Source organism: Somniosus microcephalus, chromosome 4, assembly GCF_052327205.1.
Source record: "Somniosus microcephalus isolate GS21.2 chromosome 4, FLI_Smic_1.0, whole genome shotgun sequence".
NCBI lineage: Eukaryota > Metazoa > Chordata > Chondrichthyes > Squaliformes > Somniosidae > Somniosus > Somniosus microcephalus.
The window spans coordinates 175,204,484-175,276,572 of NC_140990.1; the positions used below are offsets into that span (position 1 = coordinate 175,204,484).

The 72,089-nt window shown below is 46.3% G+C and overlaps 1 protein-coding gene across 1 annotated transcript; it reads right to left on the bottom strand.

Moving 5' to 3' along the window:
* Positions 1–4,273: 4,273 nt before the first annotated feature.
* dytn (dystrotelin) lies at positions 4,274–44,258 on the bottom strand. The gene is made up of 13 exons (XM_085985483.1): positions 44,084–44,258; positions 43,279–43,480; positions 42,534–42,619; positions 36,944–37,053; positions 33,071–33,142; positions 31,538–31,701; positions 29,621–29,732; positions 16,125–16,270; positions 14,915–15,086; positions 13,100–13,188; positions 11,384–11,543; positions 9,278–9,779; positions 4,274–6,983 (listed from the first exon to the last, which is right to left on the bottom strand). Exons 2-13 carry the CDS (start codon positions 43,323–43,325, stop codon positions 6,880–6,882), a joined length of 1,764 nt encoding a protein of 587 aa, XP_085841609.1. The 5' UTR covers positions 43,326–43,480; positions 44,084–44,258; the 3' UTR covers positions 4,274–6,879.
* Between the last annotated feature and the right edge of the window lie 27,831 nt (positions 44,259–72,089).

The window sequence follows — 72,089 nt, forward strand, 5'->3', positions numbered from 1 at the left end:
AGCGCTTTACAGCCAATGAAGTACTATTTTTGAAGTGTAGTCACTGTTGTAATGTAGGGAAGCGCAGCAGCCAATTTGCGCTCAGCAAGCTCCCACAAACAGCAATATGATAATGACCAGATAATCTGTTTTTAGTGATGGTGGTTCAGGACTAAATATCACTCAGAGCACCGACTGTGTCAGTGAACTCCCCTGCTCTTCTTCGAAATAGTGCCATGGGATCTTTCACGTCCACCTGAGAGGGGAGATGCGGTCTTGGTTTAATGTCTCATCCGAAAGACGGCACTGGGAGTGTCAGCCTAGATTTTGTGCTCAAGTCTCAGGAGTGGGACTCAAACCCTCAAGCTTCTGACTTAGAGGCGAGAGTGCTACCCACTGAGCTAAGCTGATACCATACTACTTTAACCCCCACCCCCCATCACATATATGCACAGGCCCACATGCATGCACACTTGTACAAGAACACACACGCACGAATGGTCTATTTACCTACCCTGCCCTGGATCCCCCACATCATCTATCTCCAACAAGTGAGAGTCTAACCACCGCCCTTTGACATTCAACGGCATTAGTCTTACCGAATCCCCCACCATCAACATCCTGGGGGGGTCACCATTGACCAGAAATTTAACTGGACCAGCCACATAAATACAGTGGCAACAAGAGCAGGTCAGAGGCTAGGTATTCTGTGGCAAGTGTCTCACTTCCTGACTCTGTAAATCCTTTCCACCATCTACAAGGCACAAGTCAGGAGTGCGCTGGAATACTTGTCACTTGCCTGGATGAGTGCAGCTCCAACAACACTCAAGAAGCTCGCTACCATCCAGGACAAAGCAGCCCATGTGATTGGCACCCCATCCACCACCTTAAACATTCACTCCCTCCATTACTGGCGCACCATGGCTGCAGTGTGTACCATCTACAAGATGCACTGCAGCAACTCACCAAGGCTTCTTCGGCAGCACCTCCCAAACCTGCAACCTCTTCCACCTAGAAGGACAAGGGCAGCAGGCGCATGGGAACACCATCACCTGCAAGTTCCCCTCCAAGTCACACACCATTCCGACTTGGAAATATATCGCCGTTCCTTCATCGTCGCTCGGTCAAAGTCCTGGAACTCTCTCCCTAACAGTACTGTGGGAGTACCTTCACCACACAGACTGCAGCGGTTCAAGAAGGCGGCTCAAGGGCAATTAGGGATGGACAATAAATGCTGGCCTTGCCAGCGACGCCCACATCCCAGAAACCAATTAAAAAAAATCTACTGTTAGGTTATGTAGTCGTAACAGAAGAGGAGATGCAACTTTGAGAAGAACCCTCCCCCTCACAATGTTTGAGTTAAAAGAAAGAGCTTGCATTTATATAGTGCCTTTCACCTCAAGACATCACATTGTGTTTTACAGGCAATGACGTACTTTTGAAGTGTAGTCACTGTTGTAATGTGGGAAAGTGTATTGTTATTTTTCTGCTGGTTGCACACTCGAGCCCATCAACTGTTACCTCAGAACTAATGTAAGGCAGTAACTTTATAGAATTTTACAGCACAGAACGAGGCCATTTGGCCCGTCATGTCTGTGTCGGCTCTCTGAAAGAGTTACCTAATTAGACCCATTCCCCGGCTCTTTCCCAATAGCCCTGCAAATTTTTCACCTTCAAATATTTATCCAATTCCCTTTTGAAAGTTATTATTGAATCTACTTCCACCACCCTTTCAGGCAGTGAATTCCAGATCATAATAACTCGCTGCATAAAAAAAAATTCTCCTCAACCCTCCTGATCCTTTTGCCAATTAAATAAATCTGTGTCCTCTGGTTACCGACCCTCCTTGCGGTGGAAACAATTTCTCCCTATTTACTCATGATTTTAAGTACCTCTATTAAATCTCCCCTTAACCTTCTCTGCTCTGAGGAGAACAATTCCAGCTTCTCCAGTCTCTCCACATAACTGAAGTATATTGCTTCATTTTTTCTTTCTTCATATCCTTTCCCTCTCTGAGCATTCTCCTCTCATCCAGCTTGATTGTCACAGTCGGTGGTGCCTTCGACCAATATTGCACTGTAACTGGCACCGTGTCCTGAGTGTGATTTGTTCACCATGTTTTCCCTGCTCCCACTGTGGAAGTAATTCAACAACAACTTGTATTTATATAGCGCCTTTAACAGAGTAAAACATCCCAAGGCACTTCACAGGAGCGTTATCAGTCATAAATCTGACACCGAGCCACATAAGGAGATATTCAGACTAGTGACCAAAAGCTTGGTCAAAGAGGTAGGTGTAATGATCAATAACATGTCATTCTATAGTGGACACTAGGTGGAGCCGTAGAGCTGTATATAAGACTACACTACCCAGCTGTATATATATTAAGACTACATTACCCATGAGGCACTAGGCTACCCACAAGGCAGCAGTCAAGATGGAAGCCTCTACGGATACTGTACCTAGTCCACATGTGCTCAATAAAGTAACTAGCAAAAGCTAGCTGTGTTCATAATAAGAATGTCTATTTATTAATGAACATAAGATGGTACCAGGGTGGTGAAGATCTGCTGAAAATTGTGAAAAGCGACATGGAGAATTTGAAGCCACCAGAGCGTTTGAAACTCACAGGAAACATCGACTACAATTGGCAGACTCTTAAACAACAATTCAAACGCTACATTGCAGCCATCGGGTTCAGTATGAAACCAGACGCAAGGAAGATAGCGTTGCTGCTTACGGTTGCAGGCCCACAGGCGATAGAGGTATTTAATACATTTGTATTTAATCCAGTGGAGAACAGAGAAAAATTAGAAGATGTGCTAAAAAAATTTGATGCACATTGCTCTCCCAAAAAGAATGAGACCTATGAAAGATACATCTTCTGTTCTTGGACACAGCAGCAAAATGAGACTTTTGATAGCTTTATAACTGATCTGAAACTGAAAGCACAGACATGTAATTTCTCTGAGCTCAAAGCATCCATGATTCGTGACCAGATTGTGTTTGGTATTCATGATAAAAAAGTCAGGGAACGCCTGTTGAGAGAAACCGAACTAAATTTGGAAAATGCGGTGAAAATATGCCAAGCCAGCGAGCTAGCTCGAAAGCACGCGAAGACTTTCAGTGAAATCAATAATGATGCGATTGTAATGAGTGATAATGCTGCTGTCGGTGCTGTGTCCTATAAGGGGAAGAAATATGGGCAGAACAGAAATGAAAAGCAATCGGAGGATGACATTTTTAATTGTAAACGCTGTGGTTACAAACATCAGTTAAGACAATGCCCAGCGTTTGGAAAAATGTGCACAAAGTGTAATGGAAAGAATCACTTTGCCAAACAATGCTTTTCAAAAGTACAAACTAAGAAAGGGCAACGAGTTAATGTAATTGAGGACACTGATTTAAGTGAGACATTTTTTGTAGGAATGGTGTCATGTGACAATATCAAAAAGGATACAGAAAATGTGCAGCCCTCAGAAATGGACAATGCTGAACATAAAGTTAATGCAGTAAAAGAGGACAAATGGATGATCCCACTGCAGGTAAATGGAGCATTAGTTACCTTGAAACTAGACACTGGGGCAAAAGCAAACTTAATCAGTATGAGTGACATTAACAATATGAAAGAAAAGCCCAAAATACAGAAAAAGTCAGTACTACTGAAGGACTATAATGGACAGAAATCATACTATGACAAGTCATCCAAAACTCTAAAACCATTGACAAGGGATGATGTTGTCAGGATTGAGGATCCAGATACATGGAACAGGAAAGCTACAGTTCTTGAGGAAGTAGGACCAAGGTCATACACTGTTAGAACTGAGGAAGGACAGATTCTCAGGAGGAGCCGCCGTTCCCTCCTAAAAACACAAGAGACTATTCAAGACCAGATTGATGACAATGCCGCAACTGCCTCTTGTCATTCACCGCCAGAACAATCTCATGAAGACACATCAGACTTACCCATGTTGACAAGATCCACATGTGAAGTAAAAGAGCCTGATAGACTTAATCTTTGAGTACAATGTAAAGCTTTGAAAATGTGTTGACTGTTTTGAAAATGTTTATGTTTATAGAGCACTAACAAAAGTGTTACTGATATTATCTTTATTATTTTCTTGAAAGTTGATTGATATTGATTTTGTTAAACCTCAAAGAAAGGGGGATGTAATGATCAATAACATGTCATTCTATAGTGGACACTAGGTGGAGCCGTAGAGCTGTGTAGAGCTGTATATAAGACTACACTACCCAGCTGTATATATATTAAGACTACATTACCCATGAGGCACTAGGCTACCCACAAGGCAGCAGTCAAGATGGAAGCCTCTACAGATACTGTACCTAGTCCACATGTGCTCAATAAAGTAACTAGCAAAAGCTAGCTGTGTTCATAATAAGAATGTCTATTTATTAATGAACATAAGAGTAGGTTTTTAGGAGCGTCTTAAAGGAAGAGAGAGAGGTTTAGGGAGGGAATTCCAAAGCATAGGGCCTAGGCAGCTGAAGGCGCGGCTGCCAATGGTGGAGCGGTGAAAATCAGGGATGCGCAAGTGACCAGAATTGGAGGAGCGCGGAGTTCATTTCCTCTCTGTTCGTGGTCTCCAATGCAATGCCTGCTTTGATTGGGAACTTACCCTGTGGGGAAATCACGGGTGCAAGGGACGGTGCAGCCTTTTGGGGGTCGTATTTTTCATCTCCAATCAGAGTGGGCAAGACCAACGACCAAATGAGCAAACCTCCCACACCTTAAAGAGCCCGCTTATTGTTTGTGCCTCTACGACGTGGTGGGCATCAGGATCAAAGCATCAAAGAATGTAATCAGGAAGGAGATTGAGCATTGATAACAGATGCCAAGGCAGGCTGGGGGCACACAACACCATGGTCAAGTGATATTTTCAGCTAATAAAAGCTTTCCCTTTTCTGACCGATGTTTAATAATGATTTTCATGTAAAAATATTTGGTTATGCGGTATTGTACACCCTTCCAATTTATGTGCATGTCCACACGCTCAGTAAGGACCTGATGTATTTGGTGCCAATTACCACAGCATGGATTGGAGAAATCAGATCGATAACTATTCCCAGAATGTACTGATGTAACAGAGAATTACCCACACTTTTCAATATACACTTTAGCAGAACAATCATATTGATTTATGACCAGGAACAAAGCTTGCACCGTTTTTAGAAGTAAATGCCTATTTATTTTTCTTTCTCTCTGACTCTTCACTTATTTATTCCACTTATTGTAAACACTGGTTGCAATTTGTAATGAAATCATTTCAGTTGAAACAGCCCTGAGCCGGTGCTTTGCACTGGCAATCAGCTTTTATTAACTGGAGATCGCACCGACAACAGCAAAAAGTAAAAATTAAGCCAATGCAGATTTCTGGATGTGAATTATTACTGAGCTAAGGGTACACCTGTGGCCATATACTGTACTACTTAGGCCTTGGAGATATCTTTTACGAGGTATGTGCATTGTGCCATGTCTGTTGAGGTGCTGCACTGCCGGAGGCGCCGTCTTTCGGATGAGATGTTAAACCAAGGTCTTGTCTGTCCTCTCAGGTGGACGTAAAAGATCCTGTGGCACTATTCAAAGATGAGCAGGGGAGTTCTCCCCGATGTCCTGGCCTATATTTATCCCTCAATCAACATCACTAAAACAGATTATCTGGTCGTTATCACATTGTTGTTTGTGGGGCCTTGCTGTGTGCAAATTGTCTGCCACGTTTCCTATATTACAGCAGTGGCTACACTTCAAAATAATTTCACTGGCTGTGAAGCGCTTTGGGACGTCCTGAGGTTGTGAAAGGCGCTGTATAAATGAAAGTGCTTCTTCTTCTTCTTAGTTGCTATGGGCCCAATATATCTCGGAGGCGCATTTGGAGCGGGGGTAGGGGGGAGGAGTTATGGATGGGGGACTCGGAAGTATGGGTTTTCCAAAGGTCCTGCAGTTACTGCAGGACGTCTTTTACATTGTTTCTGCAGATTTGCTGACCGACAGCCAGCCTGATTGACAGGCTGTTTGGCAGGCTGATTGGCAGGCCGGCTGCCTGTCGGGCAGGAAAGCCTGCAGCAGAAGGACGGAGCAGAGCAGCAGGCAGGGAGAGCTCGTTGCCGGGTTCTAGTGGGTGGGGGGGTGGAGAGATGGTGGGAATGGGGGAGGGTGGAGCTGGTGGTCGGGGGCGGGGGAGAACGTGGTCCGTGGGGAGTAAATGGTGATGGTGGGGCACGTGGTCGATGGGAGCAGATGGTGGTGGGGTTGTCTGATAAGTGGGGGTGGGGGGGAGGACTAGATAGATCAGCGGGGTGGGTTCACAGGGTTAGCTTGTTGGGCCTGGAGGAAACACTCCTGCTCCTCCTGGCTCGCAAGCAGAGCTGGAAAGGCACTTACCTCATGGACCTGGCCCTTCTTAACTCCTTTCACCTGCCGGGTTTCCTGAGGCCCGAGGAACCCGGTGACCATGGTTGAAAATAGAAACACTGTTAAAAAGGAGGCTCACAGCCTCTTTAATAGGTTTCAATGACTGACCCGCCTCATGCAAGCGGTTAAAACCAGAAGTGGGAGGATTCAGTTCCTGTTTCAGATTTTTAACGTTTCAACCTCCCACCTGACCCAGACCCACCTGTTTTTTGGGGGGGTTAAAATTACCCCCTATATATTTCAAACATAGAACGCTTCACATCAGTATGGACTGCTGCTCGCTCCCCCTCTGCTTTTTGCTTCATTTTTTGGCTGCCCTTGCAAAGATTCTAGAGTCATTCGCAGTGTATTTGTTTACTGTTTGCACACTTGCTGCTGAAACAGGGCTCCGGGAGGTGGGACGATCTCCACCGCACACTCTGAATCGAGATCGACCGCAAACTGCAGCTCGGTCTCCCAACCCTCCGTCACGGACGGGCCGGCACTGCTGTCCTGTTGACAAGGTGCGACAGTGTCTCACTCACGTGGCCTGCTGCATTGAGCAGCTCCTTCATTAAAGCGGAGCAGTGCCCTGCAAGAGAAAAGGAAAGCCAGTCACTGAATGCCTGTGATTATAAGAGTCTGGAATGGATGCTGACTAACATTTGTCTTGCATTAAAGGACAGAAAAGAAAGACGATGAGATTAGATGGATGGATGGATGGATGGAGGGAGGGAGGGATTTGCATTTATACAGTGCCTTTCCTGACCTCCGCACATCCCAAAGTGCTTCACTGCCAATGAAGTACTTGTTTGAAGTGCAGTCACTGTTGTAATGTAGGAAACCCGGCAGCCAATTTGCGCTCAGCAAGATCCCACAAACAGCAATGTGATAATGACCAGATCATCTGTTTTTAGTGATGTTGGTTGAGGGTTAAATATTGGCCAGGACACCGGGGACAACTCTTCTATCTGCTTCGAAATTGTGCCGCGGGATCTTTTACAGCCACCACAGAGGGTCTGACGGGGTCTCGGTTTAACGTCTCACCTGAAAGATGGCACCTCCGACAGCGCAGCACTCTCTCGGTACTGGCACTGGGAGTGTCAGCCTGGATTATGTGCTCAAGTTCTCAGGAGTGGGGTTTGAACCCACGACAGAGACGAGAGTGGTACCCACTGAGACAAGGCTGACACCCGATTGCGAAAACTGGATATATTTTTTAAAATCAGCCAAGTGTTCACAGATAAATGGGATCCATTTATTCTACAACTGTGACTTGAGTTCAGAAATGTAGGCTGTTGACTCCAAGTTTATGCTGAGTGAATAGACCCTGGGTGCAGTAGTGTGTTGGTTTACAGCACCATGGAGTGGCAGGAATGTGGGCTTACATTCCTGCAGTTCATTACATGAGAAACTATCCCATCTCAGATGATCAGATTACTTGAGGAAGATCCAGGGTAAGGTAATGTTAGTATTTAAGATACAATTTAATATCCATGTATAATATGCACCCCACACTTGGAATTTTCTTTGGAGGGTGGAATCTGAATTATGTTGGAAGATTTACGGTAAATCCAGACGGTATTGTTTAGTATGTGTGTGAGGACTGTTCCATGATGTGCTATCAATTGGGATCTGGTGGTGAGATTCCCGGGAAAGAGCTGTGGAATGACTCAATCTGCTGCCTGGGTTTCAATGTAGGATGTGCTTGTAATCTTAAACTGACTCACTTGCCTAAAATTGTGTCTGCTGAAAATCAGACAGAAACACAATGAAAGCATGTACAGATATGGGTAACAGAGGTTACAGCGCCACTGACTGGCTGAGTATGGATGATGTCATGGTCATATGGGTGCCTCGTGGCGTTGGGTATAAATGAAGAATTGCCTTACGGGAAAAAGGGCAGAGCAGGAAGAGTAGAGAAGAAAGAATCAGACAGTTTGAACACTCATGGTCACTTGATCTTCAAAGGGCGTCCCAAAGCACTTTACAACCAATGAAGTACTTTTGAAGTGTAGTCACTGTTGTAATGTAGGTAATGCGGTAGCCAATTTGCGCACAGCAAGATCCCACAAACAGCAATGAGATAATGACCACATGATCTGTTTTTTTTAAAAGGTGATTTTGACTGAGGGATAAATATTGACCTTGACACTAGGGAGAACTCCCCTGCTCTTCCGTGGTATCTTTTACATCCACCTGAGAGGGCAGACAGGGCCTCGGTTTAACATCTCATCCAAAAGACAGCACATTATTCCCTCAGTGCACTTAAATTTCAGTTTAGATTTTGCGCCCAAGTTGCTGGTGTGGGATTTGAACCCACGACCTTGTAACGCAGAGGCAAGAGTGCTACCGCTGAGCCACAGCTGGCTGATGCAGGAGATCCTGATCGAACAATAGCCGGAATGCCTCCACATTTAGATGCAGCACCTGACCCTTTAACTGAGAGGCGATTCCTCCTGCAAGGCAAGAGGGATTGTGCCTCTGTTCATTGCCATAATGTCTGACACCCATAGTTTGTGGGGCCAATAAGGGGTTACCTTGTACTATAACTTGTGCTGTATGCACATATCTTTTGAACTACTCATGGCATCTGTGGACATGCAGGAGACACATACAGGAACCTTCATGTCCAGTAAAACAAGGGGCTGTCCAACCTTTGGGCTAATGTGGCCTCTGTCCTTGAACAGAAACATGGGAACTGATGGTTGCCTGGAGAGACAAAAAGGGCTATGTTTGGACACTGATGCATGTCCCTTAGGGCAGGAATCATGCGCTTACACACTTTAACTACTAGGCACCACCATAATTTTCAGAAGAAGTTAAAGAGGCAAATCAAGATCTGAGTAACCAACGGGGTTTCAGCCGAACCTAGCTACAACTTACCAACTTGCACTTTAAGAGACAGCGCCTCTTTAAGTCTCTGAACTAGCAGATGTAGCTCCTCTTCATCATCTTGTGCGGTTTCCTGTTGCTTAGTCTTGCTGTCCTCAGCCATTGTGCCCACTAGCTGCTGCTCTTTGGTCAGACGCGCACCCCGTTGTCGTGTCCTATTGAAGCCTGCACCTTCCACCAGTCCCACTCTTTCCCTGTGACGGCTCAGTTCTTTGGCAGTCCACCTCTCTTCAGAACCATTAGCAGATTTCAACCCAGCAGCCGCAGGAGGAGGCATCGAATTTGAGAGGATAGCCGTCCCCGTTAGTGACCTTTTCCTCACGCCACCCCTTGGCTGCTGCTCAGCTGACTTTGCCGGCGGAGGGTTTCTGCTGGATTTTTCCTGTGCTGTGGTTACTCCTCTTCTACCCAGGGGTTCTGGGTCCTTTGCGCTATAACTTGCAGCCGGCTGCGAGACCCCATCTGTAGACTCCTGGCACAGCCGTGAATGGAACTATACAAGATAAAGTTGGTAGCACATTTCCTATCATTGTATAATTTGTACAGCCAAGGTTATCATTTTCAATTATATAGCTAAAGTTTGGAAGAGCGCTTGATCGCCAGCCCATCCACCACCTTAAACATCCATTTCTAGATGGCGAGAAGCTAAGAACTGTGGAGGAGCAGAGAGATTCAGGAGTCCAAGTATAGAAATCACTAACAGCTAGTGGACAGGTACAAAAATTAATTTATAAAGCTAATGGAATGTTGATCTTTAGCTCGAAGGGGTTGGAATACAAAGGGGTGGAAGTGGTTAGACCCCATCTGGAGCATTGCGTGTGGTTCTGGGCATTGCACCTCAGGAAGGATATACTGGCCTTGGAGGGGGTGCAGCGCAGATTCACCAGAATTATATCAGGGCTAAAGGGGTTCAATTGTGAGGATAGGTTATGACTTAGCGCTCCAAATGGCCCTCTAGGGGAATTTTTCCCCCAGAGAAACTATTTCCTGTGGTGGGGGAGTCCAGAACAAGGGGCATAACCTTAAAATTAGAGCTAGGCCATTCAGGGGTGATGTCAGGAAGCATTTCTTCACACAAAGGGTAGTGGAAATCTGGAACTCGCTCCCCCAAAAAGCTGTTAAGGCTGAGGGTCAATTGAAAATTTCAAAACTGAGATTGATAGATTTTTGTTAGGCAAGGGTATTAAGGGATATGGAACCAAGGCGGGTAAATGGAGTTAAGATACAGATCAGCCATGATTTAATTGAATGGCGGAATAAGCTTGAGGGGCTGAGTGACCTCCTCCTGTTCCTATGTTCCTACCACCTCATGAGCAGCGGTCCCAGCAAATCACAGTCGCAATCGCAGTTTCAGCACACTGTGAGAAGACAGATTGCACTGCCGGCCCAGGTCTTGGACAACCTTTACACGATAAGGCAATATCAAGAGATGCGGTTTGACATGAAACTTGTCTGAGGCAACAACCCAATGGATTCCAGTGTTGCTTTGGTTTTCAACGTCTGTAGTGCTTGAACCAGACAGATTAACATATTATTTACAAGGATGATACCAGGAGTAAGAGGGTATAACTATCAGGAAGACTGAACAGACTGGAACTCTTTTCTCTAGAAATGCGAAGGCTGAGGGGTGACCTGATAGAGGTTTTTAAAATGATTAGGGTAGACAGAGAAGATGGTTCCACTTGTTGAGGAGTCTAAAACTAGGGGCCATAAATATAAGATAGTCACTAATAAAACCAATAGGGAATTCAGGAGAAACTTCTTTACCCAGAGAGTGGTGAGAATGTGGAATTTGCTACCACATGGAAGCAGTTGAGGCGAATAACATAGATATTTTAAGGGGAAGCTAGATAAACACATGAGGGAGAAAGGAATAGAAGGATATGCAGACAGGGTTAGATGACGTGTAGTGGGAGGAGTCTCATGTGGAGCATAACCATCGGCACTGACCTGTTGGACTGAATGGTCTGTTTCTGTGGTCTGTTTCTGTGCTCTGTTTCTGTGCTGTACATTCTATGTAATTCTAGGTAATATTACAATTCCTCCGACACCTCCTTCTCCCCACAGTCAGGTTTTTGAATCCTGACACTAGCTTACCGGAAGCAGCATCCTGAGATGTTGAATCTCTTCCTGCAAATGCCGGTTGTCTTCATTTAGAACTTTAATCTTTGCTTCCAAACTACACCACTTGTCTTCTTGCAAGGATTGGTTGGACTGCATTATAAGCTTCCAGCACTGCAGCTGTTGTTCAAGAAATCTACAGTGGACAGGTACAGAACGACTTAGTTATTTCAGTACTGCACTTGGGCCAACCCCTCTGCCTCAGCTTTCAGCCATGGCTCAGTGTGTAGCATTCTAGCCTCTGTCAGAAGGTTGAGAGTTCAAATCCCAATCCAGAGTCTTAAGCACAAAATCTAGGCTGAAGCTTCAGTGAAGTACTGAGGGAGTACTGCACTGTCGGGAGTTACCCTGTTTTGGATGAGACGTTAAACCGAGGCCCTGTCTGCCCTCTTGGGTGGACGTGAAAGATCCCATGGCATTATTTTGAAGAAGAGCAGAGGAGTCTCCCTGATGTCCTGGCCAATATTTATCCCTCAACCATAATCACTAAAAAGCAGATTATCTGGATATTATCGCATTGCTGTTTGTGGGACCTTGCTGTGTGCAAATATTTTTTTTTATTCGTTCATGGGATGTGGGCGTCACTGGCATTTATTGCCCATCCCTAGTTGCCCTTGAGCAGGTGGCGGTGAGCCACCTTCTTGAACCGCTGCAGTCCGTGTGGTGAAGGTACTCCCATAGTGCTGTTAGGGAGGGAGTTCCAGGATTTTGACCTAGCGATGATGAAGGATCGGTGATATACGTCGGAGAAGCCTTGGTGAGTTGCTGCAGTGCATCTTGTAGATGGTACACACTGCAGCCACAGTACGCCAGTGGTGGAGGGAGTGAATGTTTAAGTTGGTGGATGGGTTGCCAATCAAGTGGGCTGCTTTGTCTTGGATGGTGTTGAGCTTCTTGAATGTTGTTGGAGCTGCACTCATCCAGGCAAGTGGAGAATATTCCATCACACTCCTGTCTTGTCCCTTGTAGGTAGTGGAGAGGCTTTGGGGAGTACCTCCTCTTTATCAATTTTTATCCTGTCCAATATCACTACTACCTCCTCCTTTACTGCTACATTGGCAGCATCCTCTTCTCTAGTGATGACAGATGCAATGGTAGCTCAGCCATGCCCTCTGCCTCCACAGGAAGATCTACTTTTTGGTCCCTAATCGGCCCCACCCTTCCTGTGACTACCCTTTTACTATTGTTACTAAATAGAATGATAGTTATAGGAGAGGGTAACTGTAGGGGTAAATAGAATGATAATTACAGGAGATGGTAACTGTAGGGGACAGTGTGTGAGTGCTAAAGGAGAAGGAGTATAATGAACATTAAAGTGGAAAATGATGTTGGAGTAAATACAGTGGTTGTTGGAGGAGAGGTTAACTCAAGGGCCAGCTATAGTAAACATTAAAGAGGATGATGATGATAGGGGTAAGTACTGTGAATGTTAAAGAAGGAGGAACCAGGGGTAAGCACAGCGAATCAGCTGGAGTCCTATGACCTTAGCCGAGGAGGAGGCACATGGAGTTAGCTCACATTGCTTTGTCCCTGTATCTGCAATGTGTTGAATTTAAGAGCCTTTACACGATCTCCTAATACTAACATAGTCTTTCCCAGATATCAGATCCAGGGCATGCAGAGTACATCTTCTTTTCATGAAAATCTTGAGTAGTGAAGTGCAAGACTGCCGGAGATATCGGGTATACTCACTGCTCCTCTTGTTGCAGTTCCTTGATGGCTGCCTTTGTGTTGCGCATTTCTCTTTGTATAGGTGCAATCCACTTGCTGTTCAAATGGGACTGTAGGGAGAGGAATGATTGTTATAGCTTTAGATTTAGTGACCAACCATAGATATTCTTCAAGGCAAGGGCACGTGGCAATGACTAATCACCAATAGCTTTAGATTTGGTGACCAACCAACCAGAGATAGGCTATAAAAGAAACAGAAAATACTCAGTCGGTCAGGCAGCATCTGTGGAGAGAGAAACAGACGTTTCAGCTCGATGACCTTTCGTTGGAATTGGAAGATAAACAGTTTTTAAGCAGAGCCAGAGAAAAGGGGGACAGGGTAAGAACAAAAGTGAAAGGTCTGAGATAGGGTGGAGGGCAGGAGTGATTACATGAGAAAAGGGATGATGGTGCAAGGCAAAAGTGGGTGGTAAAGGGACAAGTAAAGAAACAAAAGATGGGTCCAGAGGAGGTGTAAATAGTCACAGCATAATAGCAGAGAGGGAGGGAAGCTTGGAAAATCTGGCAAAGCGGAGAGGGTTGCCGTGGCCCGGGAATGCGACGGAGAAAGATGGGTAGACCCCAAGGGTGTGGACCACCCCGCCGGCCATGTATCGATGGGGGATCCCCACCCCAAGCACCAGCCCACATTTCCTCAACTCCCAGTGGCTCTGATGCAGCCATCCTCCATTACCAGCACCTGCTGTCCGCGAAAATGGGAGCGGTAGTTAAGATTTAAAATATTATAGATATTCTATAATGTGGCTAGAGGGCTGGGCCACGTGATCATGACTGATCAGTGACAAAATCATTCCATTGCCCCTCCTCGCCTGAAAACATTGACCCTGGCTGGGACACAGGTCCAAGGGTGCACAGAGTCCTCTGGTACTTCACCAAAGCGGCTGTTCTTCATGGGTGGGAGCTCAGCCATTCAGTGTCAGCAGCTATTCCAACGTGGAGAGCATCACAGGCGAGTCCAATCTTGTCCTCGCCCAATGTCCACACGGGTACATTTTCCAGCAGGAATCCCTGGGCAGCAATAAGGAGCAAGAGCCCCTGGATGAGTTTTATCTCCCTCAGCCCGATTGTTGCCGAGGCCAACTTTAGCACCCATATCATTGCCACAGCTGAATTTAACACAGACTGGGCACTGAACTTGGGCCTTCCTCTGTACTGTTCAACACCATTCTGGAGTATGGGAAATTTAATAGTTTAACTGAGTCAGAAGGTTGTGAGTTCAAGTCCCACTCCAGAGACATGAGCACAAATTTTAGGTGACACTCCAGTGCAGTACTGAGGGAGTGCTGCACTGTCGGAGGTGCCGTCTTTCCTCTCAGGTGGACGTAAAAGATCCCATGGCAGGAGAGTTTTCCCAGTGTCCTGGTCAATATTTATCCCTCAACCAACAACTAAAACAGATTAATTGGTCATTATCACAAACAGGTGTGAGCTTGCTGCGCATGAATTGTTTGCCGCGTTTCCTACATTATAACAGTGACTACCCTTCAAAAGTAATTAATTGGCTGTAAAGCGCTTTGGGATGGCCTGAGGTCATGAAAGTCATGAATGGAACCTCCAACAGCGCCCCCTCACTACTGCGCTGGGAGGGTCTGCCTGGATTATGTGCTCAAGTCTCTGGAGTGGGCCTCAAACCCACAACTTTTTGACCTAAAGCCGAGAACGCGCCCACCCTGGCTGACACCTGATAAAGGATATTGACACATAGTCGCCCCGCTTCTTCTGCTTGTCTCTGCAATGATGGCTTTGACACCCTTCCCCGGCACTGATGCGAGATACCTTGTCAGGGACAGTAGACGCTGCTCCGGGACTCCTCCTGAGCTCCTTTGACAGCAAAGGGCCCGTCTGCTGTGCTTTCGATGCTCTTGCAACCTTCCCCGGAGCAGATTCAAAATTGACGGACATCTCCGTTAAGCAACGGTTTGCAGGTGGTCGCGACTGTTCTGCAGCGCTGCGAAAGTACGAACACAAAGACTTTTTAGAAAAATCTATTGTTTTAGACTGGAAAACCTCAAGCTGCGCTTGGTAAGGTCACGATAGCAAAATACTGCAGATGTTGGAAATCCAAAATAACAACAGAAAATGCTGGAAAAACTCAGCAGGTCAGGCAACATCCGTGGAGAGAAATTTGAGTTGACGTTTCGGGTTGGACCCTTCTTCAAAAGGGTCTTCTTGAAGAAGGGTCCAACCCGAAACGTCAACTCAAATTTCTCTCCACGGATGTTGCCTGACCTGCTGAGTTTTTCCAGCATTTTCTGTTGTTATTTCTTGGTAAGGTCACTGTTGGCAATCAGAGCACAGGGTACAACTGGTTAAGAGTAAAGCTCCATCTGCTTTGCCCAAACAATAGGGGAGGTTTTGATGCATTTAAGGGGAAGCTAGATAAGTACACGAGGGAGAAAGGAATGGAAGGAAGCTGGGGTGGAGCATAAACACCAGCATAGGCCGGTTGGGTTGAATGGCCTGTTTCTGAGCTGTAAATTCTATGTCATTCTGTGTAATTTTCCACTTTGGCACATCAGGAATTTGTGCACCCCCAGCTGGTGATTTTCTGTCCCACAAGCTGAGAGTGCTAAAGCGGCAAATCTCCCCAAATGTGCTTTACCTCCAACCTCAGAAGTGCTTCCCTTCCCGCACCAGTGTGGAATTCCATTTTACACACCAGCCATTCTTGCAGAATGCAATGGCTGGATCAGCGCCAACTAGTGGTGAATTAGAGAACTGGGTGGAGATTGTCCAAACTCACATAACCCCTCTGAGAGGAGAAAACCTTCTTGCTATTAGCCTGGGACTGTGGAAGCAGATTCAATAATGACTCTCAAAAGGGAATTGAATAAATACTTGAATAGGAAAAAAATGGGCAGGGCTATGGAGAAAGAACAGGGGAGTGGGGCTAATAGGAAAACTCTTTCAAAGAGCTGGCACAGGCACAGTGGACCAAATGGCCTTTTTTTGTGCTGTTTGACTCTATGACGTGTGGGTTCCTCACACTCCCTGATTCTCAGCTGGTGGGTCTCCCTCGTGCGTTTTGATCAGAGCAGCTCTTCGACCAGCCTCCTTCCTCTGGCAACGAGCGGGCAGGAGATTGTTTCGGATAGTACGGGCTAGTAACTTCAGGTCATCCTTGACGGATGTCTATACGGAAAGGGAGAAGGAAGAAGTAAAACCACAGCGAGAAATCGAATCAGATACAACTCAACAATGACAATTAGCATATGCTCTATCCAAAATGCGGATCATACAGTTTAAATTAATTACACTACATTTATTGTGCTGCCTTCAATAAACAGGTCTGATCAATCACCTCGTCACTTTGGTACAGAAAGAATTGCATTTATATAGTGCCTTTCACAACTTCCCAAAACGCTTTGCAGCCAATTATGCACTTTTGACGTGTAGTGACTGCTGTACGCTCCACAAATGTTGCCTGACCTGCTGAGTATTTCCAGCATTTTCAATTTCTATATCAGTAATAATAGTCTGATTTAATTGAAGGGTTTAAATGTCATCAAACCAGGAGTGCAAACCTCTAGTGGATTTATGGATGTCATCTGAACCCTACTATTAAATTACAACTGTATACTCACCCTCTATAGTCTACTAGCTGGGGGGCCCGGCGTTGCCTAGGCTTTTTTGTAGAACGGCAGTTTACAGGGCCGCGCGGTTGACGGCCGGCCGCTGCCGCTCCCCCGCTCTGTGTCTCAGGCCGAGCGGTTGTCAGGCCCGGCCCGGCCCGAGTGAGCCCAACTCACCTCCCGCTCCAGCGGGCCGGGAGCGGGATACTGTGCCGGAGCCGCAATGTGGGGGTTTGTTGTGCTGGTGCTGTCGCTGTCGGTATTTAAAAAATGGCGGCGACGTTTCGGGAGGCTGCAGGATTAGGCCCGCCCACACACGGAATGAAACACCCCCCATGACGCACCGATTGGTCAACCATCAGGTCACTGAACTGTAGGATTGGTCAACCATCATGTCACTCAACGCTAATGAGCGGTAGGATTGGTCAACCGCTAATGAGCGGATTTTTGAACGTTTTTTGTATACTGTCTGAACAATATTTGTCTGACCAAAAAGTAAATATGCCTATGACACTCCCCTGATCATCAGCTTTCTTTTGGTATAACATATGTGTAGGTACGCTCTATAACTTTTGAGTGTATAGCGGACAGACAGACAGACAGACATACATACAGACAGAGACACCACTATCCTTTTATATATATTTATATATATATATATTTATATATATGGGCAGCACGGTGGCATAGTGGTTAGCACTGTTGCCTCACAGCACCAGGGACCCGGGTTCGAATCCGGCCTCGGGCGACTGTCTGTGTGGAGTTTGCACATTCTCCCCGTGTTTGCGTGGGTTTACTCCGGGTGCTCCGGTTTCCTCCCACAGTCCAAAGATGTGCGGATTAGGTTGATTGGCTATGATAAATTGACCCTTAGTGTTAGGGGGATTAAATACGTGGGGTTACGGGGATAGGGTGGGATATGTGTCGGTGTAGGGGTTATGGGGATCGGGTGGTATATGTGTCGGTGCAGGCTCGATGGGCCGAAATGGCCTCTATCTGTACTGTGGGGTTTCTGTGATTTCTGTGATTTCTGTGATATAGCCTTTTATTATATACTAGCTGGAGTGCCCGGCGGTGCCGAGGGTTTTTTGAGGGCATGTTGTTGTTGGAAGAGAGAGAGAGAGCGACTGGGGGGAAGAGAGAGAGCGACTGGGGGGGAAGAGAGAGTGTGACTGGGGGGAAAAAAGCTTCAGAGGCCCAGGTAAGGCCTCAGACCGCGGGTGTCGGCGGGAGCGGGAAGCTTTAAAAAGCTTCAGAGGCCCAGGTAAGGCCTCAGACCGCGGGTGTCGGCGGGAGGCATGAGCGGGAAGCTTTAAAAAGCTTCAGAGACCCAGGTAAGGCCTCAGACCGTGGGTGTCGGCGGGAGGCGCGAGCGGGAAGCTTTAAAAAGCTTCAGAGACCCAGGTAAGGCCTCAGACCGTGGGTGTCGGCGGGAGGCGCGAGCGGGAAGCTTTAAAAAGCTTCAGAGACCCAGGTAAGGCCTCAGACCGTGGGTGTCGGCGGGAGGCGCGAGCGGGAAGCTTTAAAAAGCTTCAGAGACCCAGGTAAGGCCTCAGACCGCGGGTTTCGGCGGGAGGCGCGAGCGGGAAGCTTTAAAAAGCTTCAGAGACCCAGGTAAGGCCTCAGACCGCGGGTGTCGGCGGGAGGCGCGAGCGGGAAGCTTTAAAAAGGCTTCGGAGGCCCAGGTAAGGCGTACCAGTCTCCAGTCTCGGACCTCAGAGGGAAGGAGAGAGGTAAAAAGTAATCCAAGTGTGACGTCACCAGAAAGCGGGTAAGTGATTGGTTGGTGAGTATTTCTCTCTTTTGAAGCTTAAACTCTGTGGTTTCTAGAATCGGGGCAGAGGATATTTAAGAATAATATTAATAAATTTAATTAATTACATAGAATGGGAGAACAGGTGATGTGTTGCTGCTGCAATATGTGGGAGCTGGTGGACACCATTGATGTTCACGGTGATCACATTTGCAGTAAGTGTTGGCTGCTCGAGGAATTCCGGCTCCGTGTTGAAGAGCTGGAGTCCGAGCTTCAAACACTGAGACACATCAGGGAGGGGGAGAGTTACTTGGACTCTGTGTATCAGGAGGTAGTCACACCAATTAGATTAATTAATTCAGATGTAGTCCGTGGCCAGGGTCAGGGTGGTGTGACTAGAAGTGAGGTAGGTACGGGGATCCAGGAGGTAGTGTTGGAGGAGCCGCAGCCCTTGCTCTTGTCCAACAGGTTTGAGGCTCTTACTCCCTGTGAGGATGGGAACGGGGACTGCGGGGAGGATGAGCAACCCGGCCACAGCACCGTGGAGCGGGGGGCCATTCAAGTGGGGGGAGATAAAAGAAATGTTGTAGTGGTAGGGGATAGTATCGTTAGGGGGATAGATAGAGTTCTTTGCAGCCGAGAGCGAGAGTCCCGAAGGCTGTGTTGCCTGCCCGGTGCCAGGGTTAAGGACATCTCCTCTGGGCTGGAGAGAAACTTGGAGTGGGAGGGGGAGGATCCAGTTGTCATGGTCCATGTTGGTACCAACGACATAGATAGGACAAGGAAGGAGGTTCTGCTGAGGGAGTTTGAGCAGCTAGGGGTCAAATTAAAAAGCAGAACCATAAGGGTAATAATCTCTGGATTACTACCTGAGCCACGTGCAAATTTGGCTAGGGTAAATAAAATTAGAGAGTTAAATACGTTGCTCAAAGCCTGGTGTGGGAGAAATGGGTTTTGCTTCCTGGGGCACTGGCATCAGTACTGGGACGGGAGAGAGCTGTTCCGTTGGGACGGACTTCACTTGGCCAGTGCTGGGACTAGAGTCCTGGCGAATCGAATAACTAGGGCTGTAGAGAGGGCTTTAAACTAATTAGTGGGGGGGAGGTTTTAAGAGAGCGAAAAATAAAAATGACAGCGGAGAAGGCAATAGAGCAAGGTAGCAGTGGCGGAATTAAAAACCAGAGCGTGTCAGGAAGGGACAGAATGTATAATGATAAAGGTAAAGTAGTAAAAGGGGTAAAAGCAGGAATAAATTGTCAGAAAACATATTTGAAAGTTCTTTATCTGAATGCACGCAGCATTCGTAACAAAATTGACGAGTTGACGGTACAAATAACTACACATGGGTATGATCTGGTGGCCATTACGGAAACATGGCTGCAAGATAATCATGACTGGGAACTAAACATACAAGGGTATTTGACAATTAGGAAGGACAGACAGGAAGGAAAGGGAGGTGGGGTTGCTATGTTAATCAAGGATGGAATCACTGCAATAGTCAGAAATGATATTGGGTCAAAGGATCAGGATAGTGAAATAGTTTGGGTGGAGATAAGGAATAAGAAGGGGAAAAAGTCACTAGTGGGCGTAGTCTATAGGCCTGCTAACAGTGGCAACACTGTTGGTCGGAGTATAAATCAGGAAATAGTTGGGGCTTGTAATAAGGGAACAGCTATAATCATGGGGGATTTTAACTTTCATATTGACTGGGCTAATCAAATTGGGCATGGCAGCCTTGAGGAAGAGTTCATAGAGTGTATTAGGGACAGGTTCCTTGAGCAGTATGTAACTGAACCAACCAGGGGGCAGGCAATCTTAGATCTGGTCCTGTGTAATGAAACAGGATTAATAAAAAATGTCCCAGTAAAGGATCCCCTTGGAATGAGTGACCATAATATGGTTGAATTCCAAATTCAGTTTGAGGGTGAGAGAGTTGGATCTCAAACCAGCATACTGAGCTTAAATAAAGGAGACTATGAAGGTATGAGAGTAGAATTGACTAAAGTGGACTGGGAAAACAGATTAAAGTGTAAGACAGTACAAGAGCAGTGGTCTACATTCAAGGAGATATTTCACATCTTTCAAAATAAATATATTCCACTGAGGAAAAAGGGGAGTAAAAGAAAAGACAGCCATCCGTGGCTTAGTAAAGTAATAAAGGATAGTATCCAACTGAAAACAAGGGCATATAAAGTAGCCAAATCTAGTGGGAGGATAGAAGATTGGGAAGCATTTAAAAGCCAGCAAACAATAACTAAAGGATTAATTAAGAAAGGGAAGATAGATTATGAAAGTAAACTAGCAAAAAATATAAAAACAGATAGCAAGAGTTTCTACAGCTATATAAAAAGAAAAAGGGTGGCTAAAGTGAACGTTGGTTCCTTAGAGGATGGGACTGGGAAACTAGTGGTGGGAAACATGGAGATGGCAAAGACGCTGAACAAATATTTTGTATCAGTCTTTACAGTAGAGGACACTAAAAATATCCCAACACTGGACAAACAGGGGGCAATGGGGGGGGGGGGGGGGGAGGAGCTAAAGATGATTAAAATCACTAAGGAGATTGTACTCAGTAAAATAATGGGACTTAAGGCGGATAAATCCCCCGGACCTGATGGCCTACATCCTAGGGTCTTGAGAGAAGTGGCGGTAGGGATTGTGGATGCATTGGTGATTATTTTCCAGAACTCCCTGGACTCAGGAAAGGTCCCGGCAGATTGGAAAACTGCTAATGTAACACCCTTATTTAAGAAGGGAAGTAGACAAAAAGCTGGAAACTATAGACCAGTTAGCCTAACATCTGTGGTTGGCAAAATGTTGGAGTCCATTATTAAGGAAACAGTAACAGAGCATTTGGATAAACATAATTTAATAGGACAGAGTCAGCATGGTTTTATGAAGGGGAAGTCATGTTTGACAAATTTGCTCGAATTCTTTGAGGATGTAACATACAGGGTGGATAAAGGGGAACCAGTGGATGTAGTGTATTTGGACTTCCAAAAGGCATTTGACAAGGTTCCACACAAAAGATTACTGATCAAGATAAGAAATCACGGGATTGGGGGTAATATACTGGCATGGGTGGAAGATTGGCTATCTAACAGAAAACAAAGAGTTGGGATATTCATTCTCGGGCTGGCAATCAGTAACTAGTGTTGTTCTGCAGGGGTCAGTGCTGGGACCCCAACTCTTTACAATCTATATTAACGATTTGGAGGAAGGGACCGAGTGTAACATATCCAAGTTTGCCGACGATACAAAGATGGGAGGGAAAGCAATGAGTGAGGAGGACATAAAAAACCTGCAAAAGGACATAGACAGGCTAAGTGAGTGGCAGAGATTTGGCAGATGCAATATAATGTTGGAAAGTGTGAGGTTATGCACTTTGGCAGAAAAAATCAAAGAGCAAGTTATTATCTAAATGGAGAGAAACTGCAAAGTGCTACTGTACAAAGGGATCTGGGGATCCTGGTGCATGAAACACAAAAAGTTAGTATGCAGGTGCAGCAGGTGATCAGGAAGGCCAATGGAATCTTGGCTTTTATTGCAAGGGGGATGGAGTATAAAAACAGGGAAGTCTTGCTGCAGTTATACAGGGTATTGGTGAGGCCACACCTGGAATACTGCGTGCAGTTTTGGTTTCCATATTTAAGAAAAGATATACTTGCTCTCGAGGCGGTTCAGAGAAGGTTCACTCAGTTGATTCCGGAGATGAGGGGGTTGACGTATGAGGAAAGGTTGAGTAGGTTGGGACTCTACTCATTGGAGTTCAGAAGAATGAGAGGCGATCTTATCGAAACATATAAGATTGTGAGGGGGCTTGATCGGGTGGATGCAGGGAGGATGTTTCCACTGATGGGTGAGACTAGAACTAGGGGGCATAATCTAAGAATAAGGGGCTGCGTTTTCAAAACTGAGATGGAGGAGAACTTCTTCACTCAGAGGGTAGTAAATTTATGGAATTTGCTACCCCAGGAGCTGTGGAAGCTGCAACATTAAATAATTTAAAATGGAGATAGACAGTTTCCTAGCAGATAAGGGAATTAGGGGTTACGGGGAGAGGGCAGGGAAGTGGACGTGAGTCTAGAGTCGGATCAGCCAAGATCCTATTGAATGGCGGAGCAGGCCCCGAGGGGCCGTATGGCCTACTCCTGCTCCTACTTCTTATAAGAGAGAGAGGGGGATGAGGAGAGAGGGGAGGGAGGGGGCAGGGAGAGAGGGGGAGGAGGGGGCAGGGAGAGAGGGGGAGAGAGAGAGGGGAGGGAGGGGGGTAGAAAGAGAGGGGGGAGGAGGGGGCAGACAGAGAGGGGGACGGAGGGGGCAGACAGAGAGGGGGAGGGAGGGGGCAGGCAGAGAGGGGGAGGGAGGGGGCAGAGAGTTGGAGGGAGGGGGCAGAGAGGGGGAGGGAGGGGGCAGAGAGGGGGAGGGAGGGGCAGAGAGAGAGGGGGAGGGTGGGGGAGAGCGAGAGGTGGAGGGAGGGGCAGAGAGAGAGAGGGGGAGAGAGAGAGAGAGAGGGAGGGGGAGAGAGAGAGAGAGAGAGGGGGGGCAGAGAGAGAGGGGGAGGGAGGGGCAGAGAGAGAGGGGGAGAGAGAGAGGTGAGGCAGGTGGGAGAGAGAGGGGAGTGAGAGAGGGTGAGGCAGGGGGGAGAGAGAGGGGGAGAGGGGAGAGAGGGGGAGAAGGGAGGGGAGGGGGGGAGAGGGGAGGGAGGGGGGAGAGGGCAAGGGGGAGAGGGGAGGAGAGAGAGACAGAGGGAAGGAGAGAGAGAGGGCGAGTGGCCCGCGGCCGCAAATGGAGCCAAGCCCCGGGAACGGGCGTGAGCCGCTTGAGGCTGTGAGAGACGGCCAGGCTCGGTTGCCGGGGTAACCCTTCCCGCCGTCCCGATCCCGCCCTCCGCCCTCCCGAGCCCCGGCCCCCCGCCCGAGCCGGCTTCAAGACCGCCGATTGCGGCTGGGTCTGCGCTGGAGCCAAGTCCCAGGAACGGGTGTGAGCCGGCTTGAGGCTGTGAGAGAGGGCCGGGCCCGGTTGTAGGGGTAACCCTTCCCCCCCCTTCCCACCCCTCCCGAGCCCCGCCCTCCCGAGCACCGGCCCCTCGCCCGAGCCGGCTTCAAGACCGCACGGGGAAGAGTGAGAGAGAGGCACCGCCGCTCATCAGCGCCTCAGAGCCGGCCGGTGCGCGACCTAGCGATGTGAGGCCCGGCCGGACTCAGGTCGCGCTCCGGGCCGACGTTGACGCGTGTGCTGTGGGCCGATGTTGACGTGTGCGCTGACTCCCGCCCCGCCCGCCTTTACTAGATGGCGGCGATGGCTACGCTCGCCTCAGTCCCGCGCCGCCAGCCTTTAGAAAGATGGCGGCGATCGCGGGCTGCTTGTTGAGCGGGATGGGAGGTGTCTAGCTCGGGCGTGGCTGGGCAACAGAGGCCCAGGCTTCGAGGCCTGCAAAAACGGTGAAAGGTAGGAAAATTATGGAGGTTAGAGAAAAGATTTACAAATTAATTAACTTTTTAAAAAACAATTTGTGTTTTAAAAGCAACTTTTTTATTGCTGGAAATCTAGATTTGAAAAGAAACACGCAGAAAGTGGGAAACAGAAATGAAGAGTTTGGAATCAAGATGGCGGCCACTCACCTCAGCTCAGAAGGATTAGGCCCACCCACACATGCACGATTGGTCAACGTCAGGTCACTGAACTGTAGGATTGGTCAATCATCACGTCACTCAACTCTAGGATGGCCCGCCCGCACACGCAATGAACCCACCCCCGTGACGCAGCGATTGGTCAACCGTCGTGTCGCTCGACTGTACGATTGGTCAACCTTCACGTCACTCAATGCTAATGAGCGGATAATGAGCGAATTTTGAATGTTTTTTGGATACCGGTCTGAACAATTTTTGACTGACCAAAAAGTAAATATGCTTATGACCATTCCGGAATCATAAGCTTTCTTTTGATATAACACACGTGTAGGTACGTTCTATAGCTTTTGAGTGTATAGAGGACAGACAGACAGACAGCTGGAAGGACAGACAGAAGAGCAATTTTATATATATAGAGACGAGCTGAAGTGCCTGGCGGTGCCAGGGTTTTTTTGAGGGCATGTTGTTGTTGGAAGAGAGAGAGGGCGAGCGTGCGAGTGGGGGGGGGAAAAGAGAGGGCGAGAGCGTGAGTGGGGGGAAGAGAGAGAGAGAGAGAGCGCGAGTGGCGGGAGGGGGAGGCGAGAGAGGGGGAGGGGGAGAGAGAGAGAGGGGGGAGGGGAGAGAGAGAGGGGGGAGGGGGAGAGAGAGAGGGGGGAGGGGGAGAGAGAGAGGGGGCAGGGGGAGAGAGAGAGGGGGGAGGGGAGAGAGAGAGGGGGAGGGGGAGAGAGAGAGGGGGGGGGTGAGAGAGAGAGGGGGAGGGGGAGAGAGAGAGGGGGAGGGGGAGAGAGAAGGGGGAGGGGGAGAGAGAGAGAGGGGGAGGGGGAGAGAGAGAGGGGGGAGGGGGAGAGAGAGGGGGGGGAGGGGGAGGAGAGAGAGGGGGGAGGGGAGAGAGAGAGGGGGAGGGGAGAGAGAGAGAGGGGGAGGGGAGAGAGAGAGAGAGGGGGAGGGGAGAGAGAGGGGGGGAGGGGAGAGAGAGAGGGGGAGAGATGGGGGGGAGGAGAGAGAGAGGGGGGAGGGAGGAGAGAGAGAGGGGGGAGGGGGAGAGAGAGGGGGGAGGGAGGGGGAGAGAGAGAGAGAGAGAGAGAGGGGGGAGGGAGGGGGGAGAGGGAGGGGGAAGAGAGGGGGAGAGGGAGGGGGGAGAGAGAGGGGGGAGGGGAGACGGCAGGGGGGGGGGACGGGGAGGGGGGGAGAGAGAGAGAGGGGGAGGGGAGAGAGAGAGAGGGCGAGTCCCTGCTCTGCGGCCGCAAACGGAGCCGAGCCCCGGGACCTTCAGGCTGAGAGAGAGGGCCGGGCTGGGTTGCCGGGGTAACCCTCCTCCCCCTCCCCTCCCCCGGCCCGCCACTCCCGCGCCCCGCCCAGCCTCCCCTCCCCGAGCTCCGCCCCCCCCTCCCCGAGCCCCACCCACCCCCCCTCCCCTCCCCGAGCCCCGCCCCCCCTCCCGAGGCCAGGCCTGAGGCGGTTTAAGATGGCCGATTGCGGCTGGCCAGGCCCGGTTGCCGGGGTAACCCTCCTCCCCACTCCGCCCTCCCGACCTCCGGGACCAGGCCTGGGCCTGAGCGGCTTGAGACGGCCGATTGTGGCTGGCCGAGCCCGGTTGCCGGGGTAACCCTCTCCGCTCCCCCCCTCCCGCTCCCCGCCCCCCCGCTAACCTGCTCGCTTCCCTCTGCCCGTGCTCTGTGGCCCTGTGTGGAGGTGCGCGTGCGCCGTGCAGCGCAAGCGCGAATCAAGCGCGAGCAGCTTGCAGTGAGCCCAGCTGTGCGCCCGGCCAGCCTTTACCAAGATGGCTGGCCGCTGGTTCGGAATCGGGCCCAGCGGGACGGCCGGTGCGTAGCTCGGGCGTGGCTGACAAGGAGAGGCCCAGGCTTCAAGGCCTGCAGGCAGCAGACCTGGAGAAATCAAACAGATAATGGACTCATTTATTACACACAAATTATATAATGAGTTAGTTGGGTTCCTAAGTACCAAATTTGTGGTGGATAAAATGCCCTCCACACACAGACAAACCGGGGGAAAGAAAATCGAGGGAGGAATCAAGATGGTGGCAGCTCAGCTCGGGTTAGAACCATTAGGCCCGCCCACACACGCAATGTGACACACCGATTGGTCAACCATCAGGTCACTGAACTGTAGGATTGGTCAATCGTCACGTCACTCAACTCTAGGATGGCCCGCCCGCACACACAATGAACCCGCCCCCGTGACGCAGCGATTGGTCAACCGTCAGGTCGCTCGACTGTAACGATTGGTCAACCTTCACGTCACTCAATGCTAATGAGCGGATAATGAGCAGAATTTTGAACGTTTTTTGGATACCTTCGGCACAATTTTTGTCTGACCAAAAAGTAAATACGCTTATGACCATTCCGGAATCATAAGCTTTCTTTTGATATAACACATGTGTAGGTACGCTCTATAACTTTTGAGTGTATGGAGTACATACAAGACAGACAGACAGACGGAAGGACAGACAGACGAGCTATTTTATATACATAGATTATTATAGTATTCTCGAGAATATGAAAATAATGCAGATGATAGCTGGAAGTAGTCCCGAGATTGTATTATTTGAAGATTGACAATAGCTTTTGGGATGCTATCACTGCAGATGAAATGCCGTTGCATGCTTGACAGGAGAGTATAATATGGGAATTATCTGCAGTTGCAAAACTTAATTCTAGAGGCACTGAAATCACCTGTGTACAATATATCAGGTTTCACTTTCACAGTGTTCTCCCACCCGATACAATTATTATAACGATTGGCTAGGCCTTATCTGATAATGTGGGACTCATCATTGTAGACTCATTACTGAGTGACTGTACAACAGCAACATCTTGCACATTAAGATGGCAGTCTCGTGGCTGTGGCACTGGACTAGCGACACAGAGGCCGTGAGTTTAAATCCCACCACGCTAAGCTGTTAAACTTGTGGTCTGGTACTAGGAAAAAAAATGATTGCTAACATTTGTGGTCTTAGGGGCAAGTCACCTGTTCTGAATATGAAAATGTGGGTGCCTGTATGTCGCAAGAAGCCACATAATGCAGCGTTTTTTTTAATTGATTCTTGGGAAATGGGCATTGGTGGCAAGGTCAGCATTTATTGCCCAGCCCTTGTTGTCCTTGAGAAGGTGGTGATGGGCCTTCATCTTGAACCGCTGCAGTCTGTGTGGTGAAGGTACTCCCACAGTGCTGTTAGGGAGGGAGTTCCAGGATTTTTGACCCAGCGACGATGAAGGAACGGCAATATACTTCCAAGTCAGGATTGTGTGTGACTTGGAGGAGAACTTGGATCCAAGTCAGGATTGTGTGTGACTTGGAGGAGAACTTGGAGGTGATGGTGTTCCCATTCACCTGCTGCCCTTGTCTTTCTAGATGGTGGAGGTTGCGGGTTTGGGAGGTGCTGCCGAAGAAGCCTTGGTGAGTTGTTGTAGTTCATCTTGTAGATGGTACACACTGCAGCCACGGTGTATTGGTGGTGGAGGGAGTGAATGTTTCAGGTGGTGGATGAGGTGCCAATCAAGCCGGCTGCTTTGTCCTGAATGATGTCGAGCTTCTTGAGTGTTGTTGGAGCTGCACTCATCCAGGCAAATGGAGAATATTCCATCACACTCCTTACTTGTGCCTTGTAGGTGGTGGGGAGGCTTTGGGGAGTCAGGAGGCGAGTCATTCGCTGCAGAATACCCAGTGTGCTGGGTTCCATAAGGTGCCCCTCCCCCAAAACATTCACAACTTCTGCCCATCGCTCCCCTTTACAACATGTACTATTTGCGCTCAATCTTGGATTGAAAGAATATCTTACTGTTGCGTTTTGCCACAGCAGCTATGCATTTTTCTAGGTCTCACTCTTGACTCTTCTGATCACCCTACGCACATGATTTGGCATGTGGCTGTATTAATCACAAGAACCCCTTTATCCCAACTGGATTTGTAGGGGTTGTTTCTTTTCCTCCTTATGTCACTTTTAATTTGAGGAATCGGTTATGCACTCTGAGCGAGTGTACTGTACTTATGTAGTATCTGTTTCCCAATTTGAATCCATATGACCTTTAATCCTGAGCAGTGAGGATTGGCAACCCATGCAATGCGGTTAATAGTAAGGCCACCAAGACACAAATTACTACAGACATGTCAGCTCTGGCTCAGTGGGTAGCACGCTTGCCTCGCAGTCAGAAAGGTGTACTCCAGTGCTGCACCGTCTGAGGTGCCGTCTTTCGGATGAGACTTTAAACCACCTCTCAGGTGGACGTAAAAGATCCCATGGCAATATTTTGAAAAAGAGCAGGAAAGTTCTCCTGGCCAATATTTATTCTTCAACAACATCACTAAATTATCTGGTATTTTTATCACATTGCTAGTACCAGGCCACAAGTTTAATCTAGGTAACCTTCAACTTGAATCCCAACAGCACTTGATTCAGCATTTCACAGCCTGTGGATAAGCTGTGTGCAAATTGGCTGCCGTGTTTCCTACATTACAACAGTGACTACACTTCAAAAGTACTTCATTGATTGTGAGGCATTTTGGGACATCCTGAGGTCACAAAAGGCACTATATAAATGCAAGTCTTTTTTTCTTTTAACTGTATCTGTCTCCCATTTGCCCACTCTGCCACGTTTTCCTGCAATCTCTTGCTTTCCTCCTCACATATAATCGACTTGAAAGGATATTGGAGAGAGAGGGGGAGGATACTGTTGTTGTGGTCCATGTTGGGACCAACAACATAGGAAAGGGTAGGCAAGAAGTCCTGTTCGGAGAGTACTCGAGGGGCTAAATGGCCTACTCCTGTTCCTATGTTACGCATTAACAGATTTGCCCAGTTTAGTGGGGACAGTCTCTGTTGAAGTCAGCCTACCCAAATCTAGAATCTTCCTTTAAAATCCTGGGATGGAATACATTTGTTCCTGTGGATTTGTCACTCTTTAGTGCTATTATTTTCTTCATTACTGTTATTTTGCTTACGTTAATTTTGGTGAGTCCCTGTCCCTGATTCAAAATTAGTTTTCTTGGGATTTACGGCGTGCTATCCTCTTCCTCTACTGTAAATACTGACCCAACCTGTCCACCATTTCCTTATTTTCATTTACAGTATCACTGTTATCACTTTTCAAAGGACCCACATTGCTCCCGACCACCCTCTTTTTCCTAATATAATTTGTCAAAAGATTTTGTGTTGATTTTGATATCCCTTGCAAGTTTCTTTTCATATCCCCTTTTGCATAGCTCTGACTATGTTTTGTCACCCTTTGTTGTTCCTTGTATCTCTCCCAGTCGCCAGAACAGGGAAAGAGCAGGGGAGTGGGACTAATTGGGTAGCTCTTTCAGCGAGTCAGCACAGGCGCAATTGGCCAAATGGCCTCCTTCTGTGCTGTATCATTCTATGATTCAACTCTGCGCAGCCTGTTCTCCCCTCTCCAATCTAGGTAACCTTGCAACTTGAATCCCAACAGCACTTGATTCAGCATTTCACAGCCTGTGGATAACCAGAATGTGAACCTTGCCAACAAGTGCTGTCCATTCTGCTTACCTGGGTACAATGCTCCGCCAAGGGGTGAAAAGTCTTGTGATCTTTGTTAGTTTGGCTCGTGAAGAAGCAAACCTGGCAGAGATTGTAGTTCAGGCACTTCAAACAACGGTACCTGTAATTAAATAACATTCATGTTAAAACCTGCCAATCTCTGGGCCACTTAGTCCAATGCTACAGGGTTGTTGCTTCAGGTAGAAACCGCAGAAATTTGGGAGCGCCCATACTTGGGTGCTAGGGGAGGTGCAGGGTGAATATCCTGTGGCACAATGGTGAGGTCCAAGGCACCATTGATATTGGACTTTGGACCTCGGTGGGGGGGGGGGGGGCCTAGAACCGTGGCGGAAGTCGGGGGGGCCTAGAGCTGTGGGGAAGTCGGGGCGGGGGGGTGCCTAGAGTTGTGGGGAAGTCGGAGCGGGGGGGTGCCGAGAGTCGTGGGGAAGTCGGAGCGGGGGGGGTGCCGAGAGTCGTGGGGAAGTCGGGGCGGGGGGGTGCCTAGAATCGTGGCAGAAGTCGGGGGGCCTAGAGTCGTGGAGAAGTCGGGGGGGGGGGGTTTGCCTAGAATCGTGGTGGAAGTCGGGGGGCCTAGAGTCATGGGGAAGTTGGGGGGGGGGATGTCTAGAGTCTTGGGGAAGTCGGGGGCCTAGAGTTATGGGGAAGTCGGGGGGGGGGGGGGGAGGTGTCTAGAATCGTGGTGGAAGTCGGGGGGCCTAGAGTCGTGGGGAAGTCGGGGGTGTGCCTAGAGTCGTGGGGAAGTCAGGGGGCCTAGAGTCATGGAGAGGTCAGGGGGGATGCCTAGAGTCGTTGGGAAGTCGGGGGCGGTGCCTAAAGTCGTGGAGAAGTCGGGGGAGGGGTGCCTAGAGTTGTGGGGAAGTCGGGGGGGGTGCCTAGAATCGTGGTGGAAGTCGGGGGGCTTAGAGTCGTGGGGAAGTCGGGGGTGCCTAGAATCGTGGGGAAGTCGGGGGGCTTAGAGTTGTGGGGAAGTCGGTGGGGGGGGTGCCTAGAATCGTGGTGGAAGTCAGGGGGCCTAGAGTCGTGGAGAGGTCGGGGGGGGCGGGTGCCTAGAGTCGTGGGGAAGTCGGGGGGGGGTGCCTAGAGTCGTGGGGAAGTCGGGGGGTGCCTAGAATCATGGTGGAAGTTGGGGGGCCTAGAGTCGTGGGGCAGTCGGGGGGGGGGTGCCTAGAGTCGTGGGGAAGTCGGGGGGCCTAGAGTCGTGGAGAGGTCGGGAGGGCGGGTGCCTAGAGTCGTGGGGAAGTCGGGGGCGGTGCCTAGAGTCGTGGGGAAGTCGGGGGTGTGCCTAGAATCGTGGTGGGCGGGAGGGCTGGACTAACGTGCTGAGGGAGATCAGGGGTTGGGCATCATTGGGCCGGGTGTGGGGCACCAGGAGGCGATCGATTCCTTTAACGTGGGGTTGGAAGGAGCATACTTGCTCCTCATTCAGCTGAGTCATTTACCTCCTTTGTTGCAAGCGATCCCCAGGGCTGGTTTCTCTGAGTGCAGTACTCAGGACCCTCAAATTCAGCATGAAATTATTGACATGAATCTTGTCATTCATGTGGAAATGACTTATGAAATGATACTGGGCAGCCTGCTGGTGGCGCTGTCCAGAGAGAGTATAAATACTCGGGCATGGGCCCAGCTTGCTCAGGACATTCTTTAACAGGAACTAGTGAAGGACACAACTAGATCTCCATGTTGAAAAACAGTTGATTAAAGCCTTGTTTAATACTTAGACCAAGTGCCTAGTAGTTTTCTTACGTCAATTATGGTATAACCACTTTACATCCTCCTTGCTCTAAACCTTCAGCCTTAACATTGCTCTTCACACCTCACTGGCAGTAGAAAAACAGGAAAAATAAGACATTAAAAGCTTTGTGAAACATTCCACTGCTGCCACAGGGTTTGTTGTCTTGGGTATACCTGAACCCAGTGATAGGAAATCTCTCGCAGATGCTGCACTTCGCCTGGTGGGTGACAGTTTCCACGACAGACACCCGGTAGAGAGTGGGGAGCCAGGACAAAATCTGAGGCTCAGACTGCAACCAGGCGAGAAACTTCTGTTCGGAAATACCAGAGCTCAACACCTACAGAGAAAAAAGGTAAAGCCAATTACCAGCTGGTAATGGTAGGAGAATGACTGACAAGTCATGGAAAAATATTCTTTTATCCCTCCCCCATTTTCTTTAAAAGTTTCTCCACCACTTACAGCACAGATGGAGGCCATTCAGCCCATCGTGCCTGTGCCGGCTCATTGAAAGAGCTCTCCAGTCAGTCCTACTCCCCTGCTCCTTCCCCATAGCCCTGCAAATTTTTCCTTTTCAAGTATATATCCAATTCCCTTTTGAAAGTTACTATTGAATCTGCTTCCACCACCGTTTCAGGCTGTGCATTCCAGATCATAACTCGCTGCATAAATAAATTTCTTCTCATCTCCCTTCTTTTTATTTTGCCAATTATCTTAATTCTGTGTCCTCTGGTTAGCAACCCTCACACAGAAATCACACAGAAACCCCACAGTGCAGATAGAGGCCATTTCGGCCCATCGAGCCTGCACCGACACATATCCCACCCGATCCCCGTAACCCCACGTATTTAATCCCCCTAACACTAAGGGTCAATTTATCATAGCCAATCAACCTAACTCGCACATCTTTGGACTTCAAGGCAAGGGCACGTGGCAATGACTAATCACCAATAGCTTTAGATTTGGTGACCAACCAACCAGAGATAGGCTATAAAAGAAACAGAAAATACTCAGTCGGTCAGGCGGCATCCTGCCAGTGGAAACAGTTTCTCCTTATTTACTGTATCAAAACCTTTCATAATTTTAAACACCTCTATTAAATCTCCTCTTAACCTTCTCTGCTCTAAGGAGAACAATCACCAAGGAGCAAAATCCTCTTTTCAGCCACCTCTCCAAGCAGCACTCCGATGAGCGGGCTGCAAAACATTCCTGGGATTCTGCCGACAACATTTGAGCGAGCTTACAGTAGGTGGACGAGAGAAAGTGTAACTAGATTGGCTTTGGGTGTTCCAATACAGATTGGGTAGTCGCAATAGAAGAGGATTTCCTCTGGTTGGTATTTCTAGTGAAACCCAAAAGGGTGTTTGTTTAGGACTAGCAAACACGGGAAACCTGCCTGTTGGCACTGTCGCCCAGCAACCAGAGGTCATGTACAGCAGTGCCCACCATTTCACATGCAAGTTTACAGCACCGGTAGGAAGTATCTCTCTTGGTTTTCTGAGCAACTTCCTCAGGCTTTCTTCCCTGCTTAAAACAGGAGGCAGTAAATAGCCATGCCTCCCACCATGTCCCATTGGACCTATTTATTGAATGTCCAAGATCTTTGGTGGAGATGACCTACCCAATACAATCGTACCACTGGCAAGCAAAAACATAAATAAACGTTCAATATTTTCAAGCGATGTTAGGACGTACTATTCTCCACTCACCCCCTGAAAACAATGGCGTATCGCAGTTTCCACCTGACCAAAGGTTTCTCCCTCACATAAAACCGCAGGTATCTAAAATTGCAGGGGCACAAACAAATAAGGCAATGCTTTTTAATTTTTCTACAAATGCATACACGTCCCCCTCAAACCCAGACAGCTCAGACAATGCTCACCAGCAGAAAGAGAGAAAGAAAGTCACTGTTGCAATGTAGCAAAAGCGGCAGCCAATTTTCGCACAGCAAGCTCCCACAAACAGCAATGAAATAATGACCAGATAATCTGGCCAGGACACCAGGGAGAGCTCCCCTGCTCTTCTTCAAAATAGTGCTGTGGGATCTCTTCCGTCCACCTGAGAGGTCCAATGGGACCTCAGGTTAACATCTCATCTGAAAGACAGCACCTTTGACAGTGCAGCACTCCCTCAGAACTGCACTGGGAGTGTTAGCTTGGATTATGTGCTCAAATCTCTGAAGTGGGATTTGAACCCACAATCCTTCTGACTTGGAGGCAAGTGTGCTACCAACTGAGCCAAGGCTGGCATCTTGAAGTTGGTGAATCCCCAATCTCATGCCCCAGCAGGGACAGATGCTTGAAAGGATGCACGTGTAGGAGATAGGGCTACAACAACTGTAGTGCTGATTCTCTATCTCATGCTGCCATCAAGCATGGCTTCCTACTGGTGGGCGTGGGATCAGAGAACTTAAGCTAAGGTCTGCTTAACTTCCATATTACAGTATATGGTTTATTTTCTGGTGCCTCACATGCAGGGAGATAATCAACAGCTTGTGAATGACAGGATTGATAAGATCACCTGTACAACCCATTCAAAGTTTGCAGATGATACTAAGATGGGAGGGAAAGTAGTGAGTGAGGAGGACATAAAAAACCTGCAAGGGGACATAGACAGGCTAAGTAAGTGGGCAGAGATTTGGCAGATGGAATACAATACTGGAAAGTGTGAGGTTATGCACTTTGGCAGGAAAAATCGTAGAGCAAGTTATTATCTTAATGGCAAGAAACTGGAAAGTACTGAAGTACAAAGGGATCTGGGGGTCCTGGTGCACGAAACTCAAAAGGTTAGTATGCAGGTGCAGCAAGTGATTAAGAAGGCCAATGGAATGTTGGCTTTCATTGCTAGGGGGATAGAATATAAAAATAGGGAGGTATTGCTTCAGTTGTACAAGGTATTGGTGAGACCGCACCTGGAATACTGCGTACAGTTTTGGTGTCCATACTTAAGAAAGGACATACTTGCTCTCGAGTCAGTACAAAGAAGGTTCACTCGGTTAATCCCGGGGATGAGGAGATGGACATATGAGGAGAGGTTGAGTAGATTGGGACTCTACTCATTGGAGTTCAGAAGAATGAGAGGCGATCTTATTGAAACATATAAGATTGTGAAGGGGTTGGATCGGGTGGATGCGGGGAAGATGTTCCCGATGATGGGTGAAACTAGAACTAGGGGGCATAGTCCTAGAATAAGGGGCTGCTCTTTCAAAACTGAGATGAGGAGGAACTACTTCACTCAGAGGGTGGTAGGTCCATGGAATATGCTGCCCCAAAAAGCTGTAGAAGCTACATCATTACATAAATTTAAAACAGAAATAGACAGTTTCCTAGAAGTAAAGGGAATTAAGGGTTATGGGGAGCGGGCAGGAATTTGGACATGAGCCTAGGTTCGGAATGGTCATGGCCCTGTGGGTAGCGGAGCGGGCCCAGGGGCCGTGTAGCCTGATCCTGCTCCTATTTCGTGTGTCTAATTCTGTTAGATTCAGGAGATGGTTCTGTGATAGTAGATTGGCGGTTAGGATCAGATCAGCCATGATCTTATTGAATGGCGGAGCAGGCTCGAGGGGCCGATTGGCCTACTCCTGCTCCTATTTCTTATGTTCTAACATGGGGCAACTACTGCTTTCTAATTTATACAAGTGACCTGATGCAAAGTGGTCAGATGATACAAGACCAGAAGGAGCAGTGGAATCTGAAACCACAAAATGAGTTGGACAAGCTATATAAGTGAGCCAAACAATAGTAGTTGAAATTTAATATAGACAAATGTAAAGTGCTACATATAAGAAAGAAAAACAGACAAGATATGTAATCCATTGTAATAGCTAAGGATGAAACTGCAAGAGACCTAGGAGTCTTAGTAGACAACGCTAAACATACTGATATCACAGCATATGAAAGGTTAATGGGGCATTGGGAGATGCATCTCATGGTCACTTTGTTTCGGACCTTGTTTTGAGTATCGGAGAGTAATTTCCCAGATTTTCTCCCCCTAAATTGGGTTTCTGTTGCTCTGGTCTTTTGCCTCTCCCAGGAGATTGGGCGGCTGGTGGTGGTGGGAGGCGATAGTGTTCATGATGCTCAGTTGCACCTGACGACACCAAGTTAGGTGGCACAGTAAGTAATACAAGTGGGAGCAGAAAGTTGCAAAGGAACATTGATAGATTTAGTGAGTGCACAAAACTGTGGCAGATGGAGTTCAATGTGGGGATGTGTGAGGTCATCCACTTTGGATACAAGAAAGACAGATCAGAGCATTTTCTAAATGGTGAGAAGCTGGGAACTGTGGAGGAGCAGAGAGATTTAGGGGTGATATCAGGAAGCTTTCACACAATGGGTGGTGGAAATCTGGAACTCTCTCCCCCCAAAAAGCTGTCAATTTGAACATTTCAAAACTGAGATTGATAAGATTTTTGTTAGATGAGGGTATTAAGGGATATGGAACCAGGGCGGGTGGAATAGGCTCGAGGGGCTAAATAGCCTCCTCCTGTTCCTATGATGATGGGTCAGGTTCACTGGGCTAGCTAGCCTTTTCCTACATGTCAGTTTTGTATGTTCATTTGTCCAATCAATGTAGAGCAGCAAATCAACAAAGACAAAAGAAGGTTGGACTACCCAGCCACAGCAGTCGGATATAATTCAGAGGTGGTAACGGTCAGAATTTTTACTGCTTTGGTCAGACCACACCTTGAAAACTGCGTCTATTTCTGGTCACCAAGAAATAACTGACATATCCAAGAGCTGGAGACAATGCAGAGAAGAGCGAGAAGGCTGATCCCCAATGTCAAGGGTTCTGAGTTACGAAGAAAGATTGGAGAGAGATTTTCCAGCCTGGAAAGGAGGCAACTAAGAAGATGATCTTACAGAAGGCATACAAGATTGTTAAGAGTATTGAAAAAATAACTCAGAATATTACTTTAAATTAAACTTGGGGGAGTAGAGTTAGAGGATACAGGTTCAAACTCGTAAAAGGTAATTTTGGGACTGACATCAGGAAACTTTTCTTTACATAAAAAGAGTGATCAATGTGAGGAGATAAGAGTAGTGGAAGAAAAGCACTGGAATCATTTAAGAAACAATTGGATGCTAGATTGGGGTGACATTAGGATCCCTCTGCATGGATGAATTATGACGATGGGCAGAATAGACTTCCTCATAGAATGATACAGCACAGAATAGGCCATTCGGCCCATCGTGCCTGTGCTGGCTCTTAGAAAGAGCTGTCCAGTTAGTTCCACTCCCCTGCTCCTCGCCTCTAGCCCTGCAAATTTTTCCTTTTCAAGTATATATTCAATTCCCTTTTGAATCTGCTTTCACCACCCTTTCAAGCCGTGCATTCCAGATCATCACAACTCGCTGCGTAAAGTTTTCCTCCCCACCTCATTTCCTCCCTGGGCTTTTTGCCAATTATCTTAAATCTCACCTGTGATTATTTTGTTATATTCAAAAACCAAAAGAATCGGGGTTGTAAACATTTAAAGTCGGCCTCACTGTACCTTGATGTTTGGGGCGCGTGACATCAAGCTGTTGTTTTGATTTAGATGGGGTGCGAGTGGTCCTGTTATCATCGCTGAATAAACGTACCTGCTGCAGATCCTGTAAAATGCCCCTGACAGCACCCCGAGTCACAGAGCTGCTGTTTGCCTCATTCCCACTGCTCACCGAAAACCACTGAGCTACCAGCTGAAACAGAGCTAAGGTGAAGAGGGTTAAGAGGATGAATTAATGCTGTTGTAGGAGTCTCTGCACTCCTAGTAAAGAATCTATAAACTCACTAGTAGTTAACAAACTGAGTTTAATGTACTAAAACTTTACAAAACAAGAAAATGCAGGAGAAGCTCTAAACAGGTCTATTCACTATCACTCCACATGAGGACTAGCTGGAAACGCCCTCTACCTCTGACGTCATCACGTTTCCCGCCATTGGGACGTCACATGACCCACGTGATGACGTCATCGCGTCAGATCGCGATTTTGTCGATCTAGCTCTGTTTAGCCAGAGCCAACATTAAAAGGTAATAAACATGATTAAAGGCAATTATACAAGTCACTGTGAGAGTCTCTTAGTGGCTTTGCCACATACGCCCCCCCAGAATTGTCTTTAACAAGAAGAGTCAATCGCTGAGGAGGTCGGACAAGCCTGTTGGACCAACTCCTAAATTCCCGGAAGCGCCGATCGCCATCGTGGCCGCGGGAGAAGTACCGGGACCGGCGTGCTTGACTCGCGGCGGTCTATTCGATGGTCTGGTAACGAAACTGCACGGTGGGCGGCAGCAGCGGGCCTTCGGGCCGAAATGAGCATGGTAGTAACAGTAACCGGTCATCGGAGGCGCCGTGGTCGGGGCCGGGCTCCTCGTGGCGGGGCGTTGCGTGATGGTGCAGTATTGTTGCCGGACTGCGTAAATCTTATCCGCCTCTTCGGCGAGCGCGACGCAGTCTGCGGTTTCTGCTCGGGCGAGGGCTGCCTGGACTTGCTCGGGGAGCTGAGTAAGGAACAGCTCGCGAAACAGAAAGCACTGGGGCTCGGACCCCAGGAGAGTCAGCATGTGGCTCATAAGCTCCGAGGGTTTGGAGTCACCTAACCCTGGTAGCGTCAGTAAACGGCGCGCGCACTCCGCTTTGGTAAGACCAAATACCTGCAGCAATCGTGTCTTGATGGCTACATACTTGTCAGCATTCGGGGGACTCTCCAGAAGGCTGATGATTCTTGACGCCGTCGAGCTATCGAGGGCAGAGACCACGTGGAGATATCTGGTCTGGTTCTGTATGACGTTGCAGAGTTCAAATTGCACCTCGGCTTGCACAACCAAGAGGTCGCCTGTTGTTCCCAGAATTGGGGGAGCTTCAAGGCCACTGCATTGGCCTCCATTCCTGGCCCGTGTTCTGCGCTCACCGCAAAAAACGGTCGCGAGGATTCGGGGTCACCAATGTAGGAGTCTCTGCACTCCTGGCAAAGAATCTATAAACTCACTAGTAGTTAACAAACTGAGTTTAATGTACTAAAACTTTACAAAACAAGAGCGGTGGCAGCACGGTGGCATAGTGGTTAGCACTGTTGCCTCACAGCGCCAGGGACGCGGGCTCGAATCCGGCCTCGGGTGACTGTCTGTGTGGAGTTTGCACATTCTCCCCGTGTTTGCGTGGGTTTCCTCCGGGTACTCCGGTTTCCTCCCACAGTCCAAAGATGTGCGGGTTAGGTTGATTGGCTATGATAAATTGACCCTTAGTGTTAGGGGGATTAAAATATGTGGGGTTACGGGGATCGGGTGGGATATGTGTCGGTGTAGGGGTTATGGGGATCGGGTGGGATATGTGTCGGTGCAGGCTCGATGGGCCGAAGTGGCCTCTATCTGCACTGTGGGTTTTCTGTGATTCTGTGAAATGCAGGAGAAGCTCTAAACAGGTCTATTCACTATCACTCCACATGAGGACTAGCTGGAAATCCCCTCTACCTCTGACGTCATGACATCATCACGTTTCCTGCTGTTGGGACGTCACATGACCCACGTGATGACGTCATTGCGTCAGATCGCGATTTTGTCGATCTAGCTCTGTTTAACCAGAGCCAACATTAAAAGGTAATAAACATGATTAAAGGCAATTGTACAAGTCACTGTGAGAGTCTCTTAGTGGCTTTGCCACACTGTTACTTTATATCCACAGTCCCCACCGCTACTAGTGGATGCGTTCATGCAAATGCGATTTTCCTGCTATACGTGATGGCCGGTATAATGTGGTAGCGCTATTACAGCGCTCTCCTAGCTAACAAGAATGCTCCTTCTGTGTAGCGACCTTTTGCCCAGTTTTCTCCAGCTCCACTCTGACCTGCAGCTTTATTTAAACTGCAGTCAGTGCTTAGTACAAACTGTAACACCACACCATTTAGAGGGCATTAGAAAAGGCTTAAGTACACAAAAGATAACTGAACATTATCGAGGTGCTATTTACTTATTTATGTTCATTCTTGCATTCAGCGCACCTTAACGAGGTGAGAACAAGTGAGTGAACACAGCATCTACCCAAAATAAACAGAGTGCATAAAACGCTACAACCATCAACTTTGAAATTGACATTAATGCAAATGGACGGGTCACATCGTCCGCATGCCCGATACGAGACTCCCAAAACAAGCGCTCTACTCAGAGCTCTGACACGGCAAGAGAGCCCCAGGTGGGCAGAGGAAACGCTTCAAGGACACCCTCAAAGCCTCCTTGAAAAAGTGTAACATCCCCACCGACACCTGGGAATCCCTGGCCCAAGACCGCACAAAGTGGAGGAGAAGCATCCGGGAAGGCGCCGAACACCTTGAGTCTCTTCGCCGGGAGCAAGCGGAAGCCAAGCGCAGGCAGCGCAAGGAGTGCGCATCAACCCAAGCACCTCACCCACCCGCCCCTTCAAACACTGTCTGCCCCACCTGTGACAGTCCCGCATTGGACTCATCAGTCACCTGAGAACTCATTTTTAATGTGGAAGCAAGTCATCCTCGGTTCCGAGGGACTGCCTAAGAAGAAGAATGGTTATCACTTTTTGGCCGATATATGCAACAGCCTATTTGAAACATGGACATTTTAAGTGGTGGGGACTTATTTACTTCATGTGTTTAAGCAGGGAGATGAAGGTAGTTACCTTTCTTATATTGTCTTAATGATAAGTTCAAATTTTGTTCTGCTCATGTAGAAAAAGTCAGAGAAATTTCAAAGCTTTTCCTTTATAAATAGGCCTGGAGTTTTTGCTCGGTTGTGCAGGTTTTTTGGTGCAATTTGCCCCAAATCGACGAAACCAGCACAAAAGATCACGGAATTTTAAGTGCAAATTACGTTCAGCACAATTGAGTTTCCGTGATCTTCTGCGTTAGTTTAAGAAACATCGCACTAGAAGCTGGCCCCGTCCACAAATTTGGCCACGCCCCCAGGGTGAATTAATCACCATGGCGAGTTTCTGCTAATTGCGATCGTTGGCGGGCCTTCGAGGAGTCTCCAAAAATTAAGTTGGTTCAAGTCATTTTCAGTTATTTAAAATCGGGTTACTCACAGGTGGTGGACTAGACACGCTGATTAAAATACTTATTTTTTGCGATAAGCCTATTTTCAGCTGTATTAATCAAACTGCACCAAGTTACCACTTAAATACATCAAGGAATATTTTTAAAAGTGAAACATTAAAAAATATATATAATGATCTAAAACGCTGCCCAATTGTGCAGGTCGATGGCAGATTTTGCATTTGGCGATATGCAAATGAGTTTGAGAAGAAACTTGAGAGAAAAAAAACTTCTCAAATCTAGAGCAATTTTGGATGCAATTTGCGCTAGGTTGGACGATTGCGCGCAAAGCAGAAACTCTACCCCATAGTGTTTTTGGGGATGGGGGAGGCAGGGAGGGGAAGAGCGTTAGACTGTCACAAAAGAGAATGGAATGTGACCTGCCCAAGATACTACAAGAACACTGACTCATCCAGCTCCATCCCAAGGCAAGATAGGCTCCTAAACATCCTGTCCAACTATACCCCACCACCTCCAATCTCCAGGACCTTTGCCGAGAAATAGCAGCAGTACTGTACTGTACACACTACTGCAACCAGCCTCACTGTATAAAGGTACATTCATACAAATCGTCTGCACACAAAATGTGTATTTGTATGAGTCTACCTTTATACAGTGAGTAGGGTCACTGCGTTATACACAGTACATTTACCAATATGTAAACCAATGGAAAAATAAAAGAATGACTTGCAATTATACAGCGCCTTTCACAACCTCAGGACGTCCCAAAGCGCTTTACAGCCAATGAAGTACTTTTGAAGTGTAGTCACTGTTGTAATGTGGGAAATGTGGCAGCCAATTTGTGCACAGCAAGCTCCCACAATCGGTAATGTGAGAGTGACTAGACAATCTGTTTTTTAATTATGTTAGTTGAGGGATAAATATTGGCCAGGACACAAGGGAGAACTCCCCTGCTCCTTTTTTTGAAATAGTGCTGTGGGATCTTTTACATCTGACTGAGACGGCAGATTGGGTCTCAGTTTAATGTCTCATCCGAAAGATGGCACCTCCAACAGTGCAGCACTCCCTCAGCACTGCACTGGGAGTGTCAGCCTGGATTATGTGCTCAAGCCTCTGGAGTGGGACTTGAACCCACCCCCTTCTGACTGAGATGCAAGAGAGCTACCCAGAGAGCCAGGGCTGATCACAACATATAAAGGAGTTGAACTGCTTCAACCTGCTGTTCTTCTGCATTGGGCTAAAGCTTCCATCCCTCTAATCCCTCCTGCCACTGATGTCTACAGTGACTTCCAATAGCTCAGCAGCGTCCTCAGTAGGAAGGCAGTGGTACTGCACCTGGCTGTAGCACGAGCATAAAAAATACAAGCACAATATTACAGGTTGAAGAGGGAAGTGGGATTTACTACTGTGCTCATCGAAATGAGGCATGTCTATTATTGGGCTTTAAGGGGATAATAAGTAGACATGGAAATATGTCGGGAAACCATAGCACAATGGCAAGTTACCTCCTTAGAGCATTATGTTCTCCCCACTGAGGTGCCCAGTAAACCCCCCACCCCACTTCCCTTAGCATTGTGCTGTAACACTCACCTCAGAAGCACACCAATGTGAATTGTGTTCTGGTTTCTCAAACCACCAATTATTAAAAACTTCTTGTTTCAGTGCAGTACTTAGGGAGTGCTGCACTGTCTGAGGTGCCGTCTTTCTAACGAGGCATTAAACTGAAGCCCCGTCTGCCCTCTCAGGTGGACGTAAAAGAACCCATGGCACTATTTCGAAGAAGAGCAGGGGAGTTATCCCCGGTGTCCTGGACAATATTTATGCCTCAACCAACATCACTAAAAATAACAAATTATCTGGTCATTATCACATTGCTGTTTGTGGAAGCTTGCTGTGCACATTTGGCTGCTACATTTCTTACATTACAACAGTGACTACACTTCAAAAGTACTTCATTGGCTGTAAAGTGTTTTGGGATGTCCTGAGGTCGAGAAAGGTGCTATAGAAGAGCAAGTTCTATCTTTTTTTCTAACAGACCAGTGGGAGTTCTGCATAGGTTTTCAGGGAGATGTTCTCAGCAGCCTGTGAGACTATAGCTGGTGTTATTACGAATTGCCCAATAGTTTCCTACGACATGCACTTGAAGGTGTGCTCCATTGGGCTAGTCCTCACCTCTGTATTTTGCAGAGAGCTTGTCTCCCGAAAGGCTGATCAAGGCGGCAGCAACTGATCGAAACTGGATAGAACCGGTTCCATTCCTGTTTAAAGAAAAATCATTGTGTCAATAGAGAAAAACTACAAATCCTGAATATCCCAAACGAAAAACTGACAATGCTGGGAAAGCATGGCAGGTCGGGTTAGGTTAATGATTTGGGTAGAGAGAGAGAGAATCTTCATCAAAGCCTCAGTGAGATCTTACGAAGTATCCCATTGCATTCTGAAAAATTAAAGTACCGAGGGAGTGCTGCACTGTCAGAGGTACCGTCTTTTGGATAACACATTTACCGAGACCCCATTTGCCCTCTCTGGTGGATGTGAAAGATCCCATGGCCCTATTTTGAAGAAGAGCAGGGGAATTCTCCCCGGTGTCCTGGCCAATATTTATCTCTCAATCAGCATCACTAAAACAGATTATCTGATCATTATCTCATTGCTGTTTGTGGGACCGTGCTGTGTGCAATATTGGCTAACATCTTTCCTACATTACAATAGTAATTAATTGGCTGTAAAGCACTTTGGGACATCCTGAGGTTGTGAAAGGTGCGAAAGAAATGCAAGTTCTTTCTTTATAAATGAATGCGTTAGAAACATTGCAACACAGTTTAACAAAAAATCATAACTTTCAGAAGAAAAAAACATTACTGTTAGTAATTTTGATGGGGGCGGGGTACGATTTATGGATTGTATTGGCACTCACCTATTAAACATATTGAGGAGCAAATTCAGGGTGAGCTGCGGTCCCATTGATTCCTCCTGGCCCAGCCCCTCTTGCCTGGCAGATTCAAACAGCACCTTCAGCACCTCAGACAGCTCCCGAACAGAGCAAGTACAGTCAGCTTGTCGCTTTGGCCAATGTCTCTGCAGGACATCCCGAACCAACGACACATCAATCAAGTGCACTGCAATTAAAATTAAAAGAGAGTCGCGCATGAGGAAAGATATTTTAAATCAAAAATAGAAATGTTTCTTTTGTTTCCCCCACTCTTCTCCCCTTCCCTCTGGGTGTTAATGACTCACACTAAGATAGAGTATCACGGGCACTAGCAACCTTCCAGAAATTCATCTAATTAGGCTTTTAAAAAACAAAATCAAGGAGCCTGGACACGGAGTGGGAGTGGACTATTCGACTGTGGGGTCACCACAGCAGAACCAAATCCGATCCTCACCAAATCCTAACTTGCATACTTGTTGGTGAGGGACTAGAGTCACATATAGGCCAGACCAAGTAAGGATATTAGTGAACCAGAGGGGTTTTTAACAACAATCCGACAGCTTCATGGTCACTTTTACTGAAACCATCTTTTTATTTCCAGATTTTTTAAAAACTGAATTCAAATTGCCTCGGGGGAATTTGAACTCACGTTCTTCAGATTATTAGTCCAGTATCATAAGCACTACACTACTGTACCCCTGTTGTTTGATCTGTAGACCTTAAGAGGTAGCCTCATTTAAACTCTATATAAAATAATAGACAAGCAACACAAGCTCTTGAACCTACTTACATTGACAGAGCTTCTGCAGTTCCCGCACCTTCAAGGCTGTCCTGTACACCGCGTGCTGGATCTCATTGAGAGCCTCTGAAAGGGGGAAATTAAAACGCTCACAATCATAACGGAGCAGGAAATATAAATGGAAATTTGATTGTTGCTTAAAACGTGTGACTGAATTGAACCCTAATCGTAAATATCAGAAACCCTGTGCACTTCTGGTTGCCCCTTTCAGAGGCAGTCTGAAAGCAGACACTTCAAAGGCAATTTTAACCTAATGCTGCCCGTCGGGAAACTGATGGGATCGGGGTGCAACGCTGATTTTACACTCAGCCCAATTTTACTCTCCATTAAAGTGAACATTAATATTGGGGGGGGGGGGGGGTAAAACCGACATTTCACCCGATCCTGCGAGTTAGGTTAAAACTGCCCCCTTTGTGTAGAACCTCTGCTCCTGAGACATCAGGAATTTCTGTCCATTGACAGCATTCTACCCACAATCCACTATTCCCTCGACACTGTCCCTTTTTTCCGGAGTAACTATCAGTAAATTGGCAATCTCACTCAGAGGGGTCAGCAGGATGGCCAGAAAGGGAAATTGGAGAGTTATAGGGGTGCTATGATGGGTGATTTAATGTACATTAAAGGTACATAGTTGCAGAAATACTGAAAGAACTAACCCTAAATATTGCCTGCTGTACCAAACCTAGTGTACTAATGCCCAGTGGATCAATATCTGGTGTACCAATGCCTGTTGCACCAATACCTACTGCCCTGCTTTTTGAATAGAGTCAAGTGACATCAATGTACTAATCCTTATTGATTTGCCCCTCAAACACCATGCATGTCACTTCTTGCACACTTTACCTGCAGGTGAGTGACGTATATAAGGTGTGAAGTGCATGGATGTTATTGATCCCCACTGATCTCAGTTTCTTAATCAGTGGGCTTTGCAGGAATGTTAGCCTTTAACTAAAGGGGGCTTGAATACAAAGGGGTGGAATTTATGCTACAGTTGTATAAAGCTCTGGTTAGACTGCATCTGGAGTACTGCATTCATTTCTCACCACTCCACCTGAGCAACGATATATTGGCCTTGAAGGTTGCTTGGAGCATAGATTCACTGGAATGACACTGGGGCTAAAAGGGTTAAATTATGAGGCCAGGTTGCAAGACTAGGTCTGTATTCCCTTGAAAATAGAAGATTGAAGGGCGATCTAATTGAGGTGTTTAAGATGGTTAAAGGATTTGATAAGATAGATAGAGAGAAACTATTTCCTCTGGTGGGGGATATATTGGATGAATATATCTGCCTTGGAGGGGGTGCAGCACAGATTCACCAGAATGATAGCAGGGCTAAAAGGGTTAAATTATGGGGACAGGTTGCATAGACGAGGCTTGTATTCCTTGAGTATAGAAGATTAAGGGGTGATCTAATTGAGGTATTTAAGGTGATTAAAAGATTTGATAGGGTAGAGAGAAACTATTTCCTCTGGTGGGGGAGTGCAGAACAAAGGGGGGGGGCATAACCTTAAAATTAGAGCTAGGCCGTTCAGGGGTGATGTCAGGAAACACTTCTTCACACAAAGGGTAGTGGAAATTTGGAACTCTCTCCCCCAAAAAACTGTTGAGGCTGGGGGTCAATTGAAAATTTCAAAACTGAGATTGATAGATTTTTGTTAGGTAGGGTTATTATGGGATACGGAACCAAGGCGGGTAAATGGAGTTAAGATACAAATCAGCCATGATCGAATTGAATGGCGGAACAGGCTGGAGGGGCTGAATGGCCCACTCCTGTTCCTGTGTTCCTAATTCCAAGTTTAGTACAAGGTGTGAAATGCATGGAGATTAATGAGCTGCAATGGGGACTGGAAGATTGGCATCAGTTAACACCATTCCAATGGAATCATCAAGTACTGGTATAGCAGGTATTGGGTACCTACAATCTAATACTTAGCTACCAACTGACACCTAGTTGTCTCACCTGAAAAGTCACCTGAGATAGCTAGGGGTTAAATAGCAGCTATTACTGTAAATGGCTAAGCAACACATGGGGACCCTGAGGTTGAGCAGCACAGTAAACTGCTTTTAAACAGTTTAAAGTCCATAATTTTTCAACATGAAACAGCCACCAGTTTAGCACAGTTTTTAAACTTTTTAGAATATATATTGAAATTAAGAGGGCCCCACACCCTGGACAGGCTTACTGCAAAACCTCTATCCTCATGCAGCCGACTTGGTTAAGGTTGCTGCAGAAGTTGACCTTGGGGTACCAGAGGGTTCTAGGAGTCCTGATCTAATCCATACTCTCGCTGAGTTGGTAGTACTTCATGCTGGCACCAATTGGAAAAAAATGTGGAAACGCATTACATTCCCCTGCACTAACAACCCTACACCGCGCATAGCGCTGGTTCGCTGAGGCCTTCTGCGACTGGTGGGCTCCGCAGGGACTGGAGTGCATTATCACCACCGGCAATGGAATTTTAATTTAATTTATTAAGTTTCCTTTAATGTTTTAAGTTACAGTTTATTTGCTTACAGCTTCACCAGAAGAGTACACCACGTATCAACCTCATCTACAGTGAGTAGCACATTGAGTCCACCTCATTGCTCAAAATTCAGTTGGATGACGAGCCACTATCTTACAATCAATTCTCTTGGAGACATGATACTGTATGTGATTGGAAGATGGTGACACATCACCCAATGGCCATTTTGAGAACAATACTTCAAACGAGCCAGATTTAACAGCAGTCTATTATAAATGCCATCCAAATAGCATGCTTCCAAAAGTGAGTCTTTTTAAATGTCAAGAAAGGAAACTACACTAAAGGAAGGGGTCAGATGTCCGATGATTACTAACATTCCAGGTATCCAATCCTGCATTGATTTTTGACTGACAGCCCACTTAATATAACTACAGATACCGCCACGGTGTTCTTTTTCTCTCTCTGCTCCCCACGGGTAGTAAATAATGGCCCAGAAATTCGGGTCGGGGACTTCCCACGGGTGTAAGCCCCCGACCTGCACTTACCTAGCGCGCCGGCAGTTGAGCTGTAGGGCCCTGTGGAATTCTGCTCCGGGGCCTGGCCCAGCTGCCGGCGCGCAGTGCTTGCGTGTCCCAGGGGCGTAGTTAGTGCGATGTGTCCCCTGGGATCACGTGAGCCATGGGCAGCCAATCGGAGGAGGGAAAAGCCCATTCATAAGATTGACAGGAAGACCTGTCAAAACTTATGAATACTACGGCCCCAAAATAGCAGTAAACCTTCAAATAATTTTTTTTTTAAATCACACTTTTTAAATAAACTATAAATTACATTAAATAACTATTTTAAACAATAATTTAAATTTTTGAAAAAAATAATTTTATATTCTAATGGGGCTAAAAATAAACTTACCTTGCTTTAAAGTATTTAAAAATAATAAACCTGTGGAAAAAATGTTGTAATTTTAATTAATTGACCACTTACCTTGTAAAAAGCAGGCCTTACGCCTGCTTTTTACATTTCTAAATACTGCAAGCATACGATCCCGGGAAAACCTGCAAAAAAAAACGAAGTTCAAAGCACACGCGCAGCCTCTCCTGCGCACACGTTCGACCTCTGAACCTCTTCGTTCAGAGGATCGGAAGTGCCGGTTTCCCGCGCATGCGCAGTGCATGCAGAAAACCGGCACTTCCATTCGGCCTACGGGTGAGTACCCCATGCGTACTCACCCGTGGAGACCTGAATTTCTGGGCCATTGTTTACTGGTAGTGAATGTAGTAATATGGTACAGTTACGAGCACATTGCCTGGCCTGCAAGAAGCACTGTATGAGAAATCTATTTATCTCAACAGCTAAATAGATACCTCATACAAAACTAACTGTTCATCTCTCTTCAGTTGTTTTCACTGACTTAAGCCTTGCTCTGTTGCCAGCTGCAGAGTGGGCCCAGTTGTACTATTTGCAAACCTGCCATTATTTTTATTTGTCGCTGGCAAGGCCAGCATTTATTGCCCATCCCGAATTGCCCTTGAGAAGGTGGTGGTGAGCCGCCTTCTTGAACCACTGCAGTCCATGTGGTGATGGTACTCCCACAGTGCTGTTAGGATTTTGATCCAGCAATGATGAAGGAACGGCAATATATTTCCAAGTCAGGATGGTGTGTGACTTGAGGGGAACTTGGAGGTGGTGGTGTTCCCATGCGCCTGCTGCCCTTGTCCTTCTAGGTGGTAGAGGTCGCGGGTTTGGGAGGTGCTGTCGAAGAAGCCTTGGCGAGTTGCTGCAGTGCGTCTTGTAGATGGTACACACTGCAGCCACGGTACGCCGGTGGTGGAAGGAGTGAATGTTTATGGTGGTGGATGGGGTGCCAATCAAGCGGGCTGCTTTGTCCTGGATGGTGTTGAACTTCTTGAGTGTTGTTGGAGCTGCACTCATCCAGGCAAGTGGAGAGTATTCCACTACACTCCAGACTTGTGCCTTGTAGTTGGTGGAAAAGCTTTGGGGAGTCAGGAGGTGAGACACTCGCCACAGAATACCCAGCCTCTGACCTGCTCTTGTTGCCACAGTATTTATGTGGCTGGTCCAGTTAAGTTTCTGGATGTTGATGGTGGGGGATTTGATGATAGTAATGCCATTGAATGTCAAGGGGAGGTGGTTAGACTCTCGTTTGTTGGCACTTGTGTGTCGTGAATGTTACTTGCTACTTATCAGCCCAAGCCTGGATATCATCCAGGTCTTGCTGCATTTGTACTAATGATCTGTTTCTGTCTTCTGTGTCAGTGCTATATCCAAAACTGGTGATAAGAGGGGTTTAACCAGCAGTGTCCTGGGAGAGTTAAACATTTAACCATTCAAATGGTGGAACCTACATGAGTAGGTTTTCTCTACTCAAACCCAAAACTCGATCCTCCTCTATTCCTTCAATAACATACACATTAATATACGGATGGATTAGGTTTGCCAACCCTCCAGGATTGCCCTGGAGTCTCCAGGAATTAAAGAGTAATCTCCAGGGCACTGCCCGGGAGAAATTTAATAGGGGCGTTAACCAATGCAAAAGATCGAGGAATTTCACGCGAGTTTCTGCTCATTGCGCCCGCTTGCAGGCCTTCGAGCAGGCTCTTAAAATTAAGCTTTTTTTTGGTGCAAGGACACTAATAGGCACCTTGTGAAAGCTTTTAAATATTATTTTGAATTTATTAAGAAACTGACTACTGTACACCAATGTGAGTAGTATATGGCTCTGCATAGTTTTTTTTAAAGTCATTTTCAGTTATTTAACATCAAGTTACTCACAGGTGGTGGACTATGATTAAAATGATTATTTTTTGTGATAAACCCATATTCAGCTGTATTAATAAAGCTGCACCAGGTTACCACTCTTAAATACATCAAGGAATATTTTTTAATGCAAATTTAAAAAATAAATAAATTACCTTCTAAAACGCTGCCTGATTTCGCTGGTTCATGGAAGAGTTTATGTTTGGCGATATGCAAATGAGTTTGAGCGGAAACTTGAGCAAAAAATAACACTTCTGAAAACTAGTGCAATTTTGAGTACAGTCTGCGCCAGGATCGCTGATTGCACCCAAAGCGGAAACTCTTGGACACTATAAATTGCTTTAAAAATAAATTCTTTGAACACTTTCGTTTATTAGTGAATAAAAATATTGGACATGGGGAAGAAAAGGCAATTTAACGGACAGTCAAGAATCATCCGATTGGGTTATAAAGAGTCTATTCACTTTCCGATTGGTGTGGGAAGGCGGGGCACCGCAATGATGGACATCTCGGGTGACCAATGGTGGGAGTGTGGGGGCTGGGCGGTTGGAGGTCATGTGATGAAACCTCCAGGAATATGTCCAACCAGAGTTGGCAACCCTTGTTTGGATAGGGGCCTAGCATCCACTATATTGGTGACTCGTTTTTGACCTCACTGAAAAGTAGATGATGTCCTCTAGTGCACAATCAGATGAGAATTTTAAAATTGCACCACTACATTTTAAATGGGTAAAAGCCTGAGGCCTAACCCAGACGTCATGAAGCAGCCGATGGACTCATACCCATTTTGTCCAAATGAAACTGTGCTGGGTGCTCCCGTCTTGTATTGTGATGAAAGCCACTGTGGAACAAAAGGTGGAGAAATTATCAAATAAATTTTATTTGCTCTGGCAAAACACACAATGGGCTGAACAGCCTCCTTCTGCACTTTTAACTGCCATGGCACTATTTTTTTTTAAACCATCAATTTAAGCGGAGTCTTGCTCCTAAAGTTGGTGCAACCTAAAGCCCAGGACAGCAGTAGAATGGACAAGGATGTCAGACTCCTTGCCAGGGTCAGAGAGATAAGGCCTGAAATTCTCTACCAGATTAACTGGAAAGGAATAAAGACTTGCATAAATAGTGCTTATCACGATCTCAGAATGTCTGCCCCGTCTGCCCTCTCAGGTGGACGTAAAAGAACCCATGGCACTATTTCGAAGAAGAGCAGGGGAGTTATCCCCGGTGTCCTGGACAATATTTATGCCTCAACCAACATCACTAAAAATAACAAATTATCTGGTCATTATCACATTGCTGTTTGTGGAAGCTTGCTGTGCACATTTGGCTGCTACATTTCTTACATTACAACAGTGACTACACTTCAAAAGTACTTCATTGGCTGTAAAGTGTTTTGGGATGTCCTGAGGTCGAGAAAGGTGCTATAGAAGAGCAAGTTCTATCTTTTTTTCTAACAGACCAGTGGGAGTTCTGCATAGGTTTTCAGGGAGATGTTCTCAGCAGCCTGTGAGACTATAGCTGGTGTTATTACGAATTGCCCAATAGTTTCCTACGACATGCACTTGAAGGTGTGCTCCATTGGGCTAGTCCTCACCTCTGTATTTTGCAGAGAGCTTGTCTCCCGAAAGGCTGATCAAGGCGGCAGCAACTGATCGAAACTGGATAGAACCGGTTCCATTCCTGTTTAAAGAAAAATCATTGTGTCAATAGAGAAAAACTACAAATCCTGAATATCCCAAACGAAAAACTGACAATGCTGGGAAAGCATGGCAGGTCGGGTTAGGTTAATGATTTGGGTAGAGAGAGAGAGAATCTTCATCAAAGCCTCAGTGAGATCTTACGAAGTATCCCATTGCATTCTGAAAAATTAAAGTACCGAGGGAGTGCTGCACTGTCAGAGGTACCGTCTTTTGGATAACACATTTACCGAGACCCCATTTGCCCTCTCTGGTGGATGTGAAAGATCCCATGGCCCTATTTTGAAGAAGAGCAGGGGAATTCTCCCCGGTGTCCTGGCCAATATTTATCTCTCAATCAGCATCACTAAAACAGATTATCTGATCATTATCTCATTGCTGTTTGTGGGACCGTGCTGTGTGCAATATTGGCTAACATCTTTCCTACATTACAATAGTAATTAATTGGCTGTAAAGCACTTTGGGACATCCTGAGGTTGTGAAAGGTGCGAAAGAAATGCAAGTTCTTTCTTTATAAATGAATGCGTTAGAAACATTGCAACACAGTTTAACAAAAAATCATAACTTTCAGAAGAAAAAAACATTACTGTTAGTAATTTTGATGGGGGCGGGGTACGATTTATGGATTGTATTGGCACTCACCTATTAAACATATTGAGGAGCAAATTCAGGGTGAGCTGCGGTCCCATTGATTCCTCCTGGCCCAGCCCCTCTTGCCTGGCAGATTCAAACAGCACCTTCAGCACCTCAGACAGCTCCCGAACAGAGCAAGTACAGTCAGCTTGTCGCTTTGGCCAATGTCTCTGCAGGACATCCCGAACCAACGACACATCAATCAAGTGCACTGCAATTAAAATTAAAAGAGAGTCGCGCATGAGGAAAGATATTTTAAATCAAAAATAGAAATGTTTCTTTTGTTTCCCCCACTCTTCTCCCCTTCCCTCTGGGAGTTAATGACTCACACTAAGATAGAGTATCACGGGCACTAGCAACCTTCCAGAAATTCATCTAATTAGGCTTTTAAAAAACAAAATCAAGGAGCCTGGACACGGAGTGGGAGTGGACTATTCGACTGTGGGGTCACCACAGCAGAACCAAATCCGATCCTCACCAAATCCTAACTTGCATACTTGTTGGTGAGGGACTAGAGTCACATATAGGCCAGACCAAGTAAGGATATTAGTGAACCAGAGGGGTTTTTAACAACAATCCGACAGCTTCATGGTCACTTTTACTGAAACCATCTTTTTATTTCCAGATTTTTTAAAAACTGAATTCAAATTGCCTCGGGGGAATTTGAACTCACGTTCTTCAGATTATTAGTCCAGTATCATAACCACTACACTACTGTACCCCTGTTGTTTGATCTGTAGACCTTAAGAGGTAGCCTCATTTAAACTCTATATAAAATAATAGACAAGCAACACAAGCTCTTGAACCTACTTACATTGACAGAGCTTCTGCAGTTCCCGCACCTTCAAGGCTGTCCTGTACACCGCGTGCTGGATCTCATTGAGAGCCTCTGAAAGGGGGAAATTAAAACGCTCACAATCATAACGGAGCAGGAAATATAAATGGAAATTTGATTGTTGCTTAAAACGTGTGACTGAATTGAACCCTAATCGTAAATATCAGAAACCCTGTGCACTTCTGGTTGCCCCTTTCAGAGGCAGTCTGAAAGCAGACACTTCAAAGGCAATTTTAACCTAATGCTGCCCGTCGGGAAACTGATGGGATCGGGGTGCAACGCTGATTTTACACTCAGCCCAATTTTACTCTCCATTAAAGTGAACATTAATATTGGGGGGGGGGGGGGGGGTAAAACCGACATTTCACCCGATCCTGCGAGTTAGGTTAAAACTGCCCCCTTTGTGTAGAACCTCTGCTCCTGAGACATCAGGAATTTCTGTCCATTGACAGCATTCTACCCACAATCCACTATTCCCTCGACACTGTCCCTTTTTTCCGGAGTAACTATCAGTAAATTGGCAATCTCACTCAGAGGGGTCAGCAGGATGGCCAGAAAGGGAAATTGGAGAGTTATAGGGGTGCTATGATGGGTGATTTAATGTACATTAAAGGTACATAGTTGCAGAAATACTGAAAGAACTAACCCTAAATATTGCCTGCTGTACCAAACCTAGTGTACTAATGCCCAGTGGATCAATATCTGGTGTACCAATGCCTGTTGCACCAATACCTACTGCCCTGCTTTTTGAATAGAGTCAAGTGACATCAATGTACTAATCCTTATTGATTTGCCCCTCAAACACCATGCATGTCACTTCTTGCACACTTTACCTGCAGGTGAGTGACGTATATAAGGTGTGAAGTGCATGGATGTTATTGATCCCCACTGATCTCAGTTTCTTAATCAGTGGGCTTTGCAGGAATGTTAGCCTTTAACTAAAGGGGGCTTGAATACAAAGGGGTGGAATTTATGCTACAGTTGTATAAAGCTCTGGTTAGACTGCATCTGGAGTACTGCATTCATTTCTCACCACTCCACCTGAGCAACGATATATTGGCCTTGAAGGTTGCTTGGAGCATAGATTCACTGGAATGACACTGGGGCTAAAAGGGTTAAATTATGAGGCCAGGTTGCAAGACTAGGTCTGTATTCCCTTGAAAATAGAAGATTGAAGGGCGATCTAATTGAGGTGTTTAAGATGGTTAAAGGATTTGATAAGATAGATAGAGAGAAACTATTTCCTCTGGTGGGGGATATATTGGATGAATATATCTGCCTTGGAGGGGGTGCAGCACAGATTCACCAGAATGATAGCAGGGCTAAAAGGGTTAAATTATGGGGACAGGTTGCATAGACGAGGCTTGTATTCCTTGAGTATAGAAGATTAAGGGGTGATCTAATTGAGGTATTTAAGGTGATTAAAAGATTTGATAGGGTAGAGAGAAACTATTTCCTCTGGTGGGGGAGTGCAGAACAAAGGGGGGGGGCATAACCTTAAAATTAGAGCTAGGCCGTTCAGGGGTGATGTCAGGAAACACTTCTTCACACAAAGGGTAGTGGAAATTTGGAACTCTCTCCCCCAAAAAACTGTTGAGGCTGGGGGTCAATTGAAAATTTCAAAACTGAGATTGATAGATTTTTGTTAGGTAGGGTTATTATGGGATACGGAACCAAGGCGGGTAAATGGAGTTAAGATACAAATCAGCCATGATCGAATTGAATGGCGGAACAGGCTGGAGGGGCTGAATGGCCCACTCCTGTTCCTGTGTTCCTAATTCCAAGTTTAGTACAAGGTGTGAAATGCATGGAGATTAATGAGCTGCAATGGGGACTGGAAGATTGGCATCAGTTAACACCATTCCAATGGAATCATCAAGTACTGGTATAGCAGGTATTGGGTACCTACAATCTAATACTTAGCTACCAACTGACACCTAGTTGTCTCACCTGAAAAGTCACCTGAGATAGCTAGGGGTTAAATAGCAGCTATTACTGTAAATGGCTAAGCAACACATGGGGACCCTGAGGTTGAGCAGCACAGTAAACTGCTTTTAAACAGTTTAAAGTCCATAATTTTTCAACATGAAACAGCCACCAGTTTAGCACAGTTTTTAAACTTTTTAGAATATATATTGAAATTAAGAGGGCCCCACACCCTGGACAGGCTTACTGCAAAACCTCTATCCTCATGCAGCCGACTTGGTTAAGGTTGCTGCAGAAGTTGACCTTGGGGTACCAGAGGGTTCTAGGAGTCCTGATCTAATCCATACTCTCGCTGAGTTGGTAGTACTTCATGCTGGCACCAATTGGAAAAAAATGTGGAAACGCATTACATTCCCCTGCACTAACAACCCTACACCGCGCATAGCGCTGGTTCGCTGAGGCCTTCTGCGACTGGTGGGCTCCGCAGGGACTGGAGTGCATTATCACCACCGGCAATGGAATTTTAATTTAATTTATTAAGTTTCCTTTAATGTTTTAAGTTACAGTTTATTTGCTTACAGCTTCACCAGAAGAGTACACCACGTATCAACCTCATCTACAGTGAGTAGCACATTGAGTCCACCTCATTGCTCAAAATTCAGTTGGATGACGAGCCACTATCTTACAATCAATTCTCTTGGAGACATGATACTGTATGTGATTGGAAGATGGTGACACATCACCCAATGGCCATTTTGAGAACAATACTTCAAACGAGCCAGATTTAACAGCAGTCTATTATAAATGCCATCCAAATAGCATGCTTCCAAAAGTGAGTCTTTTTAAATGTCAAGAAAGGAAACTACACTAAAGGAAGGGGTCAGATGTCCGATGATTACTAACATTCCAGGTATCCAATCCTGCATTGATTTTTGACTGACAGCCCACTTAATATAACTACAGATACCGCCACGGTGTTCTTTTTCTCTCTCTGCTCCCCACGGGTAGTAAATAATGGCCCAGAAATTCGGGTCGGGGACTTCCCACGGGTGTAAGCCCCCGACCTGCACTTACCTAGCGCGCCGGCAGTTGAGCTGTAGGGCCCTGTGGAATTCTGCTCCGGGGCCTGGCCCAGCTGCCGGCGCGCAGTGCTTGCGTGTCCCAGGGGCGTAGTTAGTGCGATGTGTCCCCTGGGATCACGTGAGCCATGGGCAGCCAATCGGAGGAGGGAAAAGCCCATTCATAAGATTGACAGGAAGACCTGTCAAAACTTATGAATACTACGGCCCCAAAATAGCAGTAAACCTTCAAATAATTTTTTTTTTAAATCACACTTTTTAAATAAACTATAAATTACATTAAATAACTATTTTAAACAATAATTTAAATTTTTGAAAAAAATAATTTTATATTCTAACGGGGCTAAAAATAAACTTACCTTGCTTTAAAGTATTTAAAAATAATAAACCTGTGGAAAAAATGTTGTAATTTTAATTAATTGACCACTTACCTTGTAAAAAGCAGGCCTTACGCCTGCTTTTTACATTTCTAAATACTGCAAGCATACGATCCCGGGAAAACCTGCAAAAAAAAACGAAGTTCAAAGCACACGCGCAGCCTCTCCTGCGCACACGTTCGACCTCTGAACCTCTTCGTTCAGAGGATCGGAAGTGCCGGTTTCCCGCGCATGCGCAGTGCATGCAGAAAACCGGCACTTCCATTCGGCCTACGGGTGAGTACCCCATGCGTACTCACCCGTGGAGACCTGAATTTCTGGGCCATTGTTTACTGGTAGTGAATGTAGTAATATGGTACTGTTACGAGCACATTGCCTGGCCTGCAAGAAGCACTGTATGAGAAATCTATTTATCTCAACAGCTAAATAGATACCTCATACAAAACTAACTGTTCATCTCTCTTCAGTTGTTTTCACTGACTTAAGCCTTGCTCTGTTGCCAGCTGCAGAGTGGGCCCAGTTGTACTATTTGCAAACCTGCCATTATTTTTATTTGTCGCTGGCAAGGCCAGCATTTATTGCCCATCCCGAATTGCCCTTGAGAAGGTGGTGGTGAGCCGCCTTCTTGAACCACTGCAGTCCATATGGTGATGGTACTCCCACAGTGCTGTTAGGATTTTGATCCAGCAATGATGAAGGAACGGCAATATATTTCCAAGTCAGGATGGTGTGTGACTTGAGGGGAACTTGGAGGTGGTGGTGTTCCCATACGCCTGCTGCCCTTGTCCTTCTAGGTGGTAGAGGTCGCGGGTTTGGGAGGTGCTGTCGAAGAAGCCTTGGCGAGTTGCTGCAGTGCGTCTTGTAGATGGTACACACTGCAGCCACGGTACGCCGGTGGTGGAAGGAGTGAATGTTTAAGGTGGTGGATGGGGTGCCAATCAAGCGGGCTGCTTTGTCCTGGATGGTGTTGAACTTCTTGAGTGTTGTTGGAGCTGCACTCATCCAGGCAAGTGGAGAGTATTCCATTACACTCCAGACTTGTGCCTTGTAGTTGGTGGAAAAGCTTTGGGGAGTCAGGAGGTGAGACACTCGCCACAGAATACCCAGCCTCTGACCTGCTCTTGTTGCCACAGTATTTATGTGGCTGGTCCAGTTAAGTTTCTGGATGTTGATGGTGGGGGATTTGATGATAGTAATGCCATTGAATGTCAAGGGGAGGTGGTTAGACTCTCGTTTGTTGGCACTTGTGTGTCGTGAATGTTACTTGCTACTTATCAGCCCAAGCCTGGATATCATCCAGGTCTTGCTGCATTTGTACTAATGATCTGTTTCTGTCTTCTGTGTCAGTGCTATATCCAAAACTGGTGATAAGAGGGGTTTAACCAGCAGTGCCCTGGGAGAGTTAAACATTTAACCATTCAAATGGTGGAACCTACATGAGTAGGTTTTCTCTACTCAAACCCAAAACTCGATCCTCCTCTATTCCTTCAATAACATACACATTAATATACGGATGGATTAGGTTTGCCAACCCTCCAGGATTGCCCTGGAGTCTCCAGGAATTAAAGAGTAATCTCCAGGGCACTGCCCGGGAGAAATTTAATAGGGGCGTTAACCAATGCAAAAGATCGAGGAATTTCACGCGAGTTTCTGCTCATTGCGCCCGCTTGCAGGCCTTCGAGCAGGCTCTTAAAATTAAGCTTTTTTTTGGTGCAAGGACACTAATAGGCACCTTGTGAAAGCTTTTAAATATTATTTTGAATTTATTAAGAAACTGACTACTGTACACCAATGTGAGTAGTATATGGCTCTGCATAGTTTTTTTTAAAGTCATTTTCAGTTATTTAACATCAAGTTACTCACAGGTGGTGGACTATGATTAAAATGATTATTTTTTGTGATAAACCCATATTCAGCTGTATTAATAAAGCTGCACCAGGTTACCACTCTTAAATACATCAAGGAATATTTTTTAATGCAAATTTAAAAAATAAACAAATTACCTTCTAAAACGCTGCCTGATTTCGCTGGTTCATGGAAGAGTTTATGTTTGGCGATATGCAAATGAGTTTGAGCGGAAACTTGAGCAAAAAATAACACTTCTGAAAACTAGTGCAATTTTGAGTACAGTCTGCGCCAGGATCGCTGATTGCACCCAAAGCGGAAACTCTTGGACACTATAAATTGCTTTAAAAATAAATTCTTTGAACACTTTCGTTTATTAGTGAAAAAAAATATTGGACATGGGGAAGAAAAGACAATTTAACGGACAGTCAAGAATCATCCGATTGGGTAATAAAGAGTCTATTCACTTTCCGATTGGTGTGGGAAGGCGGGGCACCGCAATGATGGACATCTCGGGTGACTAATGGTGGGAGTGTGGGGGCGGGGCGGTTGGAGGTCATGTGATGAAACCTCCAGGAATATGTCCAACCAGAGTTGGCAACCCTTGTTTGGATAGGGGCCTAGCATCCACTATATTGGTGACTCGTTTTTGACCTCACTGAAAAGTAGATGATGTCCTCTAGTGCACAATCAGATGAGAATTTTAAAATTGCACCACTACATTTTAAATGGGTAAAAGCCTGAGGCCTAACCCAGACGTCATGAAGCAGCCGATGGACTCATACCCATTTTGTCCAAATGAAACTGTGCTGGGTGCTCCCGTCTTGTATTGTGATGAAAGCCACTGTGGAACAAAAGGTGGAGAAATTATCAAATAAATTTTATTTGCTCTGGCAAAGAGATGATGTAGACACAATGGGCTGAACAGCCTCCTTCTGCACTTTTAACCGCCATGGCACTATTTTTTTTTAAACCATCAATTTAAGCGGAGTCTTGCTCCTAAAGTTGGTGCAACCTAAAGCCCAGGACAGCAGTAGAATGGACAAGGATGTCAGACTCCTTGCCAGGGTCAGAGAGATAAGGCCTGAAATTCTCTACCAGATTAACTGGAAAGGAATAAAGACTTGCATAAATAGTGCTTATCACGACCTCAGAATGTCCCAAAGCGCTTTACAACCACTGAAATACTTTTGAAGTGTAGTCACTGTTGTAATGCAGGAAACACAGCAGCCAGTTTGCGCACAGCAAGCTCCCACAAACGACAATGTGATCATGACCAGATAATCTGTTTTAGTGATTTATTTACTGAAGGATAAATATTGGTCCCAGGACACCAGGGAGAACTCCCCTGCACTGCAAAATAGTGTCTTGGGATCTTTTATGTCCACCTGGGAAGGCAGATGGGGCCTCGGTTTAACGTCTCACCCGAAAGTCGGCACCTCCGACAGTGCAGCACTCCCTCAGTACTAGGTTTTGTGCTCAAGTCTTTGCAGTGGTACTTGAACCCACAACCTTCTGAGTCAGAGGCGAGAGTGTTACCCACTGAGCCACGGCTATGTCTTCAGGCCATCCCAAAGTGCTTCACAGCCAATTAATTACTTTTTTAAAGTGTGGGCAAATGAATCGTAAACTGCAATAAATAATCTCAAGGAAGCTTCAACATTACTGGGGCCCCTAGGCATTCAGGGGAGAATTGCATCTTAGTTCCCACTTTGACTGTGTTACCCCAACTGAGAGAGTTCGTATTTGCCAAACCAATCTAAGGTAGCTCTGATGTCTGAGAAGGCTGAGGTGACACTGCCTCCCATTTTTCCCCCTTCTCTATAAATCAGGTGGCTGGTCTCCATGCAGCAACATGTCCACCACAGTACAACAACAGTTTGCAGTGCCTTTAACCTAGTAAGTCATTCCAAAGTGCTTCACAGGAGTGTAATCAGACAAAATTTGACACCGAGCCACATAAGGAGATGATCAAAAGCTTGGTCAAAGAGGTAGGTTGTAAGGAGGGTCTTAAAGGAGGAGAGAGAGGTGGAGAGGCAGAGAAGTTGAGGGAGGGAATTTCTGGAGCTTAGGGAATTAGGCAGCTGAAGGCACGGCCACCAATGGTGGGGCGAAGGAAGTGGGGGATGCTCAAGAGGCTAGAGTTGGAGGAACGCAGAGATCTCGGAGGGTTATAAGGCTGGAGTAGATTACAGAGATAGGGAGGGGTGAGGCCATGGAGGAATTTGAAAACAAGGATGAGAATTATAACATTGAGGCGTTGCCAGACCGGCAGCCAATGTAGGTCAACGAGTACAGGGGTGATGGGCAATATTCCCTTTAAGCTGCATGGCCGCTCAGTGCTCCAGGAAATCCGCACAGCCGGCTTGCCAGCTTTTCAATGCAAAAACCACTGATGTGTAGTATTTTGAATGGCTTGTACAGCGCCAAATAAAATTACAGGGAACATTGGTGACGGGTGAAAGGAACTTGGTGCGAGTTAGGATACAGGCAGCAGAGTTTTGGATGAGCTGAAGTTTACGGAGGGCGGGAGATAAATCACTGTGTAGGGAAATCACAAGTGTCCTACTATGGGAATCAATTTACTGTACGGCTCCTGTCAACCAGGATTTTTTTAAATAATGGAGTAAAACAGACTGAAAAGAGAGACCTGCATTTATCTCCCGCTTTATCGTATCTCTGGGGAATGCCTCAAAGCACTTCACAATGAATTACGTTGCAGCTCAGTGACTGTTGTTATTTAGGCAAACCAGGCAGCCAATCTTCACACAGCAAGATCCCACAAACAGTAATGAGATGAATAACCAATTAATCTGGGTTTTTTGGTGATGTTGGTTGAGGTATGAATATTGGCCAGGACACTGGGAGAACTCCCCTGCTCTCTTTCCTAATAATGCCATGAGGTCTTTCATGTCCACTTGAACGAGAGAAAGCAGGCAGACATGACTTCAGTTTAATGTTTCATCCAATGGGTTGTACCTCTGGCAATGCAGCACTCCCTTAGTAATGCACTAGAGTTGCCAACTCTGGTTGGACATATTCCTGGAGGTGCCATCACATGACCTCCAACCACTCCGCCCCCTCCATACTCCTGCTATTGGTCGGCCAACATATCCATCCTCACGGTGCCCCGCCTTCCCAGCCAATCGGAAAGCCAATAAACTCTTCATTGGATGATTTTTGACTGTCAGTCAAACTGCCATTTTCCCCCATCTCACATTTAAATAATCAATAACCAAAGTGTTCAGAGATTTTTTTTAAAAAGACACAATTTTTCAATGCCCTATGATTTTTTTTCCTGGGTTGCTCCCAGCAGTGTCCTGGGGATTCATTTTTAATTCGTGGAGACTCCAGGACAATCCTGGAGGGTTGGCAACCCTAAGTGCCTAGATTTTGCCCTCAGTTCCCTGATTGGGGCTTAGACGGAACTCAGGGGCACTAAATAAGACATTCGCAACTACACCTGGAAGATATAACTAGTCAAAGTCACAAGTATCTACGGCATTTACTTGATGTAAAAAGGGAATTCATTTGCATTAGTACGATAGCAAAATACTGCAGATGTTGGAAATCCGAAATAACAACAGGAAATGCTGGAAAAACTCAGCAGGTCAGGCAACATCCGTGGAGAGAAATTTGAGTTGACGTTTCGGGTCGAAACCCTTTTTCAAAACTGGAAAGAAAATAAAGATCTATTTTATTTTATTTCCAGTTTTGAAAAAGGGTTTCGACCCGAAACGTCAACTCAAATTTCTCTCCATGGATGTTGCCTGACCTGCTGAGTTTTTCCAGCATTTTCTGTTGTTAATTAATTTGCTTTGATGGCCTTCCTCCAGTCTCCGCCGATTCGTTCTAATAGAAACCAGATGCATTGCTGAATACAAACCTACTTGTCAAATGGTGGCATTACTACCAATGATGTACACTGAGTTATCAGATAAATGGAACAAACATGATGAGTGGTGTTAGACTCTGTAAAATTCTGAGTGCGTCACAGTGGTTAACTCATGAGTACCATGTCAGTGCTGCTATTTATTTTCTCTTGAGGCTTCCTGAGCTGCATTTGGTTCATGCTGCACGTCCTGTTGACATTGTTCAGCGTGTCTCGGTGTCATCGGGAGCTGAGTGTCACCGGGAGGTCAGAGTCACCGGGAGCCCAGTCACTGGCATGACACTGTCACCGGGAAGTCACTGTCACCTCTGTTATGTTCATAAATAAATAGACGTTTTCATTAGGAACAGCTAGCTTGAGCTAGTCATTTATTCAGCCATGTGGACTAGTGTACAGGTATCCATCTTGACTACTGCCTTGCGGGTAGCCCACTACTAAACATACAGCTCCACCTAGTGTACCATTCTAGAATGACATGTTACTGATCATTACATCCCCCTTCCTTAGAGGTTAAACAAAATCAATATCAATCAATATCAATCAATCATAACGACATAAACATCTTCACAACAGTCAACACATTTTCAAAGCTTTACTTTATGAACTCTAAGCTTTTCATTCTTTTATTATAGCTTTCTTTGTACTCAAAGATTAAGTCTGTCAGGCTTTTTTACTTCATGTGTGGATCTTCTCAGCACAGGTAAGTCTGATGTGTTTGCATGAGAGCCTGTATGTGTGTTTGTGTTAGGTTGTTCTGGTGGTGAGTCACAAGATTCAGTTGCGGCATTGTCATCGATTTGCTCTTGGATAGTTTCTTGTGTTTTCAGGAGAGAACGGCGGTTCCTCCTGAGAATCTGTCCTTCCTCAGTTCTAACAGTGTATGACCTTGGTCCTACTTCCTCAAGAACTGTAGCTTTCCTGTTCATGCATCTGGATCCTCAATCCTGACAACATCATCCCTTGTCAATGGTTTCAGAGTTTTGGATGACTTGTCATAGTGTGATTTCTGTTTCAGCTTTAACAGTTGAAGTCTCTGTCTCAGTTCCTTACTCTGCTTTTCTTTTACACAGCAGGGTAGCGTGGTGCGCAACTTGCGACCCATTAGGAGTTCAGCAGGTGAAGAACCACAGTCTAAAGGGGAGGCTCGGTAGCTCAGCAGGGCGAGATAAGGATCAGACTTGCTTTCTGTTGCTTTCTTCAGTAGCTGTTTGAGAACTTGAACACCTTTCTCTGCCTTACCATTCGACTGAGCATACAGAGGACTGGATGTGATGTGTTGAAAGTCATAATGTGCTGCAAACTGTTGCCACTCCTTACAGTTGAAGCACGGACCATTGTCGCTAACGGCAATCCTGGGAATTCCATGTCTGGCGAAGATGGATTTAACATGCATTATGACACTGCTTGCTGATGTGCTTGAGAGCAGCGCCATCTCAGGATAGTTTGAATAGTAGTCAATCACTATTAGATAGTCTTTACCATTCAAATGAAAGAGGTCCATACCAACCTTTCGCCATGGTGCTGTTGGTAAGTCAGCTACTATCATTGGTTCCTTTGCTTGTTTGTTTTGGTGTTTCTGACATGTCTCACATATGCCTATCATGTTCTCAATGTCCTTATTTATGCCAGGCCAATAAACAGTGTCTCTTGCTCTCCTTTTGCATTTTTCAATTCCGAGGTGTCCCTCATGAATCCTTTTGAGCATGTCTTGATGTAGAGCCTGTGGAATGACTATTCTGTTCTGTTTTAGTAATAGTCCACTTGCGACACTTAACTCTGACCTGATGTGATAGTACTTTGGACAGGAAGCTTTTGGCCAACCATGATGAATGTTCTCTATTACTGTTTGTAACACTGTATCTTTTAGTGTTTCTTCTGCTATTTGCTTTGATTTTGTGTCTGACACGGGCAGCGCAGCAGTGACCATACTCACATGAACATCCATGTCTTCCTCAGTAGAGCTCACATGACTCATTGTGGGTGCTCGGGATAGTGCATCTGCTAACACTATGTGTTTGCCTGGTGTGTAGATCAGTTCAAAGTCATGCCTTTGCAGCTTCATCATGAGTCGTTGAATCCTTGGAGACATCTCATTCAGATTTTTTTTTAATGATGGCAACCAATGGGCAGTGGTCTGTCTCAAATGTGAAAGTGGGAAGTCCATATATGTAGCCATGGAACTTTTCTAGTCCAACTACCAAGCCTAGACATTCCTTTTCAATCTGGGCGTATCGACACTCAGAATCAGTCATAGACCTGGAGGCATAGGCAACAGGCTTCCAATCTTCACCCTCTGCTTGTACCAAGACCGCGCCTAGGCCATCTTTTGATGCATCCGTTGACACTTTGATTCTGTTTGTTGGGTCAAAGAAGGTGAGTACAGGTGTGGTTGTCAGCACTGTTTTGAGGTTCATCCACTCTTGTTCATGTTTTTCTGTCCATGCGAACTCATTTATTTTATGTAGCAGGTCTCGCAGACAGGCTGTCTTGGCTGACAAGTTAGGAATGAACTTCCCAATGAAGTTTATCATCCCCATGATGCGTAGCACTCCTTTTTTGTCAGTGGGTCGGGGCATTTTGAATATGGCGTTTACTTTTTCCATATTGGCTCTATTCCTTTACCAGATAGATTATCTCCTAGGAAAGTGACTTCCTGGACGCCAAACTGACACTTGGCTTTGTTGAGCTTCAGTCCATTCCAACGTATGCTCTGTAGCACTTTAGTCAGTCTCTCATTGTGTTCTTTCAGTGTGGAGCCCCAGATGATGATGTCATCAACATAGACCCGAACTCCTTCCAGACCTTCAATTATGTGTTCCATCGCTCTATGAAAGATTTCAGATGCAGATATTATCGCGAAAGGCATTCTGAGGAAACAATACCTGCCAAATGGTGTGTTGAAGGTACAGTATTTGGTGCTCTCTTCATCCAGTTTTAGTTGCCAAAATCCTTGTGAGGCATCGAGCTTTGTGAAGTATCTGGCACCTGACATTTCACTGGTGATTTCTTCTCGCTTGGGAATCTGGTAGTGTTCACGTTTTATGTTTGCATTTAAGTCCTTTGGATCCATGCATACTCTTAGATCATTGTTCTTTTTCTTTACACATACCATGGAGTTAACCCAGCCTGTTGGCTCTTCGACTTTCCTGATGACTCCTAGTGTGGTCATTCTGTCCAGTTCTTTCTTGAGCCGGTCACGCAGGGGTGCGGGAACTCTCCGTGGAGCATGTACCACTGGCTGAGCATCCTCCTTTAGCTGGATCTTGTAAGTGAATGGTAGAACTCCAAATCCTTTGAACACATCCTGGAAATTACTCACTACAGAATCCACCGAGTCATCTGGTCTGCTTATGGCACAGTTTATACGGTAGACTCTCTTGACCAGTTCTAAGTCCTCACAAGTTTTGTCACCTAGTAGTGAATCAAGTCCTTCAGCCACAACAGAAAACATGAGATGATGCACTTTGTCTTTGACTGTCTCTTTAAGTCTGCATACTCAAGCTATCTATTTTCTGTCCATTATAGTTCTTCAGTAGTACTGACTTTAACTGTATTTTGGGCTTTTCTTTCATATTTTTAATGTCACTCATACTGATTAAGTTTGCTTTTGCCCCAGTGTCTAGTTTCAGTGTAACTAATGCTCCATTTACCTGCAGTGGCATCATCCATTTGTCCTCTTTTACTGCATTAACTTTATGTTCAGCATTGTCCATTCCTGAGGGCTGCACATTTTCTGTATCCTTTTCTATATTGTCACATGACACCATTCCTACAAAAAATGTCTCACTTAAATCAGTGTCCTCAATCACATTGACTTGTTGCCCTTTCTTTGTTTTTACTTTTGAAAAGCATTGTTTGGCAAAGTGATTCTTTCCATTACATTTTGTGCACATTTTCCCAAACGCTGGGCATTGTCTTGACTGGTGCTGGTAACCACAGTGTTTACAATTAAAAGTTCCATCCTCCAATTGCTTTGCATTTCCGTTCTGCCCATGTTTCTTCCCCTCGTAGGACACAGCACCGATAGCAGCACAGTCACTCATTACAGTCGCATCATTATTAATTTCACTGAAAGTCTTTGCGTGCTGCCGAGCTAGCTCACTGGCATGGCATATTTTCACAGCATCCTCCAATGTTAGTTCGGTTTCTCTCAACAAACGTTCCCTGACCTTTTTATCATGAATACCAAACACAATCTGGTCACGAATCATAGGTCTCGTTCTTTTTGGGAGAACAATGTGTATCAAACTTCTTTAGCGCATCGTCTATTTTTTCTCTGTCTTCCTCTTGATCAAATACAAATGTATTAAATACCTCTATTGCCTGCGGGCCTGCAACCGTGAGCAGTAACGCTATTTTCCTTGCGTCTGGCTTCGTACCAAACCCGATGGCAGCAATGTAGAGTTCGAATTGTTGTTTGAAAGTCCGCCAATTGCAGTTGACATTCCCCGTGAGTTTCAAACCCTCCGGTGGCTTCAAATTCTCCATGTCGCGTTTCACAATATTCAGCAGATATTACCAATCCTGGTACCATGTTATGTTCATAAATAAATAGACGTTTTCATTATGAAAAGCTAGCTTGAGCTAGTCATTTATTCAGCCATGTGGACTAGTGTACAGGCATCCGTCTTGACTACTGCCTTGTGGGTAGCCCACTACTAAACATACAGCTCCACCTAGTGTACCATTCTAGAATGACATGTTACTGATCATTACAACCTCCTCCAATTTTAACCTCCTTTTCAACTCTGCTCTCCTGATGTCAATGACTTGGTGTATGGCTTCCACAGATGTCGGTTGGACTCAAGTACCTCTCCCAAGTGGCCATGCATCACTTGCGAACCTTGATTGTAACCAACATTCCCACTATGTTGTGCGGCTGTCTGGAGGTCCCACGCAGCATGGGAACGGCTTTTCAAATGGGAGATTTCATACATTTGAATGGGCCATGTAGCCCATTAAAGGGACCGCGCGCCCAACAAAAAGGGGGAACATTGATTGTGATAGGCTATTCGAACGCAGAAGGCATCAACATCAAGCCTGATCACATCCTTGCCTGATCAGTGACATTTCTTCCACTTCTTCCAGGCAGTGATCAGGTATGGGAATCCTGGTTGATTCTCACCCCCCACCCCACCCCGTCGCTAGTCCATAGGTATTGAGCCCTACTGCCTCCTGACTCCTCAAAGCCTCTCCACTACCTACAAGGCACAAGTCAGAAGTGTGATGGAATACTCTCCACTTTCCTGGATGAGTACAGCTGCAACAACATTGATGTTCAGGAGCTCAACATCATCCAGGACAAAGTAGTCCACTTGATCGGCAGCCCATCCACCACCTTAAACATTCACTCCCTCCACCAACCAGTGACCTTTACCACCTAGAAGGACAAGGGCAGCAGGCGCATGGGAACACCATCACCTCCAAGTTCCCCTCCAAGTCACACACCATCCTGACTTGTAAATATATCGCCGTTCCTTCATAGTCGCTGGGTCAAAATCCTGGAACTCCCTCCCTAACAGCACTGTTGGAGTACCTTCACCACACGAACTGAACTGCAGCGATTCAAGAAGGCGGCTCACCACCACCTTCTCAAGGGCAACTAGGGATGGGCAATAAATACCAGCCTTGCCAGTGACGCCCACATCCCGAGAATTAATTTTTTTAAATTATACAATTTGAAGTTCCTTCTGAAAGGAATGTTTCAATGAAAGTTTCCTATTTGTCAGTCTCACCAAAGTATCTGTCAGTTCCTCAAGGGACGAAATAGAATCAAAACTTGTCCGCATTAGAAGTTTGAGTTGCTAGCCGTATAAAATTTACTGATACATTTAAAAATGAAGGACAACCTGAGGCTTAACCCATGCAGCTAGATGCAACCTATTGAATCATACCCATTCTTCCTGGATAAAACTGTGCCAGAAGCTCCCCACCATCTCCTGTGCCAGAGGCCACTGTGGAAACAAGGATTCGGAGAAATTACATTTATCAGTAAAACTCATTTTATTGTAAGAACTGGCAAATCATCAATGTTGATTTTAATTCTTACATTTAAACTCTTTAATATATAAGGTCATTGTCTTTGACTGCACAAAATTCACTCAGGCGAAGTGACTGTAGGCAAGAAAGGTGAGGCCACCTCCGAGAGGTAGTGTCACATGACTTCAACTCAGTCGTGGCTCAGTGAGCTGCACTGTTGCCTCTGAGTCAGAAGGTTGTGGGTTCCAGTCCCACTCCAGAGGCTTGAGCACTTAATCTCGGCTGAGCAGTGCAGTACTGAGGGAGTGCTGCAATGTTGGAGGTGCCGCCTTTTAGATGAGATGTTAAATTGAGGCCCCGTCTGCCCTTTCAGGTGGACTTAAAAGATCCTTGGCACTATTTTGAAGAAGTCCTGACCAACATTTAGCCCTCAACAATATCACTAAAACAGATGATCTGATCATTATCACATGGCTGTTTGTGGGACTTTGCTGTACACAAATTGGCTGCCGCATTTCCTACATTACAACATAAGCTGTAAAGGCTTTGGAACATCCTAAGGCTGTGAAAGGCGCTATATTAATGCAAGTCCTTTGTACCAGAGCGAACCCAAATTTAAAGGGTCCCAGCCCCCAGGTGGTCCAATGCAACATTTGAAATATCACTTTGAATCTTTGTAACAGAGCACATAGCAGGACAATTGACTCTGTTCCAACGATACATTGTAACCTGATGCTGCTGCCTGCACACAAGCACACATGCACAGAGCCCCATTTCCCCTGGCAGACAGTATAACTGCGATCTGCCAGCTCTGTGTCACTCTCAGGAGCTACCACTCTCCCATTGGGACCCATAGCAGAACAAAGTCCCACAGTGATAACACGCCAGCAAGAAACTGCGACACAAAAATAACGGTTACTAATTTGAGGCTGTGGAATGCAATACTGGATTTAGAGATTGAATCTACAGTGTATACTATCCACAGGATGCACTGCCACAACTCGCCAAGGCTTCTTCAACAGCACCTCCCAAACCCGCAAACTCCACCACCTAGAAGGACAAGGGCAGCAGCCACATGGGAACACAACCACCTCCAAGTTCTCCTCCATGTCACACACCATCCTGACTTGGAAATATATCGCTGTTCCTTCATCGTCTTAGGGACAAAATCTTGGATCTCCCTACCCAACAACGGTGGGAGTACCTTCACCACATGGACTGCAGCGGTTCAAGAAGGCAGCTCACCACTGTTAGATCCGTGATTCTTTAAATAGGATGTTTCCCCAAGAACTACACGGAGGCTGTAACTTAACAATCAACAGGTGTTTACTAGAGTAGAGTAGTCTCAAGACTGAAGTACAGAAGCCTGCTCCGGCTTTATATACAGGTGTGGTCACTGCCGGTACTACAGTATACAGGAGCTGTAAAACAGTTCTCTCTTAAAGGTACATACACAACAATTCCTCCCCTTTTAGATTAACAGTACCCATAACATTCAAATAACAGTTAACACTTTAACATGCACATTTAACTAAAATCGTCCATTTATAGATTCAATCTTTGGGGCAGCTTCCTGATCCTTTCTGGATAGCGCCTTTCCTGAGTGTCTTGTTCTTGGTGCGGAGGCAATTCTGGCCCCCTTTCGTCGGTTAGTTCATCAGTTTCCACTGCTACTGTTTCTGAGGTAGATGCTACCGGTATGTCGGGTTCATCCCCAGGTACGCGAGACATGGGGTTGACTCGTTCCTGTGACGCTAAGATCTGGTCGACGTGGCGCCTCACAATGTTCTCCCTGACATCCACTGTGTACTTAGTGGCCCCTGCCGTGTGCATATCGTTCCGGGTTGCCATTTCTCTGTTCGGTAGTCGCGGACCAAGACTGGTTGTCCTACATTGAAGCTCCTTGTCAGCTTCTCATTGATGTGCTGGAATTGCTTATCCTCAACATTTCTTCGCACATTTGGTCTGAGCAAATCCAGACGAGATCTCAACCTTCGGTTAAAGAACATCATGGCCGGGGTCTGGTTGGTAACTGCATGTGTCGCATTTCTATAGGCTAACAGGAAATTGTCCACCTTATGCTGTAGTGGAATGTCATCATCGCACATGGCCCTTATTGCCTTTTTAAAGGTTTGTACGAACCTCTCAGCCAATCCATTTGTGGCTGGATGATACGGGGCGGATGTGTAATGCCTTACCCCATTCCTTCTCATAAATTTCCGAAACTCTTCGGACACAAACTGTGGTCCGTTATCAGAGCAAATCTGCTCTGGCAAGCCGTTCCTGGCAAATATGGTCCGTAGGACTGCAATCATTTTCTCTGTAGTGGTGGAGGACATTTTGATCACCTCAGGCCATTTCGAGTGCGCATGCACTGCTATTAAGAACATTGAGTCCATGAATGGACCAGCAAAATCAATATGCACCCGTTGCCATGGAGAGGAGGGCCACTCCCATGGGCGTAAAGGGGCATGTGGTAGTGCATTTTGGACCTTCTGGCATCCTGAGCAGCTCTTGGTTAGGTCCTCGATTTGTTGATCAATCCCCGGCCACCACACATAAGCCCTAGCAAGGCTTTTCATTTTTACCTCTCCCAGATGACCTTCGTGAAGCTCATTGAGCACTCTCTCCCTTAACTTGGGTGGAATTACCACTCGGGATCCACACATCACTGTCCCCTGGCATACTGACAGCTGTTCTCTTCTGGATGAGAATGCTGGCAACAGTGAGTCGCCATGTGTTGGCCATCCCCTCACCGTCAAATCATATACCCGAGACAGTGTTGGATCATTGCGGGTCTCCTTCTCTATATCCGCGTTAGTTACTGGCAAACGTTCAATTATTGACGAATAAAATATCTCGATAGGGTCCACTGCTGGTGCTTCCTCCACCGTAGGCAGTGGCAAGCATGATAGCCCATCAGCGTTTCCATGCTGTTTCGTGCCTTTATATTCTAATTCATATTGGTTCGCCCCTAGAAAAAGGGACCATCTTTGTAACCGTTGTGCAGTCATCACCGGAACGCTCTTCTTTGGATTAAAGATGGAGACAAGTGGTTGGTGGTCAGTCAGCAAGGTAAACTTCTGCCCATGCAGATAGTGGTTGAATTTTTTTACTCCCCATACTAGGCTGAGGGCCTCCCTGTCGATCTGGGCGTAGTTGCGCTTGGCTGAGGTTAGTGACCGAGACACAAAGGCTACTGGCCTCTCCAACCCATCTGAGAATTTGTGCGACAGCACCGCTCCAATACCATAGGGTGGTGCATCACATGCCAACCGAATTGGTAGTGCTGGGTTGAAATGGGCCAACACCTCTTTTGATGTGATCAATTCTTTGCACTTCTGGAAAGCTCGTTTACATTCGTCATTCCACTTCCATGGTACCCCCGTTTGCAGTAGGGTATTCAGTGGGTGTACTACTGTAGACAAATTTGGTAAGAACTGATGGTAGTAGTTTACCAGCCCGAGGAACGACCTCAGTTGTGACACATTTTCCGATGCTGGAGCCTTGGCTACTGCCTCAATCATTTCAGGAGACTTATGTAACCCTTCTTCATCAATAATGTGGCCACAATACGAGATCTGCTTCTGGAAAAACTCGCACTTGTGGCGATTAGCTCGTAGCCCATATTCCTTTAATCTAGTGAGCACCTTCTCCAGGTTGGCGAGGTGATCACTGTCATTTTCGCCCGTGACCAGGATGTCGTCCAAATAACACTGGGTCCCTGGAATCCCTTGCAGGACTTGATCCATTGCCCTTTGCCAAATAGCCGGAGCCGATGCTACCCCGAACACCAGTCAGCTGTATTGATAGAGACCTTCATGAGTGTTGATCATGAGGTATTGTTTCGAGGCTTCTTCTACCTCCATTTGCAAGTACGCCTGGGCCAGATCAATTTTGGTGAAGCGTTTACCTCCAGATAGTGAGGCGAAAATATCCTCAATCCGTGGAAGCGGATATTGTACCGTGTGAAGGACTGGGTTCACTGTCACCTTAAAATCCCCACAGATGCGGACCTTCTTTGGTTCCCCAGGCGTATTACTCAACGACCTCTTCATTACAGGGACGATGGGTGTAGCCCACTCGCTCCAGTCTACTTTGGACAGTACTCCTGAATGTTCCAACCCTTCCAGCTCTGCTTCAATGGCTGGTCGGATCGCATAAGGCACCGGTCTGGCCTTAAAAAACTTTGGACTTGAATTTTCCTCTATTTTAATCGTTGCTGTTATGCCTTTTAGTGTTCCGAGTCCCTCCTGGAACACTTCTTGTGTGTCAGTTAGCATTTTTGACAGTCGTCCAGGTGTGGCGTCGTCATCCTTTTTGGCCTCAACCTTCAGTGCCTGTATGGAATGCCAATCTAATTGTATCTTCCAGATCCATTCACATCCTAGTAGTGGTGGTCCTCCATCTGGCAATACATATAGGTCCATTTTAGGTATTTCCTGGCCTTTGTATATCACTTTCACCCTTATTTTTCCTTTGGGGTAGACTTTT

Excerpts from the sequence above, each read along its gene's own strand:
- dytn (XM_085985483.1), bottom strand. The coding sequence starts at position 43,325 with ATGGGACCGCAGCTCACCCTGAATTTGCTCCTCAATATGTTTAATAG. Across the intron at positions 33,143-36,943 it reads TTTTACAGGATCTGCAGCAG|ATACCTGCGGTTTTATGTGA; the intron begins GTACGTTTATTC and ends CTGCAATTTTAG. Across the intron at positions 15,087-16,124 it reads CCAGCTGAGAATCAGGGAGT|CGCTGCAGAACAGTCGCGAC; the intron begins GTGAGGAACCCA and ends GTACTTTCGCAG.